Source organism: Choloepus didactylus, chromosome 13 (genome assembly GCF_015220235.1).
Source record: "Choloepus didactylus isolate mChoDid1 chromosome 13, mChoDid1.pri, whole genome shotgun sequence".
Classification (NCBI taxonomy): Eukaryota; Metazoa; Chordata; class Mammalia; order Pilosa; family Megalonychidae; genus Choloepus; species Choloepus didactylus.
Window position 1 is genome coordinate 16620469 of NC_051319.1, and position 72089 is coordinate 16692557.

A 72089-nucleotide genomic window follows, 5' to 3' on the forward strand; every position below is an offset into this window, starting at 1 on the left:
TATATAAAGAAATCCTACAACTCAACAACTATAAGACAAACAACCCAATTAAAAATTGTCAGAAGACTTGAATATATATGTCTCCAAAGAAGATATACAAATGGCCGACAAGCACATGACAAGATGCTCAACATCATTAGCCATTAGGGAGACGTTAATCAAAACCACAATGAGATAACATTTCACACTCAGTATAATGGTTACTGTTTAAAAAAAAAAAAAACAGAAAATAACAAATGTTGGAGAAGATATTGAGAAATAGGAACACTCACTTGTCAGTTGGAATATGAAATGATGCAGCTGTTAAGGAAGACAGTTACCATATGACTTGGAAATTCCACTTCTAGGTATATACCAAAAAGAATTGAAAGCAGGGCTTCGTACTGATATTTGCACACCAATGTATATATGGGCATTATTCACAATTGCCAAAAGATGGAAGCAACTCAAGTGTCCATCAACAGATGAAGAAACAAAAAATGGTATATACATAACAATGGGCTATTATTCAGCTGTAAAAAGGAATGAAGTTCTGGTACATGCAAGAAATAGATGAACCTTGAAGACATCATATGAGTGAAATAAGCCAGACACAAAAGGAAAAATACTGTGTGATCTCACTGATAAGAAATAATTAGAATAAGAAAATTCATAGAGCCAGGAAACAGAATACTGGTTATAAGGGGTCAGGGTTGGGTAAGGAACAGGGAGTTAATGCTTAACTGGTACAGAGTGGCTCTTAGGGTGATGGAAAAGTTTTGGTAATAGATGGTTGTGATGATAGCACAACATTATAAATGTAATTAATACCACTGAATTAAAAATTCAAATGTGATTACAAGGGGAAATTTTAGATTGTATATATATTACTATAATAAAAATTAAACACAAAACCATAGGACTGTATAACAAAAACAGTGAACCTTAATGTAACTTATGGACTATAGTTAATAATATAATAATATTGTTTTATCATTGATAACAAAGGCCCTATACTAATGCAAACTATTAATAGGGAAAACTGTGTGTAAGGGTATTTTGTGCATGATCCTTCTATAAACCTACTTCTCCAATAAAAAATATCAATAAAAATCTCAAATATATAATAATTAATCATGCAATTTTCTATGAAGGAAAAGAATAGGATGCTCTAAGAAATAATAACTGGAGGATGTAATTTGGGAGTTAGGGAAGTCTTCTCAGAAAAAAAAAAAAATTACATTTAAGCCAAGTCCGACTTCTCTGGGGAGAATGGCTGGGGGAAGAAAGTTAGGGAAGGTGGGGAGCATCAAAGTAGAATTTGCAGATCTGCAAGGAGTTATTATGATAGTCTCAGCACAAGACTAGGATGGTTGAAGAAGGTAGACTGATTCAGGATATTTTTGGAGATGAAAATGATTGTACTTCTGATAGATTGGATGTAGAGGTGAATCAGAAGGAGGTATGGAGAATCATGGTTGATGTAAAGGTTAAGCACATGGATTCTGAAGCCAGATTGTCTGAGTTTAAATTTCAATTCCACTATTACTAAGCTGTGTGACCTTGGGCAAACTTCTAAACCTCTCTGTGCCTTGCTTTCCTCATCTATCAAGTGGGTGAAAACAATAGTAGCTACCTCATAGATTTGTTGTGAGAATTAAACACATTATTATATATATAAAGCATTTCAAATGATGCCTGGTATAGTAACAGGTATTCTTACGAACTAAGAAAGAGGAGTAAACTTCCAGATCTGTGGCTTGAGCAATGGAGTAATGCAGGTGACATCATTGATAAAGGAAAGGTTAGAGAAGATTTTGGCAGGGCAAGAATCAGAATTCATCTTTAGATACAAGTTTGAGATTGCTACAGCCCTCTTGGATATCTCTCTTTGGATGGACGTCTGCTCTCAGAAGATATGCCGGGGCTGGATATGTCAGTATGTGAGGCTTCAAAACATAGGTAGTATTTAAAACCCAGGAAATGGAAAACAGAAACAAGGGAAAGAGTGTCAAGTAGGCCAAGAACTGACACACGAGAGTTTTGCAAGTCAAGTAGAGAAGGAGAAGGCCAGCACATGGTGTGTGCACAAGCACCATTGTCCACAAGCACTAGAAGAGTCAAAATAGGAACATCTAGTATAATTTGAATCTAAGGAATACTGAAACAAGCACATCTCTTCAATTTCCATTTTAATGAAACTTAAAATCTAATTCTTTGTTTAATCATCATCGATTTTGTGGCTTCTCCTATTATTCACTGGGGCTTCTTCATCCAAAGACTTTTTTAAAAGAACAGAGTATTTGGAAATTTAGGTTGTTTTGGTGGCTGGATCTTCGATGGTGAGGACAGAAGGTGGGGAATAGCTAAACTAGAACCAGATGATGACGAAATGTCTTATAAGCAAAGTTAAGGAGCTTGGACTTGAGAACAATGAGGGGCCCTTAAAAGGTATTTAGCAAGGGCGAAGCATGATCATTCAGCCTTTTAGAAAGATCATTCTTGAGCAGTGTCAGAATGGACTGGAAAGGAGCAAAACTGGAGGCTGTGAGACCAATAAGGTATCTGCAGCAGTGGTGAAGGATAGAAATGACAAGCAAAACCCAGGGCAGTGGGGGTAGAGTCAGATTTGAACAAAGACCATCGTAAAAAAAAGAAGGGACTTGGTGACTGATTAGATGTAGAGGGTGACAGGGTCTATGACACAAGGTTCTGGTTTGTTTCAGACTAAATGTTCCGTGCCTTTAAAAACTTCACATTTTCCCTAATATCTCCTTATGCTTCACACAGCATCCTCAAAGCTTTCTATAGTGGTAAACCTTTAATTTTCAAATGTGTTCTCATCCTGTCTTCTGATGAATGCACAGAGTTGTTAAGTAGCTCAAATGGAAAATAAGATGCAGATTTACTTCAGTGGGGCTCAGTTCTCCAGGCCCCAGGCCTGGGTAGAGGAAAGAAATTCTATTACCTAAACCACAGAAGCTGAAATCCTCCACAAAGAAGAAAATAACCCAGTGATTGGCTCTGCATCATTGGGCTTAACTAAGTGACATAAATGTATCAATATGCTAGACCTTATTTACAAAATAAAGTAATTTAGCTCACCATTATGAGAAACAGCCCATATTTCAAATAGCAATTTTTTTTTTAATAAATAGGAAGTCCCTCAACAAATTCTGTTAAACTCCATTTGGATCTCTGTTAATGGGAAAGATTTCTTAATTACCTAGCTGAACACTCTTGGCTGCACACTTTCTTCCAAGCTATACATAAATATACATAAATAAATAGGTGGCTGCCTTCTCGATGGGAACTCAAGGACCTAGAGGAAGGCTTTTTAAGCTCTAGATATCTTCCCCAGTCCTATCATGCTGTTTACAATGATCATATTAGTCATTTCTTCTCACTTTTACCAATTCCCAATTCTTTCTCTTCCTAGTCTCTCCTGAACCTATTCCTATCAGGCTTATGCCCTCATTACCCCATTGAAACTGCTCATCAAGGTCACCAATGATCTCCATTTTGTTAAACCCAGTTGTCAGGTTTCAGTCTTCATCTTATATGACCCATCAGCCCTCTTCCTTGACACACATTCTTCACTTGACTTCAAGGACACCACATTCTTTTGATTTTCCTCCTATGTCATTGGTCTGAGTCTTCCTTGCTGGTTCTCTTCATGATCTTAGTGTTTAGAATTTACCAGGGCTCAGTCTTTGATCCTCTTCTCTTCTCATACACTTAATCCGTTGATGATCTCATCTAATCTCCTGGTTTAAAATAAAGTCTTTATCCTTACAATTCTTCAATTTGTATCTCCAAGTTGTATCTCCTAAACTCCAGACTTACTACCCAAGTACGTACTCAACATCTCACTGGATGTTTAACAGATATCTCAAGCTCAAAAATGTTAAACACAGAACTCCCAGTCCCCTCTCAAAAGTTGTTTACTCATAGCTGCCTTCTCATCTCAGTTGATGGCAACTTAATCCAGTCCACTGAGTACTCATTTCAAAACTTGAAAGGATCCTTGGCTTGTCTCTCTCAAATCTAATCAGCCAGGAGATCTTGTTCATAGTAGCTGCAAAATACATCCAGAACCCAGTCTTTTCTTACCACTTTCACTGCTACCCTCCTGGTCCATCTGAGCCAACCCATCTCTTGGCTGGGTTACTGTAATGGGCTCCCAATTTGTCTTTCTGCTTATACTCTTGCCTCCTACATCTATCCTTAACATCACAGCTCAAATAATCCTTTCAAAAATAAGTTAGTAATATCACTTCTTTACTCAAAACCTTGCAATGGCCCAGAGTAAAAGCCAAAGCCTCACAAATGCCCACAAGGACTTACCTGGTCTGCTCCTCACCTCTTAGCTCACTGACCTCAAATCTTTTATTCTTCCTCCTACTCACTCAGTTTCAGAAGCCCAGGCCTCCTTGCTGTTTCTCAACATGCCAGACAAGCCGTCTTAGGGACTTTGCTCTAGCTGCATCCTCTGCTTAGAATGCTCTATGCTAGTGTGCTGGTTTGGATATATTATGCCCCCCAGAAAAGCCATGTTCTTTAATGCAGTCTTGTAGGGGCAGACTTATTAGTCTTTTGATTACTGTGGGACTTTTTGATTAGGTTGTTTCCAGGGAGATGTGACCCACCCAATTGTAGGTGAGACCTTTTGATTAGATCATTTCCACAGAGGTGTGGACCCTGCCCATTCAGGGTGGTCTTGATTAGATCACTGGAGTCCTTTAAGAGAGTTCACAGGAATAAGGAGCTCAGAGAAGCTGAGAGACATTTTGGAGAGAAGCTAAGAGCTGACACAGACACTTGGCGATGCAGACAGAAAGATGTTTGGAGATGCTAAGCTAAGAGACGAAGCCCAGATTTGCCCCAGAGAAGTTAAGAGAGGACCATAGGAGGCACTCAGTAAATAAAATGAATGAATATTTTAGACTTCAGCCACAAGGGGCTCCTGTTACAATGTGAATATTATTGGGGACAGGTGTCACAATTTCAAGCTCACAACTCAAGCCACCAACATATCTTACAAGCTAGAACTGGAACTACAAGTGATATGTCTTTGATACTACCCTTTCTAGCTGACTCCTTTTGCCTACTTTTTCCTTCAGGGAGGGAAATGGATACAGTCAACAGCAGTTGCTCAGTCTTTCTTCCCTAGAATCCTTGGGGTCTCTTCCTCTTCATCTCCGTGGGGGTCCTCACTGTGACCCAATTCCTCAAGCCCTTATAACTGAAATAAATGATACATAGTGGCCCCATTAAAAAAAAAAAAAATGGTGATTCCTGGTAAAGCCAATGTCAACAATAAACCTGATTTGGTTCATTGATACCTAGAGGAAATGCAAAGGATCACCAGACTTTTCTAGTAAGAAAGGAGAGTAAGGGACACTAGGAAACCCAAGCAAAGGGCTTGGGTGAACGCTCTATTACCAGAGAGTAACATGAGGGCATTAGAAGACAAAAGGAGAGGGGCACCTCAAAGGGAGCCATCATGACACCAACATCTTATGTTTGTCTAAACTGGACTCTTGGGGCTAACTCCCAAAGTTCTTGTGGGGCCTCCATCCTGCTGCTGGTGCCTAAGAGGTCCTAGAAGCTACTCCAAGCATTATTGGAAATACTTACCCAATGAGGAGTGCCCAGGCAGGAAGGTGGTGAGGGAGCTCTCCCATTGGAGGTTTTCAGGAGAGTCCAGGCCTCTTCCACAATGTTCTCTACATGGATAACGCTCTAACAGCCACCAGAATCACTTAGTGAAAGGTTGAGCAAAAGTTCCTGTAAGTACTGAGCTCTTGTACATAATTAATCCTCAAAAACTCTATTTCTTACACACCACTGAATTGCCCAAATCATAGTACTTGGCACATGGTGGGCATTCAAACAACTATTAGTTCCTGCTTCCTACCTCTCTCTTGTTTTCCTCTAGTCCCCCTATCTCCTTTGAGATGACTATTTTCCATGTTTTTCTCTTTCATGGCATATCTGTATTTCTTCTTATTTGGCCCCAGATGTTAGATTGGCTTGCATTACTCCAGGCTGAATCATTTGATTTCCTGTCTGTGTTCCTAACCTTTCCAGCTCCTCTTGTATCATTTCTCAGTCATTCCTGCTGTTTACAATACCACTCAATTTAAAGCCATCTGCAAATCTCATTAACTAACCACTGACTCTCCCCCATAATCTCCCCCATGATCACAGGACATGTTGAATAAAACAAGACCTGACATTAATTCTCTTCCCTCAATTTGATGCATCACCGCTCTGGGTTACTTTAACTTATTACCATTTTCTACATGATTATATTATTATTATATGTATATTCCTAGCCTAGGTAAATCTAACACATGAAAATCAGGATTAACAATTTTTAAAAATTAAGTTATTATTCACTTTACAAAATAATTAACTACTAATTCTTTTAATCAGTCACCTTCCCAAGTAATCTTTAAATTCTCTTTAACTTACCAAAAACAAAACAAAAAAAACAATTTTTCAAAGCTATTACAACCTTGAATATAGGTATCACTTTAGTTAATATTCTTTAGCCATTTCAATCTATATGAAATTGCCTCTTAGCAAAGTTTTAAGAATAAAATTCAGATTCTTCCATCTTAAAAGTAAGGTTCTAAGGAACCCACCAGTTTTCCCATTGCTCATTCTTTGGATCTTGGCTTCAACTTTTTCCACTTCTGTTCTTGATATTATGTTTTCAAATCCTATCCTCCCTTCCTCAAAAACTTTTTGAACCAAGCACTGTGCTAGGTGCTGGGATATAAGGAAGAAAAGAGTCCCCATCTTTTAGGAGCTCTAGATCCAGGAAAGTACATGAAGGAAAATAATACTATCAGCACCTGAATATTCTATACATGCAGTGTGTCTTATCCCATCTGGACCCCATGTGGATCCTATCTTACAGCTGAGAAAATGGGGTTCCAGTAAAGCTATTTGCTTTTTATACAGAATATGAATAGGCAACTTACAGAAGAAATACAAATGGGCAATAGATATATGGGGAAAATATTTAAGTTTACTATTTATCAAAGAAATGCATATCAAATAAGAAAAATACTATTTTTACCTATTGAGTTGATGAAAAGAAAAATAATACTCAAAGCTGGTGAAGATGCAGTAACACAGGCTCCTTACATAAGGCTGCAGGGAATATAAAGTGATATAATCATCCTAAGAAGTAATTTAACAATATACAACAAGGATTACAAGAGGAACTAACTTAATATCCTTTAGAAAGGAATAAATTATGCTATTCCATACAATGAAATTGCACACAGTCATTAAAAATCATGTATAATATGTAATGACCTGCAAAGATTTTCTGAATTTTTAAACTTTCAAAGTGAATGTTTGAATTTATTAAGTGAAACTGTGTATTTCAGAAGAATATTACTATGGGATCACAATATATACAGGAGTATGTTCAGAAGAATATTACTATGGGATCACAATATATACAGGAGTATGTCTGTGTGAGCATGTAGAAAATAAAAGACAGGAAGAACAGATACCAATATGCTAACAGAGATTACTTATAAGAGGTGGGATGGGCTCCTATTATTATCTTCTAAATTTCGATAATTTTTAAAAACACATAAAATGTTTATACCTCCAGATCCAGTTATTTCACTGCATGGCAATAAACTGCAATGCAGATTAACAATCAAGTAACTTGCTCAAAATTGCTGATCTATTTTATAAAGCCTGACTCTCTAACTACAAAGTCCATTTTCTTTCTACATACCATTCATTTTCATCCCCAATTATATCACACCTAGAGTAATCAATTGATGGCCTTTCAAGTTTCAACATGTTTTTTTAAAAATTAATTTCTACCACCAAGATGGCTTGCTCCTCCCCTAAAATCTCTAACCCAATACTCTTACTGCATCAAGCAACCCTTCCTTATTTCTAAGACCGCTGGTAGACATCCCCATTTTCATCACCTGTTTTGGCTCTGTAAAACCTGACGAAGGCTTACAAAGTGGTCAGCATCTCTCAACAGGAGACTATCGGTACTTGGGTTTGGACAACTCTTTGTTGGGCAGGGTTATCTCTGGCATTAGCTGGTGAAATGGGGTGTAGGCCTTCACTGGGACACCACACATCTCCAAATATAGCCCACATATGGGCAATTGAGAACTACTTCATAACCGGTCCTGGCTAACCCTCCGATCTCATCTTTCTCTACTCTCCTACTCTGGCTCTATTCCAGCTTCACTTGCCTCCTCAATGCCTTCTGGTAGGTTCCATGATGACCAGGGTTTGGGGGAGTGGGGGCAGAGGGCTCCCATCATCTTTAAAACCAGTCCCCTGTTTTAAATTCCCTCTCTTTTAAGTACTTGGTTGGTTTTTCATCCCTTTTTGATTCTGCTTCCCCAACTGTAAATGAAACTAATCACTGTTTCCATAGCTTCAGACCTCTGCTAGAGGATCTCAGGATCTTGCATGGTCTGAAGGAAAAACTACATCCGCACATCCCTTTGTCTTCTCCGTGGAGAAGAGGAGACAGATTATGTGGATTCCAAGTCATTGGCATTGTAATGACATTCTGTACACCTCCCTCATGTTTTGAGCTCCTTAAGGGCAGGCTCTGCATAATTCTCTTTGTATTCCCAAAAGATAACTAGCTCCTGGAAATCAGAGGCACTCGATACCCACCCCCACCCTATCCCCCACCCCCCCCCCAAAAGACTTCTCACCGAGATCAAAGAAGCAACTAGGAATGTGGTGGTTTAATGACATGCACATCTCAAATCTTCCACATAGCAGCAGAAGACAGAGAAAGCTGTTGAGCTTGGCCCGAATGAGCTTTGCATGGCTCCAAAGCTACAGAGATTGGATGAGCCCATCTAAGCTTGCTTCAATTTCCATTAGGCCAGACTCAGTGGTGTAAATTTTCTTAACTATTATGTGTATATATAAAATCTAGTCCTTACCTGTTCCTTTCTTTTTGGTTCTTTTTCTTCTTAATTTCTACATCTTCTATATCCACCCACCCTCCTTCTTTTTAAAAATCATTTTAGAAAATGTATATCATGTTCATTAGATGAAAAGGCAATTTTCTCCCTCATGGGGAGAACTGGGACCACATGTACTAGAATAAGCACAATCTGGCAGTATTCAAACATGTCAGTTTCCCATTCCCATTTTAAATAAAACTGCAATTTGTTTTGTCTTAATCATCTTTGCAAAGTGTCATGCTTTCTTCTACCCCAAAAGATTTAACTTTTTCAAAATGAGAATTCTGGAGATGACCACCTTCTCCAAATTATGATCTGAGGAACAAATCCTTAACTGTACTTATAAATGTTAAAACTTCCCTATTCTTTTCACTCTCTTAATAAATAAGCAGGATAAATATAATAGTATTTCTCCCACTTGGAAACACACAATTTTTGGAGTCCCAAGTTGACTCTGTTAGAAAATTGTCTTTGATCATGCACAGCTGTCTACAGCATTCCAGAAGGCTGACTAATGTACCTGGAGAAATGAACCATAGTTTCTCACATTTTTTCCTGAAGCTCTTCTCAGTTAGATCAAGTTTCTAACTGACAAGAAAGGACTAGATTCTCCTTTGCTTTACAACTAGGAACTTAATTTCAAGATGATATTGAGTCAAATAAATCCTTACATGTTTTTCCTCTACCATTTCCTTCTTGTTCTTTTATGCACTTGCCTCAAACATATGTACAGCACTTTGTGATCTTATCGGCTCCTCTTCATTTCATTCTCTCTTCTTTGAAGACTCACTTAGGATAAGATCCCAAACGGCAAAATTTAAGAATTTTCCTACTCGTAGACTACCACCCATGAAGGTCAGTTTTTGAACCCCCACAGCAGTCCCAACTAAAGTCAAGCAACTTGACCTCTGGGGTGAGCAAGTAAAAATCAAAATTTCCTAAGTTTTTTGTTGTATGAGTCTCAGTTTTGATTGTGAACTTTAAATAGCTGTCACTCCTCAAAGAATCCCATTGTGCCAGTTTGAATGTATTGTGTCCCCCAAACGCCATTACCTTTGATGTAGTCTTGTGGGGCAGACATTTTGGTGCTGATTAGATTTGCTTGGAATGTGCCCCACCCAGCTGTGGGTGATGACTCTGATGAGATATTCCCATGGAGGCATGGCCCCAACCATTCAGGGTGGGCCTTGATCAGTGGAGCCATATAAATGAGCTGACTCAAAGCGAAGGAACGCAGTGCAGCTGTGAGTGACATTTTGAAGAGGAGCAAGCTTGCTAGAGGGGAATGTCCTGGAAGAAAGCCATTTTGAAACCAGAACTTTGGAGCAGATGCCAGCCACGTGCCTTCCCAGCTAACAGAGGTTTTCTGGACACCATTGGCCATCCTTCAGTGAAGATACCCGATTACTGATGTGTTACCCTGGACACTTTATGGCCTTAAGACTGTAACTGTGTAGCCAAATAAACCCCCTTTTTATAAAAGCCAATCCATCCAATGCCGATGTGTTTTGCATTCCGCAGCATTAGCAAACTAGAACACCCATTGTTCCATGATTCCATCTTTTCTTTCCTTTTCCTTACAGAAAGCAGAAGGTGACCATTACTAACCACCTCAGTCCACCCTGGGACTTTGGATTCATCTGGAATCCAAAGCTCATTTGTAATCAAGATGTATCTTCTTTGGGGATAGGAGATGTATCAACAAAGATGTAGCTGGCTCCTCGTTTAAAAGAAACACTCACATATTAAATGGTTCCATTTGGAAAATCAATGCATTTTACTGTATGTAAATTATACTGTGATTAAAACAAATTCTATTGGAAAAACACCCATCCTTTCAGGTTATCTGTCCTTCCTTGACTAACAGTGATAAATAACAAGGTTCTCTATACCCATATGTCCCTACCCCATAAACAAAGCAGCAAACAATAGCTTCCTTCCTAGGAAAAATGACATTATCTTTCTCTATGTTTTCCATTCAGTTAAATGGAACCTCGCTGGCTGTCTAGGTAGGCAAAAGAGAAAATTCAAAAGAAACTTATAGAGCTAAAGGGATGAGAAAACTGTAGTGCTGCGAAGTCATGTGAACTGTCTGAGATCATAAACAAGTTAACTGCGTAGAGAGCAGGCCTCTAAACTCCCTAAGCATGGGGTGGAAACAGCAGAGATGTTCTCAACGCATAACAGAAAGAATGGCCATATAAAGAACAACTCTCTATCTAGCTCAGTCTCAGCACTGAATAACTATCTTCAACCACCAAACAATTCTTCCCCATGAAAATATTCACCTCAAGGAATAAAATAATATTAAATCAGGCATTAATAAACATTCAGGAAATTTGATATTTTATTGAGAAAAAATAGCTATTTTGACATTATATCCAGTTTCTCATTTATCAGAATAAATTCTTTACAACACTGATCATCATCACTACTGATGGATACTTATACATAGTCCCCAAGTAAAATACATTCACACCAGGTAAGGTTGGAATATTGAAAGTGTGACCAACATTGCTTATTTTAAGATTGCTTACTTTATAATGAAATTATGGTATTTCAGTATAGTATAGGACAGAGGTTAAAAATATTTACCATTCAAAGATAGGCTAGGTGGAACAAAAGCAGAATGTATATAAATATATTGCTTTTTTGTCCTCTTCACTATCAATCTTTCAGGAAGCTAAAGTTATATTACAAACACATCAAATTTCCACTTCAGAATGAATAGAAAAATTGAAAGATATTATTTCCTAATCTACAAGATAAAAAATTGAGTCAAAATAGAAATAAAGTTCATCTATCTGCATTTAATTTAAAAGCTTGAGTACACCCCTCCTCTCCAAGAGATAAAGACGCCAGGATTGTAGGAGAAACAGCCAATGGTCCAAAGAACAGATGGCCAGTACAACCTTCTTTACAGTTTATGGCTTGCTAAGGACTGAGGCAAACTCTGGCAAGTCACTATGCCTGATTTCCAAGGATATGTAAACCAAATGATTAAAAGGCATTTCTCTGAATTTATAAAAGAAAACCGAAGAATCAGAACAAAGATCCAACTGCTTTTCACATGACTAGATGCTTGCCATTACACCACAACTCAAAACCCAAAGGCAAGCTTTCCATTAAATACATGTCCAAATCATTGCGTTCCAAATACACAACTCTACACATTGCAAAAAACAAGGAAAAAATATCCTTATGCCTGATTAGTGATCTGATTTATACTTTAAAATGACATTAAACATATTTACTTAGCTCTCAAATGTGAAGGTCTTTATTTTTTAAGATATGGATACCACCAAAGAGTTAACGAAAACGACTAACTCTGTTCCTTGAAAATGCACACACATATACTTACGATTCTGGTTTAGGCCATGTCTTCAGTAATACAATGAAACTTGAAAATATTAAACTTCCCGTGCTTTGTTATTGAAACAAAGGTATATTTATTACAAGAATATGTATCATAACCAGATTGTGACTTTAGAGCAATAAATATTTATTGCCTTTTTGGTACTTTTAAAGCACAACCAGAAAAGGTTTGGAAAATGTTCTGGAACTTCAAGTTGGCTTCATATCTGTCTCATAGATGTCTGAGAACTGGTTCGTCCTCTGAAACCACTAGTTCGGCCCACCATCCAGCTGTTCCAGGCTGACTGGGGTTCTAGGGAAAGAGGTTGGACTGACCAGAAACCTGACAGGTGCCTAAGTAACTAACCCATCTAAGCTTGCAGTACCCCCTCTCCCAGCTCCATGGTCCAAGGGAATATTGACAGGTCTCTTGTCATTTTATCACCATTCACTAGAGGAGTACCAGAATAACTGGAAACCTCTGCAATGAGTGCAAACAAAATCATTCCAAGGCAGCATTTCCCTAAGTGTAGTTCTTAGAAAACAAATCCCACAAATGCCCACTTTAAAAAAAACACACACACAAAATAAATTGGCGAAATGGTGTATAAAATAGAAGCCCTTCTAGGAGAGTTAAACCACTAGCATAGCAAAGTTCTGAAAGCCTACAGTAAATTAACTGTGGCTAACCCAGTATTTCCCAAACCAATGTGGCCAAAAATCAATTTATTCTGCCAAAGCATATATTTAGGAATTGCTTCTCTAAGGAATTAAATAATGCTGTAAAAAATCCTATGGTATAATTTCAGATTAATAATAGTGAAGACACAAAAAGACTTGTTTTCCTGTTTATTTTCTTTAAAGAAACTGATTTCTTTTGCTTTATTATTCTATCACAACATTCCCCTCCCTACTCACAAATATCCGTTTGGAAGTTATCCTTTCAAATTTCCTACATCACTGTCCAAGAATTTTACTTCTCATCACAATCCATGGCATACTCATTGGCTGTTAGATTTTCCTCCTCTTCCTTGCTACGCACAAGCGAAAAATGCTTATTTGCAAAAGCAAATACATACTTTCCTATGATTACGAAGTTCTACTCAGGATTTCCATTATAAAACTAACCATACTAAGACAGTCAATTACTAAATCCCTATGAGCTTAAAACAAAAAGCACACAGACATGCCCACCTTCTTCATGAAAGCCTGGTCCTCATGAATATCTTGTCACACTGTATATCTAGAGAGAGAACAAATACAAGGCAAAGAAGCACTATCACAAGGAGACAGAAGAACTCTTTTCAAAGTCTCAAAAGAAAGCCCAGTCATCTTAGATAATCAAAGGCAGCTAACCTTAATTCATGCCAAAGATATATACAAAATTGGCATCAAGAAGAAACTGTGGGTGCAAACCAGGGGTTCATGGAGTTGACTGATTATGTCAGCACTAACTTTAACATAATCTAACTTTGTACTCTATATAAATAGTTTAGTTGTAGGCAAATTTACGATTTTCCTCCACTCTTAAAAAAAAAAAAAAAGTAAACCCAGGTACCAAAGGGATAAAAAATGTAATTAGAAACATGAAATCACAGAATTTTTGACATCCCATAGGGAAAAAGAGTTCTTAGCTTTAGGTAGGGCAAAAGAGAATCTTGAGATAAGCATTTGTTATAAACTTGAATTGTTATTTTCTTTAAACTCAAGAATAAAATAAATAAATTATATTTAATTTATATTGTAGATTAAAAATACTGTTTTGGAACATTACATCTTAAATCATAATTTATGTAGATAATTATAAACTTTTACTAATTTACTTAAAAATTGTTCTGAAATAATTGTAGATGCGCAAGTTGCAAATATAGTACAGAGATCCCATGTATTCATCACTCAGCTTCCTGACTTTATAAGCATTTATATTTAATTTTTAAAAGAATTAAAAATTTTTAGTTCATGCAAAACTGCTGAAAAACTTAATAGGCCTGGTAAATGCATATTTTTAGAGGAGGCTCTAGGAAAACATGCAACAAAATTCAAATATCACTTTTATCACATGAAGTTACCTCAACAAACCAGTTTTTGTTTTTTAACATACGATCACTGTTACCAATTTCTGTCTCTTTTGATGTTTAGTTTTTGCTACTTTTGCAAACTTCTGAAAATCCTAACTTAGTTCTGTTTGAAATAAGTTCCCCCATTCCTTCATTTGAATACATCTAATAATGTTAAATGAATAGAAATTACAAATGGAAATCAAAGGCTTGCTTTTGGATTTAATATAGTCTCCAATCCTCTAGTACCCAAAACTTAATATAAGCATGCCTAAATTGAAATTTGATTTGTTTGTTAATGCCAACCTTCTGTGGTGGATAAACAGTTTTGAAGGAATGACCATCCTTTTTTAGCATTATTCATGTAGCCAGACTTATGGATGACTGGTGATAGTTTGTCGATGGAGGATCCTCCTTTTATGGGAATTATGTGATCGACTTTTCTAATCCCATACTATCCACAAATATATACACAAACATATTGTCTTTTATCTTACTATTCTCCACCATTACCTCCAAAGTAAGCAGTTTACAGTATTTTGTTTCAGACTGTGAACCAATTATCTCAACAAACTCAAACTTTATCCAAACGTATCCTCAGAGGCTGATGACAAGCCCTCTGACCAGTTTGAAAATTTGTTCCTTTCCAATAGCTTCCTATATGTGTGGCTGGTCCTTAAAGTGTCTGGGGCTCAGTTACAGCCTCCTAAAATCTCATCTGTTTCCTACCAAAATAATTCAACTAAGTAACCCAGTATAATAATCCTCACCTATCTCAATTATATTTTGTATCTCACAAAAAGTAATTTAGAAGCATCATGGACCATATATGGTAAGGCTAAAGGCAATTTAAAGCAGGCGTGACCAAAAAGCAAATAAATCATATTTGTCCCCTCTGCTAAAAAGAGTAAATACTTGTTATTCTAAAATTTAGACCTCTTTTGATTAAAAATTTCAACACATGAAATATTATAGTATACTTCTTGGTTGAAGTCTACACATTTTACTAACATGCTCTCCCACATTCTTATAAAAATTAAGCACATTTTTCTTATTCATGGATATTACCTTTTGACCTTATTCATGGGAAGCTTGAAGTTAAATTTACTATTCAATTTTAGAATCTGTTAGTTTTGGTGTTATCTCTTTCTTCTATTTTTTTTTTCCATAAACAAATGTTAATTATTCTGTTTTACATGTGTTTTACAATCATAAGCCACTTCAAATGCTTTTTGGAAGGCCAAATATAAATCAGAACTGAAAATGACTAACCCTGACTAAAGCATAATCAGATGTCTGAGTAACATACTAACCATCCTTCTCCAGTACACGTCAATCCTAGAGGACATTAAAGTCCCATAGTCATGATTTTCAATATAAAATATTCTTACAAATTTCAGATTGCTGGACTCTAAAAACCTACCTTTGAAGATTAACACACACACACACACACACACTCATTCCTGTTGCAGAATTCATGTGAAACTGATTATGTATTTTCCCCAAAAGCATCCGAAGAGATTAAACAAGATTTGAAGACTACCTCATTTCTCATTTGGTTAAAACATTAAAGAAAAAATATTTACGACTTAAAGACTCCTTTATAAAGAGCTATCCAAACACAGAACAAAATGGGAGAATGAAGGTCAAACAGAGCTGAGCTCCACTCAGCTCAATTAGATGAGACTTTTGACTAGAAGATTGTTTTCTGAACATGTGGGTTTCTGCAAGACTTGATAAGATTTGCTAAGCACCATAGTAATCTTCTAAGACACTAATCAAAAACACAGTTCTATATTTTTAAAAAAACCCACACATGGTTTTGGGACAAGAGAATAATATACATAAGCACTAAAATAAGCAAGTTTCTGATATAAATGAAATTACCAACATGGCAAATTCTTTAAACATTTCAGCAACCAATAAATAGAAAGTGTTCTTAAAAACCTACTGCTATGTTCTGATTATTCCTCTGGATCCATCAACTGTAGTTAAAATATATGGAAAATAACTGATTGTCAAAATGCTTTTGACTGCATAAAATGCTTCTTGGAAAATAATACTGGTCACAGCCAAGCATGGTGGTGAACCAGAACCCAACTCACAGTAGGTACTTCAATTATTCTGGCCATGGGTTTCTCTTGAATACTGTCTAGCAGATGGGCAAATTTCAATAAGACTTTATAGCCTAGCATAATAACAATGACCAACACACTCCCAGAATCAATCCAAGAAAAAGATGACTAAACTTCAAGAAGCACTACAAATACACAGGTCTGAAAAGCTGGCGCATTAGCCCAATAGACTAAAATAGTCCTTGCTAACCTACAATGAACAAGTCAGCAAATACTTATGTTATACTGAAGTATATATAGTCAGGTGAACATTAAATGTAACCACCCTTAATATTTGTATATGTTACTAAACCCCAAAAAGATGAGACTTATGAGAGCACAACTAAAAAGCACATTCCTCATTGCTTTTTAAAGTTAAATACAGGCGTTTCTATTGAAGTAATTTATGTTTTTCCTAGTTTTCGAAATAGGTATTAGATTTCCAAATAGAAGAAAGAAGTATCAGCCAAAGAGCCACATGTTAGATATTTAGACTGCTCTAAGAAAACTAAATTAATAAATTAAATAAATTAAGAGTGTACATTCAGAATAGAATTATAGCTTTTGGTCAGCAACATGGGAACCAAAGGCAAAAACCTGCCAAGTTTAGGCAGAGTTTTTTGTTTGTTTGTTTGTTATTGTTGTCTTAATATACAGTACAATGTATTTTTTTTCTGAGTTCATTTAGTGTTTACTTTCATGTTATTTGAAGTGCACTGTCAAGCTAGAATACAAGTTTCCTAATTAAAAAGAAAAAAAATACCACAGAAAGTTCCTTTTGTTTCCAAGTCTTCCTTATACCTATTCATGGTGTTTTCCTGTTGACTTAACACACTTAGTGTAAGAGATTACTGCAGCAATCAATATGACTTGAAGGCAAAAGCTCAGGCAGAAAGCATGATGACTGTCAGGGTGATAGCCGTTGTAAGGAATTACTCTCTTCCTCTGCTGGAGTCAATTTGAGGGTTGGCAATTTCCGAGGAGGAAGTTGAGGGCTTTGGCGAAGATTGTCATCCATCTGCAGAAAGTACAAAAAGATGCATCTGATTAATGGCTGTGACACCACTCATGTGGACTATGGCTTCCCCATCCAAACTACAGCGTAGAAGAAGACAGACCATGTTTCTAGAACTGCTAGAGAAACCTTATTCTTGCAAATAATCTCTGAAGAATTCTAAGTCATACCTCAAATATCAACTGACTCAGTATCTGAAGAAAAGCGATGTGGCTCACCCTTGCTACCCTCACAAAACCAAAAGTAATCCCACAAATTGAATACTCTTCTGAACTCTACCATGGTGTGACTTAGTTTAAGGGGACTTTTCATAGTTTAAGTGTAAAAATAATATTTCTGTTACGCTAAGCTTCATTGTTTACAAGGTATGTTCATGCATGATTCCTCATTTGATCCTCCCCATTCACTTGTGAGGAAAAAAAGGGCAGAAAAAAAAATCATTCCTTATTTTACAAGTTAGAAAATTGAGGCTCAGAATTATTGAGTGATTTGTCCCAGGTCACAAAGCTAGTATCGGAGCTGAGACTTCAACCCAGGTTATCTTTTTCCAACACTATTGTTCTTTCAACTATACCCCATTGCCTCAATGAAAATGACCCATACACCACTGAAAAAAGATCAATTCTTTTAAGCTAAGGGTATTCAGACCAAGGGAAACTAGAAAAAGAGGCAGAAAGGAGGATATAGTCAATAGACCTAATACAGAGATCAACTCTAAGCCTACCTTAGAGAAACAAATTCATATATAACTTCTTTTTTTTAATGCCCAAGAGTCTCAGACTTACCCTATGGAGAAGTACATTAGCATCCCTGAAAACACTAGGAAAGGGATTAATTAGAACTGAGTCAGACCTTAGAAAACTACCCTTAATCGCCACAAACAGTACAAGATTCAGGGCCTAGTATGGAGTTTACTCTAAGCTTAATCTCATAACAGACTGGAAAGAAGCTACTATCCAAAACACAAAACCACAGAAAACAGTATAAAAACAACAGAAAATGGTATCTTAGTACCCATTTAATAGGTAGGCTTTTTAGAGTTTTGGATTTGTGCAGAAAACTCTCCCTAATTTTCTCAAGATGCTCTTATAAAGCATGGAGGAAATGTTTCAGCAGAGGTACACAGAATTTCTAAGAAAGGAAAGAGAATAAAAAATTAACTTTAAACTTTTCCAATGGAAAAAAGTGTTCTCAGTGAAATATCTGAATCAATTATGTCAAGATTTTTTTTTCTTGCAAGAATTAAGTTCCTCAAATGTAACTTTTTATTAAGCTCTAGATTCTCTATCTGAAATTTGAAGAGTGGGGGCCAATAGATTTGTTGCTGCAACGTTTCCTAGCGAAGAGCACAACACACTCCCACTGAAGAGCAAGGATGAATGGGTGCTGGAAGTGGGGCAATGCTTGACTGAAAAAGGGTCAGGAAACTTGTACATATTGATGATGACCCAAGAAGGAAAAGTACAAAGTGATGACAGGACTTCCTGGTTTCCCCTTCTGTACATGCAGGTATTTCATGATTCCCTTTCCATGTCTGTCATGAATCTGTAACATACAGAAAATGGAAATGATATCAGCTAGCCTTCATCTAGCTAATGAGTATCTAAACCATGCCGAATGATCTTTCCTTCGTATACAATTCTCTGACAAGATTTACTGGGTCACCCTAAGGATTAAGAAAACCTAGGTTTTAATTCAACTTACCAAAACTTCAATAATGGATCCTTATAATTTTACTCAAACTATAACACCATATAAAATACTACAAAAAGATACAGAATCTCTCCAGAGAATGACTGTTATAAACCTGACTACAAGGACTACTAGTAATGGATCTACAGTCTCATTTATGAGTTAAACAGCTGACTAGCTTTGGGGCAGTCTCTGGAATCAGATTTCTAGGGTTCAAATTCTCTCTCATGTTCCTGCCAGCTGAATGACCTTGGGTAGGTGACATAAATACTGCTGAAGCTTCGATATCCTCACCTATAAAATGGGGATAACAGTACCTGCACACATAGAGCTGTGGTGTAGAGAACTCATATAAAGCTCACATAACCCAGTGTCTGTTATTTAGACCTCAAAAACTATTAGCCAGTATTATAAAGCCACTTTGCCCCATTAGTTTTTGAAAGAATTTAGTATTATTCACTTGCATAAGAAAAAGGCAAGCTCATCAGACACTTGAAAAAAGTGATAAACTGATAAAACTGATAAGAGTGTCTTGTATTTTTCCAATTAGAATCACCCTTGAGATTTCCATTGCTGGTACATCCCTACCCAGTTCCTTTATATCTCTCATCAAATAAACAGACCCAAAGGTGCAAAATATTCACATAGGTAAAAAAATTGTGGACTACATTTAAAACAGAGGCTAAAAAGGAGAAAAAATAAATCAGTCCATGTGGAAGGAAGAAAAAGACACCACGATGGTATCAACAAGAAAAGGATAAATACAAGTGCTTAAGATCTCAAAAAAATGTTAACCTGCTGAGATAGAGAGAGGCAGACAAGCAAGCAAGAAGTTTTTGTTTGTTTGCTTCTTTGTTTAAAGCCAGTCTTTTGGGTCTCCTAGCTTGAAAAGTACTAATTGTGAGGAAAAGGTAAACCAAACACCATCATTCAATCTCTCCCCAATGCAATCAGGCCACTACTGGCTTTAAACACCATATCAACTTCAGTAAATGCATATTAAACAGCTTTCTGAAAAATAAACTATTTTAAAAAAAAAAAAAAGACTAAGAAGGGTAAAGTTAATGCATGACCCAAATTACAATATTAACTGCAGAAAAGAAAATACTAAACTACAATAAAGTAATGATTGAAGTAAACTTGACCTTTTCAATCAAGTTGGATTCCTTATTTACAAGCTGTGTGAGTTTCTGCAGATTTGCATCTACTGTATCTTGTCCAGCTGGAGAAATGCCTAAGAAGCCAGGACAGAAATTAGAGAAAGACAGAAAATTTTGAAAGCCTTTAAAGCTGTTTAGATTGAAAGAATTTTGAGGCTAACCACCCTCCCAAGTGCCCCACCCTTGAAAAAATAAAAAAAACAGGCAGAGAAAAACCATTCTGTGTTCAAAGGCAAAGTTAAGAAGTAAAGAGGGATAGTAATGCTCCAAAACCAAACCCTAAACAAAAGGACTAAAATTTGTCTTTTTTGTAGCCAAAGTGTTGTGCAGTTAGCCAAAGTCATTAGCAAAAGAGCACAGCAATCCTCATTTTCTTCTCAAATTTACACTGTAACTTTCTCATCAATTTCAAATGGGTCATGGGTCAAACTATCAGTAACTCCCAAACTGCTACCCACAAAGCATCCAAAGTATTCAGAGGGACTGAAAGAAATACAGACTCCTGGGATCCATCCCTAAGAGATACTAATTTAAGTCTGGAATAGGACCCAAAATTCTGTATTTGCCGTGTGGTCAGCTTTGGTAACCATCACTCCAGAGTAACAAGGTAGAAAGCTAACTAATTTCATGACTCCCAAACTACCAAGCCCTCCCAATATACAAAACACATAACCCACCATAAAAAATAAACTATCGACCTAAGCTAGTACTCTTATAACTCTGTTCTTAAATGGAAAATTTCAGCTAACTCTCCCAAGTTTAGTATCCGAATCACGTAAGCACAAGGCCCCACATTTCCCCAAAGAAGCGCAGTCTAAGTAACAGGTGCCCTCTATTTACTATACCTCCATACTGCTGCAATCAGTTTTCAAGTAGTGGAATCAAGGGAGTGTACCTCACCAAAATCAGTCTGCTGATTTCTGTTCACGCAGGAACATGCTAGAACCAGCAGGTAAGAATCATTTAAAGTAATTGCCCACTTGCATTGGGATAAATGCTATCTTTCAGCGGGGTTTAATTTTTTAGAAGAAAATGACCCATTTCAAAGGGGCAACAGTTAAAGAACAAGAAGCAAGAAATGTATAAAATACAGAGGAACAGATAAACAGCAAATATCTATTTCTCTATTTAAATAAGAAGAAACATACGTGAATAAAAATGGATGTGGAAAAATACATTTTGAAGTGTTATAAGTTAGCATTAAGACACACTACTATAATTTTTCATATCTCAAGTAATGAATTTTTATTATGCCTTCTTAGAATATCTACTCAATATGCAAACAAGCATTAGCTGAAGAGGAAATGGCTTACCTGCAAGATTAAGCCTAAAGTAACTGCTTAAGATGTTATCACAGAATCGACACAGGTTGGCGAGCTGTTTCAAATGTCCCTGTAACTGGACTTTAGGAAAGTGCACTTTGTAAACAGGTGCAAGAAAACCAAACACATACGCATCCAAAGTAGAAGGCCTAAAAATAAATTAAGGATTTTTTTAAAGCCTGCATCAATAAGAAAAGCATATTAAAGTCTTTGTCAGATTACAATGATGGAAAAAGTTTCCTATAATAAAAATCCATTAAATCTTTTTTTTTTTTTAAGTGAAAAACTCACCTTTTAGGAGAGCAAGGGGACTTACTGATTGAATATATGTGCACAAAATATTACAATGATTTTTACGGGCATGTACTCACGTATCTCCAAAGAAAAACTGAGATGTTCCCAATCTGTGTGACAGAAGATTTAGGCACTCCTTGGCATCTCTGTATATCTAATAAAGATGAAATTGTATCTCAAAGATAGGAAAGATGCTCTAAAACTACTTTTCAGGCAAGTATCTTGGCTCTCTCTCTTGTCCCTTCACTGAGGAGCCCTTGCTCTTAAAGCAATCCAGATTATACCTGTGCTTCCACTTCTCGGAGGTGGTAGAGAGGGGGCTCTCCTCTGGTCAGGAGAATCCTGTTCAATGCTTCTCTAGACATTCTTCCAGGCAGGATCAAACTCAAGGGAAAAGGAATTCGTGAAGCAAACCATGGCTTTGTTATAGAGAAGTAATTGTCACTCTCAACCCAGAATGTGTGAAGCTGTAAAATGGAAGGGGAAAGGGGAAAATCATTGCAAGGATGTTCTTTTAAAAAAAACAAAGATCAATCTTTCGATCAGTGTGATAGTTTCTCATAAATATCTTTGTATAAACAGACTTCATGCAAATTTTCCATTTAGAATAACTCAAGGATAAAACAAGATTATTTTCAACATGCGTGTTTTGTTGACTGCTCTATCTTAGGCAAACAGTTCAAGGCCTGGTACATAGTAGGTGCTCAATAAATATTTACTGAATAATAGTTCACCCAATTCCACATACGGTGCAACAAGCTTCATCTCCCACAAAGTTTTCTTTCCAAAATGACATTATCTTTCATTTGTTGTTTCATAAATTAGAATGTCTAACAGAATCCAGTTTCACAATATGAAAAAACCGCAATTAGAATATTAAGGAAATTCCTCTCTTTTCTTATGCCTTTTTCATTATTTTTCTTCTAAATAAACTAAGTGCATTTTCAACTAGGTCACTAAAGTATTATAACAGTCATGAATGCTTACCACTGCAGGAAGAAGCTTCTCTTCAAGGAGAGCAATGTAAGCTAGGGTATCTGCCCCTTGTTTTGCTGAGAGTTCATAATCAGCATTATATTTCTATTTAAAAACATAAAACCAAAGAACCTCAGAAGTCAAAGAGCATCCCAAAGACAGTGAAGTTAAAAAAAAAAATAATATTTCTATTCTTCCTCAAAAATGGCAAACATTAAAAAGGGTAAAAAGAAATACACAAAACCAGTGAAAACTGCTTATTAATGCACATAGACATCTTAGCACCACGCATACAGTAGGCTCTATTAATGTTAATTATAATTTCCATTAATTATTTCAATGCATGTGGTATCAACTTAATAATGGAAGCAATTATTTTTGTTAATAACGATGACAAGAAAAAAGTGTCAATTGGTTGCAGTTTTCCCTTGAAAAGAAAAAAGAAAACCTTCCAATTTAGAAAATCTCTAAATTCTATTGACATAGAATTTCTTTTTTCAAAAAAGCAATGGCAAAACCAGTTAAAACTTTTGCATTTATATAAATCTGTACATGTCTAAACATTTTGGATGTTTATTCCATGAAATATGTCTTTAATTAAAACTAACTGTTGATTGAGTGCTTTTAAAAAATAACAAATAGGTGCTAGTTGGTGGGAAATCAAATGTCACACTCAACACAGAATGTGTAGCAATTGTGTAACTAAAGTGACAATCCCATCAATAAGTATGGTAATGAACATGGATAAATTGAATCTGCTTTATTTCTAAACTTCACTAAAATCCAAGCAAAGGGCATGAAAATATATGACTATTTCTCACCACTTGTACAGCAAAAGCAAGCTTTAGAGCAGTGATTTCCAAGTCTATTTCTAAAAAACCCAATATATCTCAAATTGTCTAAGAGTTGGCCAAAAAAAAAAAAAAAAAAAAAAAAAATCTAAAACAAAAAAACGCCTTACAATGTATTTAAAAGGAAAAAAAAAACAAACAAGCAGGGTTCTACCTCTTCAAACCACCCACCTGTTTTCTTAAAAAGTTTAGTATTTTTGCTGGCTGGGAAACAATATTGTCTTCAGTTGTCAACAACGGTAAATCTCCTGCAATCAAAAAACAGTTTACATATAACTAAACATTTCAATTTCCTCTGAAGAGGTTCCAAATACCCCAAGAACTATACCAATTGCACATCTGAAGGGAAAAAATGAGTAAGCCTATCCTAATTTTCTGCACTTTCACAAAGACCAGTTCTAGAGAGCATTTTCATTTCTCATAATTTCCACACTTATTTGGCTTACACTTTGAGTATTACTCTGAATGATCAAACCATAAACAACACACAGCCAAGGTCATGGTAAGAAGAAACTAAAACCCCAAGGTACTCTGTGACTGTATGCCGGACGGCTTTGAACAGCGGAAAAAAAAAAAAAAAAGTAGCGGGAAGAAACAGGTGTTTAAAGGTTGCACTGTACCTGTTGAACCTCTCCAGGTGTTATCTATGACACTGACTTTCAAGGGTGCACCAGAAAACTTGGCATAAGCCTGAAAAAGAGTTTGCAATAAAACATTTCAGGTCGAGTACGTAATGCAAATCTGGAAAGCTGCTTTACTTCACAGAACCGTCCCCCCAATGCAGAAGGCGCCTGTCACCGGGACCGCGTCCCTCCCCGTAACTTCGGACAGGGGGCATGTGCCACAGCGATCCTCCTTTTGGGGACCTGGTTCCCCAAAAGGTCCGTTAAAGGCAGGCCGAGCGCGTCCCCTGCTTCAGGCTTTAATTCCACTGCCTGGACAGCTTTGCAAGGCCGAGGAAACAAAAGCCAAGCAAAGCAGCCATGACGCTTCCTCCAGGCCACCGCAGGCGTCACAGGCCAAGCTGTGACTCACCAACCGTAAAGAGCCCAAAGGGGTGCACCGATTAGCGCCAGGGCCAGCAACGGCTTTGCAACGCCGCGGGGAACCACGGGAAGCCGTCCGGACCGGGTCCAGCGGGCCTCGCGCCTCTGGCTCCGCCCCTCCCCCATCGCGCTCCAGTCCGCAAGGCGGCCTCACCATTACCACCAGAGACTCGCTGTGCACCGATGGGAGCCCCCAGCCTCCTCCCCAGCAACTGAGCTCCAAGGGGGCCGCCATTTTGCCGGAGCTGACCTTTGCTAGCCCGGAAGTATTTTTTCTGCCCAATTTCCGGCACGTGTGAAACACTGGGGTGGAGCAAGAAGCGAAACGGGTACCTTGGACTCTGGAGAGCTACCTAAAGGGCAGCTGGGGTGCTCATAAATAGGTTTAGAAGCAACTTGGCTTAGGAGTGAAGAGTCCTGGGCCTAAAGTCCATCAGACTCGTCGGCAGTTTCCCAAATATTTATTGGATGCCTACTGTGTGCCAAACACTTTGAACTTTACTACGATGGTTCTAAATGAAACCCCTTGTGAAACCGGGACAGTTTATTACAAGATTGTTGTGAGGTATAAAACGTTGACGTGAAGGGAAAGAAATTGGCAACAGAAAGCACTCAATATTCTTTCAACCCCTTGCCCATGATTTGGCCTCCGCCTGCCTTTCTTCTCCTAATTGCCGTTATGTCTCTCGTGTTCACTTGCTCCAGCTCCTTAAAAATTCCTGAAACTTGTCAAATGCATTCTGCCTCCCTTCGGTTCCTACTCGTCTGTCTGGAATATGTTTTTCCCCTGTCCAACTGCTCCCTCAAAAATGAGTTTAACTGTCATCTACCCTGAGAAGATTTTACAAAGTTGGGAGTTTCATTTGGTTTCCTGCAGCCAGTTGTACAAACTGGATTTATAGCTTTTATACTTAATTACAGATTTCTGTCTTCAAATACTGGGAGCTCTTTGAAGACAGAACAGAGCCAGCTTTCTGGACCTGATACCGATCCAAAGTGGTGGGTTCTCTGCCCGATGGCGCTCAAATGACTGATTCTTGAGACACCAGGGTTTCAAAGAAAGAAAGAATTTATTGCTAGGTGCAGAGCAGGAGATCAGATGACCTATGGGCCTAAAAATCTGTCTCCTCTAACTGCAGTAATTCTGATGGTATTAAAGTATCAAAAGATGTGTGTGGGTTTTAGGATAATGAGCACAATGGCTCAAGATTACAAGGTTAGAGATGATCTAGATATTGAGCACGCACGGACTGAATATGCTTAATTACAGAATGTATGTAAGAAAATGACGGCCTTTATATGATAATGGACATGATTTTTAGTATTAAAATGAGGTATAGGTCACTTATAGGTTAAAGTTTAAACTACTGTGCATGTCAGGTGGACCCATTTTGGTTAGATCCAGCTTTGTCTATCAAGGTTATTAGCTCTGGGCTGACTCAAGGCCCTCAATAATAAACATGTGGGCTGTTTTTAGTGCTCGTGAGATTCTAAATTGGAAAAAACAGATAAAGGGATGTAAGTGAGGATTACTCACAAGGTTTTCACAATCACAAGGGCACAGGATAAAGGCTGTATAGTTATACAATCATTATCAAAGATCAAGGCAACTTGATTACAGTTCAGAGATTTCAGGTATTTCCCTCTGTCTATTCTAATATACCAGAAAGTAAAAAAGGAATATCTATAAAATGATTCAGTAATCATAATTGTTCCTAATTCCTAACTTCTTGGTTACAGCCCTGTGACCATGACACTCACACAGGGCCCTGTGCTTAGTAGGACCCTGCTCTAAGTTTAATGCCTTGCTGTCCCCATCTTGAAATTCTTAATAATTTTTGAACAAGGGACCCTGCATTTTTATTTTTTTCTTTGTTTGGTTTTTTTTTTGGGGGGGGGAGGGGTTTGTTTTGTTTTTAATAATTCAATTTTATTGAGATATATTCACATACCATGCAGTCATACAAAACGTACAATCAATTGTTCACAGTACCACCATATAGTTGTGCATCCACCACCAAAACTAATTTTTGAACGTTTTCATTACACACACACAAAAGCAATAAGAATAAAAATTAACGTGAAAAAGAACAATTAAAGTGAAAAAGAACAATTAAAGTGAAAAAGAACACTGGGCGCTTTTTTTTTTTTTTTTTTGCCCCCGTTTCTCTACTCATCCATCCATACACTGGACAAAGGGGAGTGTGATCCACATGGCTTTCCCTATCACATTGTCACCCCCTCATAAGCTACATTGTTACACAATTGTCTTCAAGATTCAAGGGTTCTGGGTTGTAATTTGATAGTTTCAGGTATTCACTGCTAGAAATTCCAAGTCATTAGAACCTGAAAAGAGTTATCTATATTGTGCTTAAGAATGCCCACCAGAGTGACCTCTCAGCTCCTTTTGGAAACTCTCAGCCACTGAAACTTATTTCATTTCATTACACATCCCCCTTTCGGTCAAGAAGATGTTCTCCATCCCATGATGCTGGGTCCAGATTCCTCTCCAGGGGTCATACTCCATGTTGCTAGGGGGTTTTACACCCCTTAGTGTCAGATCCCACCTAGGGGGGAGGGCAGTGATTTCATCTGCCAAGTTGGCTTAACTAGAGAGAGGGGGCCACATCTGAGCAACAAAGAGGCATTCAGGAGGAGACACTTAGGCACAATTATAAGCTGGCCTAGCCTCTCCTTTGCAGTAACAGTCTTCCCAAGGGCAAGTCCCTTGATTGAGGGCTCAGCCCATCAAACCACCAGTTCCCAATGTCTGTGAGCACATCAGCAACCATCGAGGTGGGGAAGCCCAACACTCCTGCATTCTCCCCCAGCAATGTTCACATTAGTGGTAGCATATAATATTTCTCTTTTTATGCCTGACTTATTTCACTCAGCGTTATGTCTTCAAGGTTCATCCAAGTTGTCATATGTTTCATGACACTGTTCCTTCTTACTGCTGCATAGTATTACATTGTGTGTATATACCACACTTTATTTATCCACTCATCTGTTGAAAGACATTTGGATTGTTTCCATCTCTTGGCAATTGTGAATAATGCTGCTATGAACATTGGCATGCAGATATCTGTTCGCGTCACTGCTTTCAGATCTTCTGGGTATATACCAAGAAGTACAATTGCTAGATCGAAGAGTAACTCTGTATCTAGTTTTCTAAGGAACTGCCAGACTGTCTTCCAGAGTGGCTGAACCATTATACAGTCCCACCAACAATGAATAAGAGTTCCAATTTCTCCACATCCTCTCCAGCATTTGTAGTTTCCTATTTGTTTAATGACAGCCATTCTAACCGGTGTTAGATGGTATCTCATTGTGGTCTTAATTTGCATCTCTCTAATAGCTAGTGAAGCTGAACATTTTTTCATGTGTTTCTTGGTCATTTGTATTTCCCCTTCAGAGAACTGTCTCTTCGTATCTTTTGCTCATTTTTTAATTGGGCTGTCTGTACTATTGTCATTGAGTTCTGGGATTTCTTTATATATGCAAGATATCAATCAGTCTTCTGTCAGATAGATAGTTTCCAAAAAATTTTTCCCATTGAGTTGGCTGCCTCTTCACCTTTTTGATAAATTCCTTTGAGGTAGAGAAACTTCTAAGCTTGAGGAGTTCCCATTTATCTATTTTTTTCCTTTGTTGCTTGTGCTTTGGGTGTAAGGTCTAGGAAGTGACCTCCTAATACAGGGTCTTAAAGATGTCTCCCTACATTATCTTCTAGAAGTTTTATGGTACTGTCTTTTATATTGAGGTCTTTGATCCACTTTGAGTTAATTTTTGTGTAGGGTGTGAGGTTGGGGTCCTCTTTCATTCTTTTGGATATAGGTATCCAACTCTCCCAGCCCCATTTGTTGAAAAGACTGTTATGTCCCAGTTCAGTGGCTTTGGGGGCCTTATCAAAGATCAGTCAGCCATAGATCTGGGAGTCTATCTCTGAATTCTCAATTCAATTCCATTGATCAATGTATCTATCTTTGTGCCAGTACCATGCTGTTTTGACTACTGTGGCTTTATAATAAGCTTCAAAGTCAGAGAGTATAAGTCCTCCCACTTCATTTTTCTTTTTTAGAAGGTTTTTAGCAATTTGAGGCATCTTCCCTTTCCAAATAAATTTGATAACTAGTTTTTCCAAGTCTGCAAAGTAGGTTGTTGGAATTTTGATTGGGATTGCATTGAATCTGTAGATGAATTTGGGTAGAATTGACATCTTAATGACATTTGGCCTTCCTATCCATGAACATGGAATATTTTTCCATCTTTTAAGGTCCCTTTCTATTTCTTTTAGTAGAGTTATGTAGTTTTCTTTGTATAGGTCTTTTACATCTTTGGTTAAGTTTATTCCTAGGTACTTAATTTTTTTAGTTGCTGTTGAATGCATTTTTATTTTGGACTGGGCTCTGCAAATTACGTACCCAGTTGTGTCTGTGGAACTAAAGGGCATGGGCTACATGTTTCTTGAGCATTAAGCTAACAATTAATTTCTCAGAAAAACCATCAAAGAGGAAAGATAGGCCTTGGGGATGCTATGATTCAGCCATGCTTACTGGGTCCCATAGATAATACTTGGAGTATGAGTCTTTTTTCTAGAAAGTACAGTAGCCTTCTGGTTTACCCACTAAGTCAAGCCTTTGAGATCTTTACTATCTTCTCCCCTACTGAGATGGTTGGGTACCCTTAAGCAATTGAGAGCTCAAAAGAAATCTCTGCAAACTTTCATAAAATTAAATCAACAAATGCATGCTAGGTACTCACTTACTGTTTACATATTTATCTAAATTACAGTGCCAATCTGGAAAGTCTATTATTTTTTCATGTTTTAAAGACAAAAGTTCTCAGAAATGGGAAGGAAAAGCTCTGTCAAAGATGGGAATCCCTTAATAATATATCTGAGAAATGCATAATATAAGTGCCATTAAAACCAAGTATAGATTGAGGGAAGATGGCAGAGTAGGGAACTCCAGGACTCAGTTCTTCCACCAGAACAACTATTAAACAGGCAGGAATTGTTTGAAACAACTATTTTGAAATTCTGAAGGCCAAAAGAATACTACCCAGCATCCAGGGAAGAACAGGAGGAAAAGGCTGATAAATTACATTAAAGAACAGTAAATTGCTTTCTCCACACAATAGCTACCAGCATCAACCCCCCCGCTTTCACAACAGTACACCATGTATTCCAGCTCCTGGTTGGCTTACTTGTGAAAGAAAGACACTTAAACATCCTCTTTCCCAAGACCAGGAGTGGACATGGCCAATCACTAACCAAAACTTTTTATTAGTGACTTTGGATCAGATGAGGTGGGGCCTGACTCTGAGGCCATTGTTTTAACCCTCCCCAGAAAAAGGTGGTGGCAGCCATTGTTTCAAACTCTCTGGACAAAGGTGGCAGCTGTCATTATTTCAAACTGCCATTGACAGGGGTGAAAGTTTTGGAAACTTAGGGATGCTGTGCTTCCTCAGGGCTGTGGGGGAAAGTTAGTTGAATGACTGCATTTGTTGGGCAGGCCAAGAAATCTCAGCTTTGGGGAGCCCTGAAGGAAGCTCTTGGTGCTGCTTCCAATTCCCTCATTAGGGCCCTATGGAGATGGCCTGCACCCCCTTATGTGTCCCTGGCCCTATTCTGACTGGGAAAGACTGATTTTGGCAAGTCTTCTCCAGCGTGCCACTCCTCCCAGAATTTGCCTTCTGGCAAAAGTAGCTTGAAACAATGAAGTGAGCATAAAAAAACGGAGGTGGAAAGTCTGGTGCAAAGGCTTGCCAGCTTCAGACACCTGGGAGAAGGTGATCCATCTCCTGAGAAACAGAGGGGACAACCAAACTCCTATAACAGGAGAACTCCAAGACAATTAACAAGCAAAACCCAGGACAAGACAGAGGCTCAAAAAGACAGGGAAAACCTGACAAACTGCTTTCACCTTGGTCAGACTGGTCTGATAGAAGAGGTGAACCTCAAGAAAATCTGTATTATCACCAGCTGGTTACAAAATTGAGAAACAGACAAGTCAGGGAAAAAAATCCAAGAGTTAAAATTTTTAAATATTGAAATGTACAGTGTGAAACTAAGAGTACAGGATAAACAATGGCACAGGAAATGGTGGCCCATCCACAGGAAGAGGATAAAAATCCAGAAAACATCAACAATGAAGTTGAGAATATAGACATACCAAATGAAGATTTTTAAAATACAATCTTAAAAATATTCATGGAGATAAAGGAAAATACAAAGAAAGAACTAAAGGATATCAGGAAAACAATGAATAAGAAATATGAGAATCTTAGTAAAGAGAAATTTTAGAAGGGAACCAAACAGAACTACTGGAGTTGAAGACCCCAATAACTGAAATGAAAAATGCGCAGAAGGGTTTCAAGAGCAGATTAGAGCTGTCTGCAAGAAACTTGCCTTAAAATCAAGGATACAAGTTGGTTGAGGGTGAAAAGATGGGGAAAAAATATACCCTGCAAGTAGTAACCAAAAGAGAGCTGGGGTGGCTTTACCATAGCAGATAAAATAAACTTTAAGTAAGAAACAGTTACATTGGACAAAGACAGTCATTATATACTGATAAAGGGGATAATTAAATAGAACTGTAGCAATTATAAATATATATGCACCTAATAGCAGAGCCCCAAAATATATGAAGCAAATACTGACAGATTTGAAGGGGGAAATTGATGGATCTACATTAATAGTAGGAGACTTTAACACACCACTCTTAATAATGGATAGATCATCTAGTAAGGATATCAATAAGGAAGTATAGGATTTGAATGATACACTAAACCAACTGGACCTAAAATACATATATGGAACACTGCATCCAACAAAAACAGAATACACAGTCTTCACAAGTGTACATGGATCATTCTCCATGATAGACCATATGTTGTGTCACAAAATAAGACTCAATAAATTCAGATATATTAAAATCATACAAATTATATTCTCTGACCACAATGGAATGAAGCTAGAAATAACAGAGGGATAAATAGAAAATTCACAAATATGTGGAAATTAGCCAATGGGTTAAAGAGGAAAACACATGTAAAATTAGGAAATATCTTGAGGTGATGAAAATGAAAATATGGCACACCAAAACTCATGGGATGCAGTGAAGATAGTGCTGAGAGGGAAGTTTATAGTTCTAAATGGTTACATTAAAAAAGAGTGCTTTGAATGAGATGCTTAACCTCAAAACTCAAAGAGCTAGAAAAAGAAGAGCAAACTAAACCCAAAGCAAGCAGAAGGGAGGAAATAACAAAGATTATAGAGATAAATGAAATATTTTAAAAAATAGAATCAACAAAACCAAAAGTTGGTTCTTTGAGCAGATCAATAACACTGACAAACACTTAGCTAGACTGACAAAGAATAAAAGACAGAAGATGCAAATGAATAAAATCAGAAATGAAAAGGGGGATATTGAAATAAAAAGGGCTATAAGAGGATACTGTGAACAATTTGTATGCCATTAAGTTAGATAGCCTAGATGAAATGGGCAAATTCTTAGAAACACACAAACTACTTACATTGACTCAAGAAGAAATAAAATATCTCAACAAACCAATTACTAATAAAGAGATTGAACCAGTTATCAGAAACCTCCTAACAAAGAAAAACCCAAGACCAGAGGGTTTCACAGGGGAATTCTATCAAACATTCCAAGAAGACTTAACTCTAATTCTGCCCAAACTCTTTCAAAAAATTTAAGAGGAGAGAAACTCCCTAACTCATTCTGTGAAGCCAACATCACCCTCATTCTAAGGTGGATAAAGATACCATAAGGAAAGAAAACTACAGACTAATATCTCTTATGAAGGTAATTGCAAAAATCCTCAACAAACTACTAGCAAACCAAATACAACAGCACATTAAAATAATTATACATCATGATCAAGTGAGATTTATTCCAGGTATGCAAGGTTGGTTCAACATAAGAAAATCAGTTAATGTAATACACCACATCAATAGAACAAAGGTAAAAATCACATGATCATCTCAATTGATGCAGAAAAGGCATTTGGCATAATCCAGGACAGCTACTTGATAAAAACACTTAGAAAACTAGGAACAGAAAGAAACTTCCTCAACATAATAAAGAGTATATATGGAAAATCACCAGCTAACATACTTAAAGTTGAAGGTCTGAAAGCCTTCCCTCTAAAATCTGGAAAAAGACAAGGATGCCCACTGTCACCACTGTTATTCAGCATTTTACTGGAAATTTTAACTATAGCAATTAGGCAAGAGAAATAAGTAAAAGGCATGAAAATTGGAAAGGAAGAAGTAAAACTCCCTATTTGCAGGTGACATGATCCTATGTGCAGAAAATCCTGGAAAATCCACAACAAAGCTACCAGACCTAATAAATGAATTCAACAAAGGGATGGTGTACAAGCTCAATATCCAAAAATCAATAGTGTTTATTTGCAAAAGCAATGAACAATCAGAAAAAGAAATCAAGAAAAATATTCCATTCACAATAGCAGCTAAAAAATCAAATATCTGGGAACAAATATAACCAAGGATGAAAAAGTTTACACAGAAAACTACAAATGGCATACAATTGTTCATAGTATCCTTTTATAGCCCTTTTTATTTCAATATCCCCCTTTTCATTTCTGATTTTATTTATTTGCATCTCCTATATTTTATTCTTTGTCAGTCTAGCTAAGAAATCAAAGAAGACCTAAATAAATGGAAAAATATTCCATGTTCATGGATTGGGAGGCTAAGTATCATTAAGGTATTAATCCTACCCAAAGCAATATATAGCTTCAACTCAAACGCAGTCAAAATTCCAACAACTTTTTTGCAGAAATGGAAAACCCAATCATTTATATGGAAGGGTAAGTGGCCCTGGGTAGCTAAAGGCAACTTGAAAAAGAAGAACGAAGTTGGAGGACTCACACTTCCCATTCTTAAAACTTATTCCAAAGCCACAGTAATCAAAACAGCAATGTACTGGCAAAAGGACAGATGTATAGACCAATAGAATAGAATTGAGAGCTCAGAAATTAACCTCACACTTATGGCCAACTGATTTTTGACAAAGTGGGCAAAGACCACTCAAATGGGAAAGAATAGTCTCTTTAACAAATGGTGCTAGGAAAGCTAGATCCCCATTTGCCAAAAAAAGAGGAGGAACCCTACCTAACACCTTATACAAAATTCAACTGAAAATGGATCAAAGATCTAAATATAAGAGTCAGAACTATCAAATTCCTAGAAGAAAACCTATGTGATCACCTCCAGGACCTTGTTTTAGGCATTGGCTCTTAGATTTTACACCCAGAGCAAAAGCAACAAAAGAAAAATACTAGATAAATGGGGCCACCTCAGAATTAAAAACATTTGCACCTCAAAGGACCTTATCATGAAAGTAAAATGACAGCCTATGCAATAGGAGAAAATATTTGGAAACTACATATCTGATAAAGGATTAATATCCAGATTATGTAAAGAAATCCTTCAACTTAACAACAAAGAGACAAACAACCCAATTAAAAAATGGGCAAAGGATTTGAACAGACATCTTTCTGAAGAAGGTATAGATGTAGCTAGAACCCACATGAAAATATGCTCATCATCATTAGCTATCAGGGAAATGTAAATCAAAACCACAATGACACACCATTTCACACCCATTAGAATGGCTGCTATTTGTAAAAATGGAAAATAAAAAGTGTTGGAGAGGATGCAGAGAAATAAGAATACTCATTTATTGCTAGTAGCAATGTAAAATGGTGTAGCCACTGTAGAAAATGGTTTGGCTTTTCCTCAGTATGGTGCTTTGAAGCTGTAGGTACCCCAGAAAAACTATGTTCTTAAATATAACCCATCCCTGTGGGTGTGAACCCACTGTAAGTAGGACCTTTTGATGACACTACTTCAGTTAGGGTGTGACCCATTCAGGGTGAGTCTTAGTCCTGTTGCTGGAGTCCTTTGTAAACAGAATGAGTACAGAGAGAGAGAGAAAGCCAGAAAAAACTGAAAGCAAACCTAGAAGAGAAAGGAGAGACCAACAGATGCTGCCATGTGCCTTGCCATGTAGCAGAGGAGCCAAGGATCACCAGCAGCCAGCCTTTGGGAAGAAAGCATCCCCTTGATGATGCCTTGATTTCAACATTTTATGGCCTCAAACTGTAAGCTAATAAGAAATTCCCATTGTTTTAGCTGACCGTTTGTTAGTATTGCTTTAAGTAGCCTAGCAAACTGAAACACCCAGAAAGCTAAGTGTAGAGCTACCATATGACTCAGCAATCTCACTATTACATACATACCCAAAAGAATTGAAGGCAGGAACTCAAACAGATATTTGCATGCCAATATTTATAGCATCATTATTCACAATTGCCAAAAGGTGGAAACAACCCAAGTGTCCATCAACCAATGGATGGATAAACACAATGTGGTATACACACACAATGGAATATTTTTCAGCCATAAAAAGGAATGAAGTCCTGATGCATGTCACAACACAGATGAACCTTGAAGACATCATGTTGAGTGAAGTAAATCAGACACAAAAGGACAAATATTGTATGATCTCACTGATTTTAAATGATTAGAATAAGCAAACTCATAGAGTTGAAGTCTAGGATATAGGTTACCAGGGGACGAGGTGGAGCTACGGAATGGGAAATTAAGGCTTAAAATGTATGGGGTTCCTATTCAGAATGATGGAAATGTTTTGGTAGTGGATGGTGGTGAAGGAAGCACAACATTGTGAACGTTATTAATAGCACTGAAATATATATCTGAATATGATTAAAAGGAGGAATGTTAGATTGTGTATATGGTGACATAGTAAAAGTTTAAAAAAAATTCCATAGAAGTACACTACACAAACAGTAAACTCTAAGTTAATCCACAAACTATAGCTAATAGAACAATTATAAAAATGTGCTATCAATTGGTGTTCCACACCAATACAAGGTGTTAATAATAGGGTGATATATGGGAATTCTGTATTTTATGCATGATTCTTTTGTAAACCCACAACTTTTCTAATAAAAGAAAAAAATCTAAGTACAAAAACATTTATTGAGCAGCTATTATATCCAAGACACCGCAGGAATCTGGGAAAATTCAGAAGTAAATATGACATAATTCTATCCTGGGGAGATTATAGTCTACAAAGGAGACAGACACACAACTAGGTGTAACAATTGCAATTATCATGAGTAAGATTAGAGATATAAATAAAATTCTATGGAAGCTGAAATGAAGGATGATACATTCTCCGTGGGATCAATGGAGGCTGTCTGTTCAATCTTCAGTATAAGAAAGTAATTCAACTTTCAGAATCAAGTTATTGGACCTTTCTGTATATTTCAATCAGGCAATAAAATAATGATCCAACGAGAATGTACGTTTCCTGAGTCTTGTTTGTAGGGGGGTGGATGAACATTTTTTGCAGACACATAATATGTGTGCTCAGTTCAACCTTTCCCTTACTGCTGCTATTACATACGATGATTTCATTTGCATTAAAGAGAAATTAAATCTCTTCTCTTAGCATTGAATTGGGACAGAAAATAGCATGCCACTATATCTGATGAGAAAATCCTTACACGCCGGTTTATTTGTGACTAGTTAATAGCAATCTTTTATTGCTGTAATTTCTCTTGAGAGTCTGTATCTGCAAGATTGAATTTAAAAACCATGGTGCAGCTGATTGCACAACGAGGCTGAATAGGGTTCCAGAGAACCACACAGAAAGAAGAAACCTTCAGGAATTATGCCTGGTATGGTTAGTTGGCCCTTGTGCCTTTTCCTGGCTGCTAAACAGTATTGTCCAGAGTTCATCAAAATCATAATATCAGATTCCTACCAGGAAGCATACTATCTGCAAAACATTCATGTATGTGTGGAATGACCTTAATCCCAGCAGTATAATGAGTATTCCAGACAATATTTTCTCTGAAAAACAAGTCTTAGTTTTCAAAAGATGAACATTAAAAATGGCTTCATCTGGTGATGGTCATCTGAACTTAGGAGACCTGACCTTGCCATCCATACCGCCCCTGATGTGTTCTTTAACTTAACTCGGAAGCCATAGGGCAGGTTCTGTTAGGATCTTTTTCTCTAGGTGATTAAAAATTGGTGAAAGGGTGCTATAGACAAAGATGAAACATTTGTGACAGGTGATCATGTGGTGTGGCCCCTTCTGGGAAAGGTAGACTAGAGAGCCTTGAGTGTCTCTTTCAATCCTAAGATTGTATATAGCTCAGTTCCCTGTCCAAATAATAGAATTCTTAGGGAAGGAAAAAGCAAACACCAAATAGAAGTCAGGACAGCTGTGTTCCTGACTTAGCCTCTAATTAGCCATATGACCTTGAGTCAGTCATTTTACCTTTATTGGACTCAGTTCATTCAATTATAAATATTCTGTAACTCTGATATGCTCATTCTATGTGTAATGAGCAATTAATAATAGCTGGCATTCATGGAGCAATTTCTACATACCAGACATTGTTCTAACTACCTGGCATAACGCATTTGATCTTCATAATAACTCCATGAGGCGGGTACTGATATTTTCCCTTAATATCAGGGAGGGAAGTTAGGGCACGAAGATGGTAATTAACCTTCCCAAGGTCACATAGTTAATAGGTGGTAGAGCCAGGACTGGAACCCAGGCAGTCTGGCTTCAGAGCTCATATTCTTAACCACTATGTCATACTGCCTTGTATAGCCCTCTAAATAGCCCATTGAAAGGGTAGTTTCACTCACAGTAGGGGCAATATTACTATTGTTACTTGTTTCAGTAATATTTCTTTAGCATTAAGCCATTAAACAAGTCCATTAAGCAACTTCTGTATGCCTAGCACACAGTTAGGCTGTCAGGAAACAAAAGCTTAGGTTCACGCTTTCAGAGGAATAGTTGATAAAACAAGGCCTACATATTTGAGGCTATTATACTATTACACTATTAGAAGGTACAAATCTTACATGGTTTTAGACAAAGGCCTCAATGCTTGACAAAGGCAGAGGGAAAAGAGAGAGAGAAATGGGACTGAAGTGGAATATTCAGTATAAAGTTTTTGAAGGAAAAAATAGGGTGAATTTGTATACATATGAAGACACAAGTGGCCATTAGAGAGCAAAAGCCTGAAGATGCTGAAGAGGAAAAGTATGGGATCCTAGGAATTGTCCTAAGAGTTGAGACGATGAGATCTGGAGCTTGAGCAGTGGAGCTGGTATTAGAAATTACATGCTTTATCTCTGACACTGGAGGAAATTTCAAGGGGAATAAGGGATGACAGGGTAGCTTAAATCAGTTACATTCAAATTTCCCTGTTACATCAGAAAACAGATTAAAAGAGCCAGAGAGGAATAGATTGGGGTTAACAAGAGAGAGAGAACAATTTAGAGACTGTAGCAGGGAGTTAGTAAAATGTGAATCAGAGCATTGCTGACAGTGGCAAAGGCCAAATTTAAATTAATGTGAAGGAGATAAATCAAGTGACAGCCATGAGCAGGGTAATAATTAGATGCCCCTTCAAATAGCTATTCCTTAAATATTTATTCAGCCTTTTTTTTTTTTTTTAAAGGAAATAAACTTGGCTCCAGAATGTAACAGAATCAACTTACAACTTAACAATTTTGTTAGAAGTCTGATATAGATACCTGGGTTTAACACCCCTTGAAGGTGAGGATGATGGAAAGGAAAGAGATGGGATTCTAAGAGTTATCCTAGAAATTGAAAGAATATGGAATCTATGCCTCAGCAGTGGGGCTCAACCTCTGTAAATCCAGCTAAGTTTGCACAGTTGCATATCTCCTTCCAATGGTAGTTTTAGAGCATAAATGGAGATCCAGTTTCATTTATTCATTTGGTCTCTATGTCACAGCCAACAAGCAGTGATTGTATATATATATATATATACATACATATGTGTGTGTGTGTGTGTGTATATATGTATATATATATATATATATAAAGATATTCATTTTGCTCTTCCAGCATAGTGACCTATTGTCTGCCTTTTGAAATGAAAAAAATTAAATGCAGCAAAAATGATAATATCCTCTGACATGGTGCTCAATTTACATAGAGGAAATAGTTAGCAAAATTATATTTTAAGAAATGGTGACGGTAAAAGTCCTGAATGGAAATAAGGTATCTACACTTCATTCAATGTGGTAAAACATCATACACTAGTAGATTGTAATTATCAACTACTGGCAAAGATGCAGAGCAACATGAACTCTGCAAAATGGTGCAGCCACTTTAAAGACAGTTTGACATTTTCTTACAAAGATAAACATAGTCTTACCTTATGATCCAGCAATTGTGCGCCTAGGTATTTACCCAGCTGACTTGAAAACTTATGTCTACTCAAAAATCTGCACATGAATGTTTACAGAAGCTTTATTTATAACCAACAAACACTTGAAGCTACTATGTTATTCTTCAATAGCTTAATGGATAAACAAACTGTGCTATGTATGTAGGAAGGAATATTATTTGGCAATAAAGATAAATGAGCTATCAGGCCAGGAAAAGACATAGATGATCCTAAAATGCATATTGCTAAGTGAAAGGTGTCCGTCTGAAAAGGCTATAGACTATATAATTCCAACCAGATGGTATTGTGGAAAAGGCAAAACTAAAGAGACAGTTAAAAAATCAGTGGTTGCCAAGGGTTTAGGGAAACGGGGAGAAGGTTGACTAGGTAAAAGACAGGAAATTATTCAGGATGGTGAAACTATTTGGTGTGATACCATAATGGAAACGTTACAGTACACATTTGTCAGAACCTATAAAACTTTAGACCACAAAAAGTGAATCAGTGTGTACAAATTAAAAAAAAATCATGTAGGATATTGGGGATTCTGGATTGGAATGCAGACTGTGACAAAAGAAACTAACTGTATTACAAATATATGAAACAACCTCTTTGAAGGGGATGGAGGAATACTATGCTGACCTAAGTAACTCTGGAAATGAGTGGCATCTGTGAGACAAAAGGCAAAGGGGACTGTACTCAGGCACTGTACTCTAGTTGATAAAGTTGAGTTCCATAAGAGTATGGCATAAAGAGTCTGATACTGTTACACATTTATTCTGGAACTGAGCAATTAAGTAAGTGAATGGTGGATGATGGGAGCCAGGTTTCTCACTGTTGGAATGAGAGTTTATAGATAAGCAAGGGAGGAGGCTGGAGTGATCTGTGTAATAATAAATTAGAGTTGGAGACATCGGTATGACTTCATGTCATAACTTATTATAGATGCATATGGTTACTTATAGAAATATATATAAATAGGTATATCTACCCATGTTAGAATACATTCAGATATTTACTTGCTCTGTCATCTAAAAGGGCCTAGAAGCAATGGAACTCCAATGACAACAAGCACATCTAGCCCCCAGAACTTGATTTTTAATATCATTCTCCAATAGGAAGAACCAGGGCTCCTTGGAGAAATGACTCATTCTAGGACTAGTGCAGAAAACACCCACAATAAACTCAAAGCATTTTGTAGTGTCAGAGGTAAGAAAGTCCTAAGCACACACACATGGGTTATTCTCCAGAATAGACCTTATATTAGGTCACAAAACAAGTCTCAATAAATTAAAAAATATTGACATCATACACAATGTATCCTCATTGACCACGTTGGAATAAAGCTAGAAATCAAAAACAAGGGGAGAAGTAGAAAATTCATGAATATATGGAAATTCATGTACATTGTAAACAATGTGCTCTTAACTAATGGTCAAAGAAGAAATCACAAGGGAAATTAGGCAATACCTTTAGGTGAATGAAAATTAAAACACAGCATACCAAAAGTTATGGGTTGCAGCAAAGGCTATCAATTTCTCTCTGAGAGAGAAATTGATAGCTCTAAATGCTTACATTAAAAAAGAAGAAAGATATCAAATCTGAGAGCCAATTTCACAACTGGAACATCTAGGAAAGAAGAACAAACTAAACCCAAAGCAGACAGAAGGAAGGAAATGATAAAGATTAGAGCAGAGATAAATAAACAATAAAGAATAAGAAACAATAGTGAGAATCAATACAAACAACAGTTCATTCTTTGAAAAGATCAATAAAATCAACAAACCTTTAGTTAGACTTACAAAGAAAGAAAAGAGGACATGAATAACGAAAATTGGAAATGAAAAGGAGGACATTTTTACTAACACCTCAGAAATAAAAAGGACAATAAAAGGATTCTCCACACTCTAGTCTCCACACTAAGCCTGGAGTGTGGAGATGGTATCTGGAGCCCAGAGCACATGTTCCCATTTTGGAAACAGTAGGACTTTGACATACATCAAAGAACATTCTATTGTGGATCCGATGGAACAGAAAATGGAAAAGAAAATATTACACTCATAAATTTGGTGTCAGTTAATGAGACCTCTATTCCTCATCCAGACAACCCTGCAATGACCGTGCTCAGCCAGGAAGCCATCATCATGGTAAAGGCGATCAGCCTAGGCAGCCGTCTGGAAAGTTTGATGGCCAGCGCCATGTCATCCAATGCAAAGATGGGTTGCGAGGATGGCATGGGCTCCGGCCTTGGAGAGGGCATGAGGCACATGGAGGCCGCTGGAGTCAGACTGAGATGCCAAGAACGTGGACGTGCAGGAGCTGAGAAAGAACATTCTCCACAGAAACCGTTGCCTCCCCCACTCCCCCATCCCCTTGTGGCACTGTAGACTACACACGCTGCTGCTGTATTTGGTTTGTCAGAAGGGACATTTGCTTTAAGTACATGCCCAGAAAGCAACGTGGGCTGATTTAGGAAAGGGACACTAGAAAAGGGGTGAATCTGCCATGCCTTGGCCTAAATCTTACCTTTTTTTTTTTTTTTTTTTTTTGATGGGAAGAAAGGATTTTTTGTTTACTAAACAAGAAGTTAACTTGAATCTTTGGTTTCTGTTCCCCAAAGTCCTAAATACCAGAGTGAAAAGGGAAATGACCTTCTTACACTCTCCAACCTCACACCATTCAAATAGAAGTTTCTTCTAGATTTTGACCCTTAAATTTTCCGTGATCATGAAAGAATGCTGTGTTCAGAGGCAACAGTGGTGTTTTTAAACTTCAGAGCAGCTAAGAATGACCTTGGGAGCCTGTTAAGCCAGTTAAACCTGCGGATTTGTGGCCTTGAGCTCCAGACCTGCTAAGTCTGGGGTGTGGCCCAGGAACCTGCCCTTTTACCGACCACTGCAGGCAGTTCCCAGGCAAGTGCACCCCAGCCCCTTAGCTCGCCCTTGAGTTCCTGCCTGGCTCAAGGACTCTGGCTCCTTCCCAATGCCTGCTGGATTCAGGAAGGGCTTCTGCACTGAGAAAACAAGGCCAAGGCCCAAGTGCTATGTGCTACAAACATCAGGGTGTTTTGCATGTGCATTTAATTTATTAACAAGATTTTATTATCTTCCACTGACCATAGGCCTTTGATTTAATTTAGGAGATGGATTTTTAATTATACACATTTAACAAGTAACACAACACTTCCCTATTTCATTTGGGTTTCTGAATGTGAAGTAGGATACATTTTCCCCTTATTTTTCTTGTAACCAAATGTACAGTTTAGTTGTTTCACAGCAGATTTAAGTACCTTGGGAAAAACTAGTCATTTTGCTAATGTCATATTTTTGCTTGAGATTTAATTTTAGTTTTTTAAATTTTTTTTGCCCAAAGTGTAGAAATAGATCCAGAATTTTGCCGCCATTTCAAGGTACACCTTTGTTATTGTGGCCCTTGAGTATGGCAGAAATAAAAGTTGAACAAGCTAGGTAGCTACTGTGCCAACTCTTCATACAAACCAGAAATTACTGGACTGATGTGCAAGAGAAACCTAGTCTTCTCCCGTGTGAGCTGGGTTTTCTGGAGCCGCCTCAGAGCATCCTCTGTGTGTGCATTTAGTAAGGGAGCTGCTGGCAATTCCATTCCTGCAGAAGCAGGGCCGAGCCCTCTTTGGGCTTCTTTCCTATGGAAAAGCGGACGGTACTGAATGTTCTTTGAAGACCCCTTCCATGCATTCGGTATTAGAACCAGATATTATTAAAACTATCCCTCTGATTTGTGCCAGTGACCTTTTGGCTTCTTAGGAGTGGGTGTTTGCCTCTGTTTCTGTGCTCCATTTCAGGAAGGGACAGGTCTGCTCTCATATAGGATCTGACGGCTGGGTGTCTCCATTATGAGTTCTGTTTCGTTGTTTTTTTTTTCCTCAAGAGTCTTCCCCAGCAAATCTCTACTTATGGCTGGGCCTTAGCAAATGGTCAATATATTAAGACAAGTTTTTTTTATAGGTTCTCTTACAACTTCAGTATCCGAAGAAGAGGCAGGGTTGTTCTGGTGACTTCCAGATGGCTAAGAACTGCCTTCTGGAAGCCAGGCATCTGATTGTAGTGACGCATGAATAAATCTGGGGAAGTTGCTTAGGCACTGTAAGAAAGGGTTAAGTTTAGCTTTCACATAAAGGCAACATGGGATAGGGAAAATGGCGGCAGAACTGGCTTAAACAGGCTCCGTGGTAAAGGGAAGGAGAGAGAGAAAGCCATGATGTATTCATGCACCAGCTCCTTATATGGGAGAAATAACCAGGGTTACTGTAATGTAGAGGGATATAGGGTATAAGCAAAGGCGGGAACTCTCGGTGGGAAATTTAAAGTAGTTGACTTTCTCTGATAGGTTACACAATTCAAAATCTCAAAGGCGGGCTAGTTACCTCTCTCGGATAGGCTATAACCTCTGGAGTACCCAGCCAGTGGGGAAACAGGGGAGGGACTTGCATATTGGGAGTAGGATAAAACTACCACCACGTTCTTTTTCTGACACGCCCGCTACGTGTCTGGCTGTGTGTCTGTTCCTGCAAGATCATGAATAAATTCTTTTCTCCTCCACAACTGGGTGAGCGTTTTTAAGATATAATGCTTGTTTCTAACAGCCACTGAGCTCCAGTGTCCTCATCTCTAAAAGGGGCAGTGTGAGAGTGGCATCAGGGCAGACGGGGAAACCTATACTCACCCTCAGTTGTTGTCCTTGTGATGTTGGCCAGTCACTGGGTCTGCCAGGTGTTCTTTAGGGATATCCCTGGACTGGGTTGGAATTGGAAATATTATGCTTCATCTATGGAACACACTTTTTTTAGCAAGACTTTTTTTTTTAACTTTTATGGTCAATAGTATAAGTTAGCGTCCATACTACAAAAGAGGGAAGTAGTAAGAAATTAATACTAACTTTGTACAATTTTGGGTTTCTAGCCTTGACTTTTCATCAAGTTCTGTGCTTATATTTTCCACTGTCATAGGACAGTTTACTTAGGGCAAGAGTTGACTGACTGCAGCTCATGCCTATTTTTGTACAGCCTGTAAGCTAAGGATGGTTTTTACATTTTTAAAGGGTTGTTAAAAATACACCCCCTCACAAAGAAGAACGTATGAGGCCCACAGAGCCTACAGTATCTGCTCTCTGCCCCTTTACAGATAAAGTTTGCCAAACCCTGTCTTAGAGATCCCATTGCATCTCTCAGTCAGCGTGTATAAAGCGAAATGTGTTCCCTTCCACAAAAGTGCTTTCTTTTCTCCATTTCTAATTAGTGCTACTTCCATTTTCCCAAATATAAAACCTGAGTTATTTAAAACTTTGTTCTCCTGCTCTTTCTCTGTATCCATTTGGAAACCAAATATTCCTTTCTAATGTCTCAGACCAATTTGATTTCTTTCCACCTTTCCTGTCCTCGCCTGCTCTAGGTGTTGCCTGTGGTAGCCAGCTCCCAGGATGGCCCCATGAGGCTTGCCTCTTGGTAATCAGGCCTGCATAGTGTCTGCTCCCTCACTGAATAGGGCTGAGCTGTGTAATCAGTGGAATATTATGGAAATGATGGCATGTGACCTCCAAGGAAAGGTCATCAAAGACTTTGTGGTTTGCACCTTGCTCGCTCTCATATCACTTACTCTAGGGAAGCCAGCTGCCATGTTGTGAGGACCCCTGAGGGACCCTACAGAGAGGTCTGTGTGGCCAGGAACTGTGACCTGCTGACAGCACCCATTTGCCAGCTGTGTGAGGAAGCCTTCAGATAGCTCCTGCTCCAGCGGACATGTTGACTTCAGCCCCTTGTGAGACACCCGTGCAGAACTGTTCAGCTCCTGAATTCCTGACCCATGGAAACTTGTGAGATAATAAATTTTTATTGTTTGGGGGGGAAAAAAAGGACTCTGTGAACAACTGTACACTAATAAATTAGATAACCTAGATGAAATGGATAAATTCTTACAAACACACAAACTACCTACCCTGACTCAAAAAGAAGGATTTCAGCAAACCAATTATTGTGTAAAGAAATTGAATCAGATATCAAAAAACTCTCAGTGAAGAAAAGTCCAGGACCACATGACTTCACGGGTGAATTTTACCAAACATTCCTAGAAGACTTACCACCAATCCTGTTTAAACTCATCCAAAAAATTGAAGAGGAGGGAACACTCCCTAACTCATTCTATGAGACCACTATCAGCTTCATACTAATGCCAGATAAAGATACCACGAGAAAAGAAAACTACAGACCAATGTCTTTTATGAACATAGATGCAAAAATCCTCAACAAAATACTAGCAAACCAAATCCAACAGCACGTTAAAATAATTATACACCATGATCAAGTGGGATTTATCCCAGGTAGGCAAGGGTGGCTCAATTAAGAAAATCAATTAATATAATGCACCACATTAATAGAAAAAAGGGAAAAAAACACATGATCATCTCAACTGATGCAGTAAAAGCATTTGATTTAACAAAATCCACATCTTCTTGATTAAAACACTTAGAAAACTAGGCATAGAAGGAAACTTCCTCAACATAATAAAGAGCATATATGAAAAACCACCAACTAACATCATACTCAAGGGTGAAAGTCTGAAAGTCTTCACTATAAAATAAATACTTATTATTAATTTTGTATTTCTGTATTTACTTCCACACATGAAGTTGCACCCTGGTTTTCTACTTCAAATTTAGGGGCTAAATTGTATTATCACAGCATCCAGCAAACACATAGTAGACACTCATAGTTGACTGGCATTCCCCTCAAGAGAAAGAAGGGACACAAAACATATTCACTATTAAAGGAGTAGAACTTTTATTGCCTCTTTGGTTTCCATGTTCTCAAATTCACCCTTTGCTTCTCAGCACATTGTACATCCCTCCATATAGTGGTTGTCTCTGTGGTCTGTGTTTTCTCTTTCGTACGGTTCCCCACTTCTACTCAGCAATCTGCACCTTCTTCCCTCTGCTGACCCTTGCCTCTGCAAGGGGCCTCCATCCTTCAGTTTTCCAGTACTTTATGCCTTCTGTTATTGCCACCACTTCCTTCCACTCCCCACCTCTGATTCCCAGCATAGGCCTGAAACAATAAAACTATTATGTGAATAAACACAATTTAAATGCTCTTTCCCTCTTTGTTGGATCAGATAATCAAGAAGTGACCTCAGACACTCATCTAAGACTAACTATAATACTGAAAAATCAACAGAATGGCAGGAGAGAATACAAGAGTCAAGTCCGGGGGAGTGGGGAGTCTCTTGGGTGTATTTTCCAGGGTGGAACAGTGACTCAAATGAATATCCAGGGGTGGTGCTTCCGAGAACACATATGTGGGTGCAAAATGGGTGGGGGAAGGGTTCCAGGGCAGGAATTGTTGAAACAGCTTCCTGAAGTAAAGGCAACATTCCCAGGAGAAAAAGGTTCCTTCTCTCCAAACTTTTTATTTGCAGATGTCTTCATAGTATATGTGGATCAGTTTTTAAAACAGTGCACTTCCACATTTATTCTACTTCAAGATAATTTGTATCTGTGGATATATCCAATAATTTATAAAAATCAAGAGACCAGTTGTCTCTCATTTAAACTGCTCATCCGATACGTGAGTATCATACATCTATTTGGATTTTGTAATCCCAATGGTATCTTAAAATTGGCAATAAAGTTGCAATTCTGTTGAACATATCTTTCTGTGGGAAAAGTACTGAGTACAAAACGACACCTAGAGGTGACAATCAATATAAATTTTCTTTGCGTGTACTATGTATGTGTTGCTGTGTTTTAGAAATACCTCACGAGACTGTTGGGTAAGGAAACCAGCAGTAAAGGGACTAACATAGAATTTCTCATCACAATAACCCTAGGCATAATACTATACTCATTTAACAGATACATCCCTTGCAGTCCAGCACACATTTATTAAGTTTACTAAATGTTAGGCACTAGTGATACCAAGATGAATAAGATGTCTTCCTGTTACTAAATCCTGAATGACTGATACATTGGAGTAGATAGACACATAACTCCCGTTTTGTGTGGTTAGTACTGATGGGGGTACATTCAGGGTGATAAGAGATTATAAAGGAGGGAAAATACCCCCATCTGCACAGGGCTTGGAGATGAAGTAGTGTCAGGAAAGCACTCCTGACTGAATTTTATCCAATTCTGTTTATCTCCAAAGCCCATGCTTTTTACTCGCGACAATATTGACTTCATAGATGTTCTTGAAGTTAACTATTTACCAGAGATATAAATAAATCAGATGTAGGAAGAAAAAATTAATACCAATTTGGAAAATATTTGAATAACATTTGAAAAAAGCCAGTGTTATTAACCTACTTCCAATAATCTTTAAACTTTGAGCCAATTGATTAGACATTTTTTTACTCCCATATTTTATACTGTGCCATGCATTCTATTTGTTAATTATCATTAATATTAAAATAGCAAACTGACCAGAATCCGACACTGGGCTTGGACCCGGTGGATACTCCACACTGGGTATTCTATTCTCTGGGCATCCAGCGACCGCCTTCCGCAGCTGCCCAGCATGGACATGGATCTGAGTCCAGACCTTTGTATTAAGGGCATGTCTTCTCCTAAGGCACATCTGCTGGGCTGGATGGGAGCATAGGTCTTCCCCGACCCTTGGCGCTGAGGACTGCATCCCCTCAATGGATGCTAGGGAGGCCCAGTTGCTAAGAATGACCCTGCTGCCCCTAAATCATTAGCATTTCCCAAAGAGGAAGAGAGGGCCAAGGGCCACACCCTCTGACTTGCTTAAGAGACATGCTGCCTGGGAAGGGCTGGGAAGTGCCCCTCTCAAAGACCTCATGTTCCTTCCATATGAACAACGTTCATCCTTTTCCACAAAATCTTTTAAATAGAAAGGATACAGGGAAAGTCAAGTAAAATCACTTGATGCAGAGCAGAGAGCACTTTCATTCAACAATAAATTCTCCAAGCAGTAAATGTTGTTGGGGTGAGTCCTGAAACCAGAGATAGAGGAGAAACATTCGACAGTTGAGAAAACTCCAGAAGGAAAAAAAAAAAAAAAAAAAAAAGGAAAGCCTGAGTACAAAACTAAAAAGCATTAAATTTATACAGATTCAGGAAAAAGACTTCTGAATAAAATAGCACTGACAGTGCTGGGAAGCTTAACTAGTACCCCCTTCTGCAGGAGGTGGGTGGGGGTATTATTATTTTAATGAAAGTTCACTTGAAAAACTTCATTTCATCCTTTTCTTTAAAATTTTAATTAAATGCCTTGATTCTTATCATAAGAACAAAGAACATAATTTCTTTTCAGCAAGAACAAGTTTGTTTTAGTTCCATATTCTGCTCTGGTACAGGTGAGTGGGTGACAAGTTAAGTATTGTGGTTGACACCAGGGATGGAGAATGGGACCAGGGGGTGGGGGCGGGGTGTAGATATTCTCAGGAAATGGATATAGAAGGGGCTTCCACAGTTTGTAGTAATGAACTTCTTAACCACAAAATAAGCACTAAAACTCTTTATATTTCCATATGCATTTTATATGTCTGAAATATTGCATAACTTTTTTGAAAGAGAATGGGAGATTCAGGCAATATTTTGGGAAAGAAGAGAGGGAGCAAAGAAGAGGTCAGAAGAGGAGAGGATGAGAGGAAGAGGAGGAAAAAATAGAGAGAGAAAGAAAAAAAAGAAGAAATGATTCTGAACAAGTGAGCATTTTGAAGGGTTAGTTTAGAGAGCAGAGCAAGCTGTTTGCTAAGGCTGGGGCCCTATCATTTATTGCCCTGATTGAATAGCTCTCTAACCATTTCTCACCAAACATGAGGCTCAAGCATTCTGATCTCCACAACCCAGCCACAAAACAGCTCCAGTCAATTTAAAACAGTTCTTCCAATAAAAAAAGAAAAGAAAATGGACAACCATGTAATTCCCTCAAGAAGAAAAGAAAATACAATGAGCATATGCGTATGAATGAATCTAAAGCAGTTCTAAATAACTTCCCTTTGGGGACAGATGCAGATGCCTTAGCCAAGTTCAAAATGAAATTCCACATCCCTCCAGAACCTCTTTTCATGCTATTACTGTATAATTTGTATGCAAGTTGTCTGCATAGTTAATCTTTCTCTATAGCATCTGGTATTTATCATCAGAAACAGATTGTTGAGAGATCCTGGAGAAGCTCTTCATATATTGTGGGTTTTCAGCATTCCTCTACAAGCCTGCTTCTTTAAAGGTTAAAAGTGCAGCCACACACAGAGAAATACATGATAGTAAGTAGGGAAAAAAGTCATTAATACCTGGGGCCTTCCTAATTTGTGGTAAATGAATCAGGACCAGACAGGTGAAGCTAAACAGAACTAGATTTTATGGCTAAAAAGGGCTTAGAAAGTCTTTGAGTTCACTGCCTCAATTTCCACCTGCTGCAGGTAGTTCTCACATGAAACTCTAGCCAGTTAATGGCTGAGCTGAAAGTAGAAACCAGTTTTCTAAGTGACATTCTATGTTGCTTAATGGTTCCCTTCCTTCCTCGCTTCCAGCCCTGCCAATCCCAAAAGGGGAAAATGGAAAAAAATTTAGATTATCTGTTTTAGAGTGATGACTAGGATGTGTAAATTATGTTGTTCAAATTCTGTAAATGGGATCAGCACTGTATTGGCCAGGAGAAGTTAGGATTCTCTGCGTCCTGGGCAAGTGCTTCCAAATGTGGGTAACATGGAACATCTCTCAGTGTTTGTTCTCAACATACAGAACTGGGATCCTCCCAGGCACATCAGGGAGGCTGGACCTTTGCAGGACCCCAGAATGGACTCTACTTGTGTCTCATCTCCCAGAGTCTTCCCTTCTCTGTGGCCTGTGGTTTGATGTAGAAATTCAGAGAAAAAGTCAAGAAATGATCAAATGGCTGAAAAATTAGAGAAACGTTTATCCACTGGGGCAAAGCTGCAATTTTTAGAATTCTGCCACTGTGGTAAGATGAAAAAATTAAAACAGGATAAATAGAAATTCAATGAGCACTCAGAAAATGACAGTTATTAGACAAATTTCATGTGGAAACATGTAGTCAATGTGTTTTGGGACAGGTTGGATGGATTTTCTTTATTCTTTTTCTTAGCGCCTTTTGTGAATATTCATTTTAGTGTTTCAATGCTACTAAACAGAAAATCAAGAAAACATTGTAAATGTCTTCATTTTTAGTATCATTTCCCCCAGTTTTTGATATATTAGCAACAACTAATAGATTTCTTAAAGATCAGCAGCTTGAAGTTCCACGTGTAATAAAAATTAGTATAGTTAAAGGTTAATTATTAGTAAATTTGCAATGATTATCTGAATTAACTATCCTTTAAATTTAGTTCACAGATATGACTTTGTGAATAAATTAAGTTATTGCTAATATATTTTAAGATAGCTGAAACACAAAGCATCTTAAACTTTGTACAGAGGATGAGCACTAGATGTGAAGTCTAGAGGAATGGGGTTGGGACCAGGTTCTGCCACGTGTCGACCTCAGCAGTTCATTTAAGTTCTATGAATATCAGTGTCCTAAATGCAAACAGGGCGGCACTGATCCCTCTTCTGATTGGCAGGTCAATGTGAGAATGCAGAGGTGATGCATGTTAAAAATGTCTATAACCTGGAACACTAAGCACAAAGATATGTTGTGTCGGTGACATTGTTTTTAAAGTGAAGGTTTTTGCATAAATTTTATTTTTATTTTATTTTCCTGAAAAATAATGGTTTCCAGAAAAGGAATTGGGGAAACTCTTATTTTCTCATTGCTTTCAAATTTCAGGAGGTTTCATTTCCCCAGGTTGGTCAGCTCTCTTCTGCTCTAATTCTTTTTGGAGCTAGACCTCTTCCCTTGGATTCTTTCTCCTCTCACAGATTGGACACATTTCCCTCCCACTGGGCCCCAACATGCCAACATTGCCCCCGTGACTGGCCCCCTGGGAATGAAAGTTCTAAAGTGGAAAGGGCCAAGGAGGGAGTCTCACTACTGAAGCGAGAGCTGGCTGAGAATAAAGGAAGTATGTCATTCATTCATTCAGTAAACACTTATTGATTGCCTACTATGTGCCAGTCTTATCCTTGCTCACAATCATTAATGAACAAACAGGCAAAAACCCCTTCCCTTGTGGAGTTTCCATTCTAGAGTATATGAAACCAGAGACATCAAAATCCCAGGAGGATTGGATGGCGCTGGAGCAGATGACGCCCAGTGAACAACAGGGGACAGCCCAGGCGGTGTTTGCCTTCATCCATAACATAGCCCATGCACAGACCCAGTCTTGACCATAATATCACTAGAAACTGACAGGGAATAATCAAGTTTGTTTTTTCCTTATGAGTCCCATAGATGTATACAATAACATGGTTTAAAAGGACTAAAATCATTTCACGGTCATAGTTTTTTTCAAACTCTGTGATACTTAGTGTCGATTCCTATTTGTCCCAGCCACGCCCACCTGCAGGTCCTCAGGCCTCTTTGTGCTGCCCAGTCCCTGAGCCAATTCAAAAATGGAACTTAGTGCAGGAGGATTCCCTGTGCCTCCCGGAATTATTGTGTGCCATTAAGCCAGGTGGCGAGTGCTGTAGATCAGATCCCTAGGAAGCCAGCCTCCCCACTACTCTACTGTGTGTGCTACCTGTAGTTTCTCACTTGAGTTCTCCCTCGGCGCTGAGGCCTTGTCAATTGACACCACTCATGGAGTCCACCCCAGGGGCCCTGCATGTCTGTGAATGAAACTGAAGCCCAGTGGCAGAACCTCAACCAGAATGCAGACTGTCTGACCTGCAGCTCTTGGCTCCTACACATAAACATATTTTTATAAAAGAAAAATGCTATTATTTGAGGCCATATAGGCACTTTTCTTCTGGATGTGGATGTATGATGGATTATGTCTGAGATTGTCAGTGTCAGTTATTCATATTCATCTCAAATAGTAACTATTTTTATGTTGAAAGTAAAGAAGGAATAGATGCTTCTGCAAGAAAAGAAAAGATTCATAAGATCTTAGGACAATCTAGCCCAGGTCCTGAATAAATGTAGACATTTCCTAGAAGAGCATAAGAGTGCAAAAAAGTTTATTATCACATCACATCAGTGTTAACAAAACCCAGATTGGTATAATTTTCAAAGAAGAAACTAATGATACTCTAAGGCTGTGTTTGTAGTAATATGATCTTCCTGAAAGTCAATTAGGTTTGTTTACGTACCACATTAACATAAAAAGAGTATCAAGCATCTTCCAACTAAAATCCGTGGTTTAAATTAAAATATAAAAGTGGTTCTATCCGGTTGCTGCAAAGGAGAGGCTAGGCCTCCCTGTATTTGTGCCTAAGAGTCTCCTCCTGAATGCCTCTTTGTTGCTCAGATGTGGCCCTCTCTCTCTGGCTAAGCCAACTTGAAAGGTGAAATCACTGCCCTCCCCCCTACGTGGGATCAGACACCCAGGGAAGTGAATCTCCCTGGCAACGTGGAATATGACTCCCGGGGAGGAATGTAGACCTGGCATCGTGGGATGGAGAACATCTTCTTGACCAAAAGGGGGATGTGAAAGGAAATGAAATAAGCTTCAGTGGCAGAGAGATTCCAAAACGAGCCAAGAGATCACTCTGGTGGGCACTCTTAACGCACACTTTAGACAACCTTTTTTAGGTTCTAAAGAATTGGGGTAGCTGGTGGTGGATACCTGAAACTATTAAACTACAACCCAGAACCCATGAATCTCGAAGACAGTTGTATAAAAATATAGCTTATGAGGGGTGACAGTGGGATTGGGAATGCCATAAGGACCAAACTCCACTTTGTCTAGTTTATGGATGGATGTGTAGAAAAGTAGGGGAAGCAAACAAACAGACAAAGGTACCCAGTGTTCTTTTTTACTTCAATTGCTCTTTTTCACTCTAATTATTATTCTTGTTATTTTTGTGTGTGTGCTAATGAAGGTGTCAGGGATTGATTTAGGTGATGAATGTACAACTATGTAATGGTACTGTGAACAATCGAAAGTACGATTTGTTTTGTATGACTGCGTGGTATGTGAATATATCTCAATAAAATGAAGATTAAAAAAAAAAAAAAAAGTGGTTCTATCAGTGAGAAACCAAATGTATCCACATAAAGTAGAATTGCCAGATAAAATAAAAGATGTCCTGTTAAATTTGAATTTCATATTAATAATGAATAATTTTTTGGATAAGTAAAAAACTAAAATTTAACTGGGCTCCCATAATTTTATTTGTTAATATAGTGATTCCAAGGGGAAAATTTTGTTTTCAAACAATGCTACCAATTAAAATCCAAAGTATATATGATGATATTCCAGTCTGGTAATGCTGCCTTTTCACAAAACACCAGAGATGGATTGGCTTTTATAAAGGGGGTTTATTTGGTTACAAAGTTACAGTCTTAAGGCGATAAAACATCCAAAGTAAGTCATCAGCAAATGGGTACCCTCACTGGAGGATGGCCAATCACATCTGGAAAACCTCTGTGAGCTGGGAAGGCACGTGGCTGGCGTCTGCTCCAGAGTTCTGGTTTCGAAATGGCTTTCTCCCAGGATGTTCCTCTCTAGGCTGCAATTCCTCAAAAATGTTACTCTTAGTTGCTCTTGGGGCATTTTTCCTCTCTTAGCTTCTCCAGAGCAAATGTCTGCTTTAAAGGCCATCATCAGACTGTCTCTCATCTGCAGCTCCTCTCTTCTCAGCTCCTGTGCATTCTTCAAAGTGTCCCTCCTGGCTGCAGCAAGCTCACTCCTTCTGTCTGAGCTTATTCAAGGCCCGCACTGAATGTGTAGGGACACACCTCCACAGAAATTATCCAATCGGAGTTATCACCCACAGTTGGCTGGGGCACATTTCCATGGAAACAACCTAATCCAAATGTTCCAACTTAATCAATACTAATATGTCTGCCCCCACAAGATTGCATCAAAGAACATGGCTTTTTCTGGGGGACCCCAGAAAAACATGATCTTTCCATATACAAAATACATTCATCCCATCACAATATCAGAGAAACTTAAATCATTTCAGTAACAATAGTTAAGTACAAGATCCCATCAAAATCAGTTACAGGTGTGGTCTGTCCGAAAGCAAAATTCCCCTCAGGCTCTGTACCTGTGAAACTTAGAACAAGTTATCGGCTTCCAATATACAAAGGAGGGAAAGTCATAGGATAAACATTCCCATTGCCATAAGGAGAAACAGTAAGGAAAGCAGGGTTTAAGGGACCAAAACAGTTCCTAAAACCTGCAGCGCAAACTCCATTAGATTTCAAAGTCTGAGAGTCATTTACAGAAAGATGTTGCATCCTTGGGGCTTGAGAGAGTGGCTTTCCCACACTTTCCAAGGGCCTACGTGTCAGCCCTTTTCTTTCTAAATGCTGGGGTGAGTGCTCCAGCACATCCACACATTGGAAAGACCACCTTTTTTGGCCCCACCATCCTCAAACATCAGGGAACACCCGGATTCCCTTCCATCTCTGGGGCCCATGTTCAACCCCTTCAGAACAGTGGGGTGGTGGCCAGGCTCTCCCCAATTCCCTGGGAATGTGTGCCCCCCCTCTCTGAGGCCTGGGGTAACAGCACTCTTCCTGAACATCGAGGTGGAAGGCCCACCCTCGACCTCCAGGGCAAACTCACCCTTTCCATGTATATGGGCCACTCCGCTCTCCCAGCCTGAGACCTCTTGACCCCAGACCTCAGTCTCCATTTTCTTTCAATTTGTTCCTTGTCTGTCTCCTCCAGTCCAGACTGGCAGTAGCTCTGTCTATAAAGATCTCAAAAAAATTCTGTTGGATTCGCAAGAAGCATACATGGGTCAAAGCCATCAGACAATAGAACTTTCCACATATCCTTTCTGGATAACTCCATCTCCAATCCTGGCTTGTACTGAAATGGCAGCTGGGTTCCATGTTTGGTTAAAATCTTGTGTTGGACTGTAGCTTCTGGGGTCTCACTTTCTGGAAGCCCAGAATTTTCCAAACTAGCAGTTTCTGGTTTCTTTGAACCCAAGAGCTCATTTCTCAGCTTCTTTCTGTCCTGTCACATTTTACTACAGGCTGCAAGGAAAAGCCACGCTATATCCTCAAATTTTAGTTTTGAAATCTTATCAGCCAATTATCCCAGATCATTGCTCTCAAATTCTTCCATCCAACACCAGGACTCAATTTTACCAAATTCTCTGCCACTTTAAAACAAGGATCGCCTTTCTTCCAGTTTGCAACAACACATTCATCATCTCTGCTCAAGGCTTCATCAGAAGTATCTTTAGGGTCCATATTTCTACTAACAGTCTCTTCAAAGCCGTCTAGGACTTTTCTACCAAGCTCCTCACAATTCTTCCAGAATAGTCTCCTTATCCATTTAAGAAGCCATTCCAACATGTTTGGTATTTGCAATCTCAGCAGCACCCCACTTCTCTAGTACCAAAATCTGTTCCAGTTTGGTAATGCTGCCTTTTCAAAAAACCCAGAAATGGATTGGATTTTATAAAGGGAGTTTATTTGGTTACAAAGTTACAGTCTTAAGGCCATAAAATGTCCAAAGTAAGTCATCAACAAATGGGTACCCTCACTGGAGGATGGCCAATTGCATCTGGAAAACCTCTGTTAGTTGGGAAGGCACATGGCTGGCAGCTACTCCAGAGTTCTGGTTTCAAAATGGCTTTCTCCAAGGATGTTCCTCTCTAGACTGTAGTTCCTCAAAAATGTCACTCTTAGTTGCTCTTGGGGCATTTTTCCTCTCTTAGCTTCTCCGGAGCAAAAGTCTGCTTTCAAAGGCCATCATCAAACTGTCTCTCATCTGCAGCTCCTCTCTTCTCAGCTCCTGTGCATTCTTCAAAGTGTCCCTCCTGGCTACAGCAAGCTCGCTCCTTCTGTCTGAGCTTATATAGTGCTCCAGTAAACTAATCAAGGCCCATCTGGGTGGGGCCACACCTCCATGGAAATTATTCAATCGGTGTTATCACCCACAGTTGGGTAGAGCACATTTCCATGGAAACAACCTAATCCAAACATTCCAACTTAATCAACACTAATAGGTCTGCCCCCACAAGATTGCATCAAAGAACATGGCTTTTTCTGGGGGACATAGTATATACAAACTGGCACAGATGGCCACTTAATTTGGAAAATAATTAAATTAAATTTCAAATCTCATTGAAGCAGGGTTTCTCAATGTTGGCAGTACTGACATTTGGGCTGGATAATTACTTGTTGTGGGGGCTGTCTCAGGCATTGCAGGCACTGCAGGTTGTTCAGCAGCATACCTAGCCTCTGTACACTAGATGCCGTAGGATCCCCCAGTTGTGACAACCAAAACTGTCTCCAGACATTGTCAGATATCTTCTGGAGAGAGGGGCAAGGACAGTCCCCAAAGGAGAACCACTGCTCTCATACTTATAAGTAAGCATAGTACATGTATTTTAGTAAAAAACTAGCCTGTCCTGGTCTTGAGGGAAGAAGGGGAAAGTATTTTATGCAGTCTCGATATCAAAGCATCTTGGGAGAGACATCAGTGGAAGTCGTGGGAAACGGTTGAGAACTTGAAGAGCTGGTGGACTTGGGATTGTTTTGCAGTCTAAGGCCCTGTTAGAGAAGTTTCTGTTTGCTCCAGCAACTTTAAGGAAAAAATGTAGTAGAAATAACTCATGAAAAGGCTCAGGTTCCTAACATAGCCTTCATTCAGGCTTTGAAGGAACAGTGAGTACAGAGTCTGCTAATTTATGGAAAAGGAGTGTTTTATTTGGACAGTGATAACTGAAATTCCCATGTCAGACCACCTAGCTGAATAATCATGTGTGTGTCCAAAAAAAAAAAAAAATTGCCAAGAGATTGGTTGAGAACCAGAGTGGGAAAACTGTTCACTATTTGATTTTTGGAAAATAATTTTAGAGGGAATTTCACTAAAATGTTATTGCTTCTATTGTCACCTAGAAAACATATGAATTTTGTTTACTGTCTAAACCAAGAAAGCAATGTGGTTATACATAGGATGGGGTAGTTTTAAAAAAATTAAGCTTTTAAAGACTTTATGGCTCTAGTTACTGTTGGTCATATAGTAAGCATCACTAATCATTCCTCCCTCCAAGGAATTTCCGGCATAATCCTATTTTCCACTCAAATTCTGCATGATTGCCAGACTGGAGTGAAAAATCAAATCTACTTCCAGTGAAGAAAGACCAAAAAGAATAGTGCTTCAAAAAGGATTCCAAATAGCACACATGAACTTATTAAACTGGAATCTACAATTTTGTATTTTGTGACAACAATGCAAAAAGTTTCTTTTAATTGAGTCATCCTAGTTAAACTTGGGGATAAATACCTCCACTAATATTCCTTTTTTTTTTTTTAGGATTTGTCAAGGCAACTCTCCTCTAAGGGCAAAGCAAGCAGTTCTGGTCTACAGTTCTTCTTTTAGGCATTCATAATAAACAATACCTAAAGACACAACAAAGACCAACTGCCTTTAAAAATGAAGTCCAGAGTTCTTACTGTGGTCTACACAGCCCTAAGTGATCTGACTGGAGGAGACCGCACTTCCTCCAACTCCTAGAGTATAGGCTAAGCTGCTGTAACATAGAGACTCCAAATAGGAGTGACTCAAACAGGATAAAAGTTAATTATTCTCTCACATAACAGATTAGAAGTATGCAGGTGGTCAGTGGTCCAGGGTTTGTGGGGAGCTTGATTCATGAGGCCATCCAGTGGCCCAGGTACTTTCTCTCCTGTTGCTCTACCACCCTGTGGGACATCCTTCTCATCCACATAGTCAAAGCTCACTTGCCACCACCCTCTCTGTGTTCCAACCTGTAGGAATATGTGGAGAGAGGCCAGCAGATAGCTTTCTTTTGAAGATATGTTGCAGGTTGGGTTCCCCAGAAAAAAGACTCTGAGTTGGAGATTAGTGTGCATGAGGTTTTTAAGGGAGTGCTCCTGAGATCAACACCTGTGGGGGGAAAGGAAAGAAACAGAATTGGGCAGAGGGAGAAACTGGGCTGCAGTACGGGCACAACTGACCCCATAGGGAGCACTGAAGCTGAGATGGCTCTTCAGAGTTGGGACGGGAAACTGGAACTTTATACTCCTGCTTCAACTAATTATTGGCTGCAAAAAATGCTCTGGAAAGGGGCATGACCTTGGATGAAGTGGCTCTTTTCAGTGGGGACAGTTCCCGAAGAGAGCTGTTAGGCTACAGCCATCCTAATGATGGATGGCAGCACAGCATCCACGTCAGGATGTGATGTGGAAGTTGCACAAACCATTTCCACTTACATCCCATTATCTAGAGTGTCTAGAATGACTACAAGAGCTGCAGAGGAGTCTGGGAAATACAGTCTCTAGCTAGGGGGCCATATGCCTAGCTATCACTAAAAGAAAGAAGGAAAGAAAGAACATTGGGGAGCAATCACAAGAGGAAAATAAAATCATGGCTTAAGTTTGTCCAGCTTTTTGACTATTTCAGAGCAAAACCCATTTCATTGAGGAAAGTTACCTACAAAGCCCAGAGGCAGAAAGAGAGCTATCACAATTTATTCTGTTCAGTGATCTTTTAATGGCAACAGTACATCCTTTAAAATAATTAATATTCATTACTCAACCTTAGAGCATTATCCAAATTTAGATGAGAAGAGATGAAACAAGGAAGAAGATATTATAAATAAAATAAAAGAGTTTTATACTTTTCCTTTTGGCATTAAAGACCCAATTTAAGAAATGAGGAAAGTTTTGGTTACTTTAGTACTGAGTGGGTAACAGAGGAGCTAAGTAGGAGTTGACTATGTCAGGTGTGGACTTCTCCTAGGTGGTTCCTGTATCAGATTCAGCCAGTGAGTGATGCCCTTCTTGGCATCATAAGTGGGAGAAGTTCTAAAAAGTTTTCTAAAGCCTCGAGGAGAAAGGAGGGCACATCCCCAAGGCTGAAGCCTGCCTCCTCTTGTGGGAGGTGGGGGAGAGGAGAGAGAGCCAGTACCCTAATGAGATGTAATGGGAGGTATGAATCCATGTTCTGGAGCACATCCTATGCCTTTTGGAACATTTCTCCCTTTGGTAAGGAACCTCCTGGCAACAATGGGTTTCAGTGCAACAACATTATCCTTATCATTGATAAAATGATAGCTGTTTGTTGACACTCATGGAGAAGGCCCTGGGGAGGGCAGGTGTCACAGAGATGGCTACCACACTGGCTCCCAAGGCAAGTGTTCCTTTTCATGGTGAAGGCACCAGAGACCAGAGTCAGAGCTTCAGTGTTAGAAAAGTGGAAACTCTTCTCTCATCAGTGCCTGAAGGAGGCTGAAGAATAATAAGCAGAATGTCAGGGTTGTCATTAAAAGGCAAGGTGTCTTTTACGAGGTAGACATTAGCATTAGCCTGGCAAGTACATTCTTAGACAAGCTGTCAGGTAACCAATTTGGCAGAAAGTTGCTTGGCAAGCAACATGGATGATATTTAATGGGGTCAGCCTATAATGATTTGATGCACCCATTTCCACTATGGGTCTCTAATGGCCTCTTGGCCGAGACAACCTTTCTCTTGACAGTGCTCAATGTCCACTCAATGCCAACTTTTGCCTCACTGATTCTATTCCCACTCCACCTGTCTCCAAACTTCAATTGCTGGCCAATTCTCTTTCTAACTGACATGATATTTCTTTAACTGTGTTAGTGTCACTAATCAGCACAGATTAAACTCAAGTTTCTGTACTCTATAAGATGTGGTTGTTACATACCTGTGCTGATCCATTTCGTCCGCTCAGTTCCCTCAGGGCTATGTCCTTTCATAGTCTAATTCTTGAGGTAACCCCATTTTTTTGCCCTCTTCCCATGCAGAACACTGTATTCTTAAAATATAATTTGTTCTATTTCATTTCATTTTTATTTTCTGTGTTCTTTGGGATGCCTTTACCATTTTTGCAGTGGATTTGCTCTGAGAAAGGATGTTATTTTTAAATAAACTGAATCAAATGAGATGGAATCTTACGATAGATTCAACTTCCATAATCAACTTCATAATATCAAAGAAGGGCAGATATTTCCCCCATGATAATTTCTATTTGAGAGACAAAACTGTGCATAAATGGTGAAATGAAAAATATACATATATTATTGTGCTTCGAATTACTACTGGCCCTAAAAGTGGGACAGTAAAGCATTGATAATGTGAGGTAATATGTTTTCATTTCTCCTTTACAAAATAGATTTTGCTTATCTTATTAGTGGTTTGCACCACAAGCAGCTACTAAATATTACTTACAAGACAAACTGCTTATAATTACAACTTTGGACAAAATGATTCAATTAAGGTGGATTAATCCATGCAACACTCCCTGTGATTCCACCAATTAAGAGACTAAAGAGCAAGTGAAATTATTGCCACTTCTCAGATTTCAATATCCTATTTTGCTTAAATAATTATATGTATTTATTAAGTCATCCACTATGTATTTATTTATTCCTACCTACTTTATTCCACATGCAATATGACAAATGACAAGAACACAAGATAAAGATCAGGATCAAGAAAAATAAATATTAAACAGTCAAGATGAGAGGGAGGAGTTAGAAAGATATACAGGGGAGTATTTCCTATATAATTTTTAAAGTGGAGGCCAATGTCAATGTTTGGCCTGGGCTTTCTGGTGACAAAAGCAAAAATGGAAATATAACTAGATATATAATTACCAATTATCCATAACAAAAACCGGTCAAAATAAGCAAAGCTTTTTCCTGGCACTTGGATCTGAAAGAAATTTCTCACTTATTTATTTATACAGGTATACCTTGTTTTATTGTGCTTTGCTTTATTGTTTTATTGTGCTTTGCTTTATTGTGCTTCACAGATGTTGCATTTTTTACAAATTGAAGGTTTGTGGCATGTGTTGAGCAAGTCTGTTGGTGCAATTTTTCCAACAGCATGTTTTCACTTTGTGTTCTCTGGTCATATTTTATTTAAGGTATGTACATTGATTTTTAGACATAATGCTATTCCACACTTAAAAGACTAAAGTATAAGGTAAACATAACTTTTGTGTGCACTGGGAAACCAAAAAATTCATGTGATTTGCTTTATTGCAATATTAGCTTTATTGCAGTAGTCTGGAACAGAACCCACGATACTGCCGAGGTATGTCTGTATAAGAAAAATTACGTGATATGGATGACACAACCCCATCAATAGAGTTGGGCAACATGCAAAACAACAAAATTTTGTAGTTTTTGAGGGATTTTGTTGTTGTTGTTGTTCCAATTCTTCCCTTTACTAGTTTCTGAGGAATACTTCTTTTGTCTATTCTTCCAGAGGTTACCTTATATTTTTTAATACATTAAATAAAGTCTAATTGTAATCAATATTTTTAAGTAATTATGAACAATACAAGGACATTATAATACTATATCAAATTTTTCCCTTCCCATTTATTTGTCACTTTGGTCAAACAGTTTAGTTCTATCTTCCTTTTTAATTCTACAAATTGGCATTATTGTTATTGCTGTTTTAAATCATAAATGTCTGTTTAAACGTATCTATTTATGAATGTCTTTGCTCACCATTTCTTCTTGCATTTTAGACTTTCAATTTGGGTTCCTTTTTCTTTGAGCTTGAAGCATATCCTTTACATTTTCCTTTTGTGAGGATCTGCTGGTGTATAATCAGTTTTGTTTGTGTAAACATGTCTTTATTTTATCCTCATTCATAATAGATTTTTTTTAACTAATTATAGATTTTTGAGTTGACATTCAGCACATTGAAGATGATATTCCTCTGTCTTCTGAGAGTCTGCTGTCATTCTAGTTGTTATTCTTTTGAGGTTATTTTTCTTTTTTCTTTGGCTGATTTTAAGATCCTCTCTTTGCCTTTGGTGTTCTGCATTTTCACTATGATAGGCCTAAGGATGACTTTCTTTTTATTTATCCTACTTCGGATTTGTTAGAATTCTGTGGTTTGGTGTCTTTCAACAGTTCTGAAAAATTCTCAGCCATTATTTCTTTGAATATTGCCTTTTCTCCTTCTGGAACTCATTAGACATATGGAATTTCTCACTATTCTTATCTCTTAACTCTCATATACTTTTTAAAAATTTCACTGTCTCTTTGCTATATTCTGTACAATTTCTTCCAATTTATCTTCCACCTCACTATTTCTTAATTTTGCCCAATCTACTATTTAACTCATACATTGAATTTTTTAATTCAATTTTATATTTTCAATTTCTAGAAGTTCTACTTCAAGCATACATGTTTTTAAACATAAGTTTTCTTTCTTGTCCTTATTTTCAGATCTTTGTTTTATTTCTTGAAGCATATTAAATATATTTATTGTATAATTTGTTTCTAATCATTCTATTACTTAAAGTCTGTGAATATGATTCTGCTTCTGTTGTTTCTGCTGCTTTCACTTATGGTGCTTTGTTTCCTTACATATTTGTAAAGTTTTTTATTATGAGCTCATATTCTTTGAGAGCTGGGTTAAAGATGATGTCTGCCAGAGAGGAATTTCTTTGATTCAGTGCCTGGGAGTACCACCCATTCTCTAGTTGATATTTTTCACAACATATGGTAGTGTGAATTTGGATTCACAAACCACAAGAAGCAACATCACCTGTGAAGTATTCTTGTCAAAAATATTTAACCCAAATCTAATCCAAGAAATAATCAGTTGAATCCAGATTGTGGAACTTTATACATGACAATTGGCCTTAATTTTCAGAAAAAGTCACTGTCATTAAAAAAGAAAAAAAAAAAACAAAAAAAAAACCAGCAGGGGACTGTTCTAAATTAAAAGAAACTGAAGAGACAGAACAACCAAGGGCAATTCATACACTTGATTGACTTCAGGGTTTGTTTGTTTGTTTGTTTGTTTAAGTCACAAGACATTTGGGATACAATTTTAAAAATCTGAATTTGGACCATATACTATATGACGTTATGGAATTATCATTAATTTTAGGAGGATAGCCATATTCTAGGAGACACCTGATGAAATATTTAAGGGTAATGTGCCCTGGTTTGTAAATTATTTTCAATTGGGTCAGACTCACAAAACACACACATTCATACACACGTACATATACAGAGAGAGAGAGAAAAAAGTTGGTAATTACAAGAACTGCTCCTTGTACTTTTCTTTCAACTTTTCTATAGATTTTTAAATGTTCAGATTTTTTAAAACTGAAGAAAAAGTCGGATAAAAAAACCATATAGTTACAAATTTTCAGGGGAAGATTTTCTCGCCTATACTACAGCCAAAATCAAGAGCAAAGTTTCCTTGCTCTTCTCCTCTGAGCAGAGAATTTGTTTCTAAGCTACCTGTACTTGAGGGTGTAACCCCTTTCAGCTTTCTATGGGGTTTCTTATTAGACTCTCCACCTTAGAAGGGCCTTTATTAGCACAGGAAGCTGTGAAAACAAAACTTGAAGATTCCAGGTTTTATCCAATAGGCTCAGGGCAAAAGCTGGCTTTGGTGCTTACTTACTTTCTAGGACTTATACTTTCACTTTGTTTTTTTGGTCCCAATGAATTTCCTACTTTCTTGCCAGTTCAGTAATTAATTTAACTTTAAAATATATATTCTACCCAAAATTTTTTGGTTGTTTCAGCTGGGAGAATCATTTAGAGTACATTGTCCTATTACCATACTAGAAACAGAAGTCTCAATGCAACAGCATTGTAATTGGAAGATCAAGTACTACTTTTTTTTTCTAACTCCTATATAGATTGAAATAGCAGCAACAACCACAAGCAACTCTGAAAAAAATATTCCTTACCATGTCACTGTAAATAAGCTTTTGGTCTTAAGACATAAATCCAGTATATTTACTTTTCAACTACCTGGTTGAAAATACAGTTACTTTCACCCACAAACAAAAAAAGCCAACCTTTTCCCCTAATTTATGATGCTCATTTATTCAAATCATGGTGAAGTCACAATTCTACATTCTGTAAAACAATGTGTAAGGGGAGTCAAGATCATGAAACAACACCTTCTCATTAAGTCATAAATACCTTTCATAACAACAGTGGAAATAGCATGTTGACAAGTGCAATAAATCCCTTTTTCACACTTTTAAAAAAATTTGCTTGGATTTTTTCATATAAGTAGCACAATACTAAAGCCAAAACTCTCACATTTTCTTTTTTATTGTGGAAAGTTTGGATCAGAGATGCCCTGGACCCAGGCTTCTCTATAAGGGTGTCACACTTCTTTGCCTTAAGTATCTCTTTAAGATCCAGGCTAAGTTTTCTCCTGGATAGCTGAGTAGGTGCCATCAACTTCCTCAGTTGTGAAAACACTAGCCCTAATTGATGAATAGGAAATTTTATTAAAGAAAGATAAAGAAAGAAAATAAAAAGAAACAAACTATTCTCTAATGAGCAAATCTCAGGAGCATAGCATTTCATAATGCATCACTGTCCCTGATTATCCTAGAATAATTATTCATCAGGGTCGACTACAGGTTGTGAGTGGAGGATATTTTTATCCCAGGTCCATCCTTGGCATAAACCAGCCCACAAAATTCCCTATTTTTCTAATCTGTATTTTGGCCCATTTATCTAGTTTCACCTGCATACATATAGAGTTACCAAGAAGTGAGGCTCCAATGTCCCCTTTGTTTGGAGGTCAGCTTTAGCTGTAGGTTATAAAGACTGGCAAAAGCATTAGTTCTGTAGGTAGGGGAAGTAACATTTCCTCTAAGTCTGATGTCCTTCCTCTCTTCTTAAAAGAAAGTTGGTTTCTCCTTACCTAAGAGAACACTCTCTAACTGTTCAAAGATGGTCAAGGCATCCAACTGTTTGTGCATTTCCTCTCATTTAGGCTCTGGAAAATAATACAAATGAAAATACTTGAATCCCACCAAAAAATAAGAATGATACTAATAATAATGAAAAACTAACATCTACTGAGAATTTACTATGTGTCTGGGACTAGGTTAAATGTGTTCTGTTCATTCTCTTGCCTTACAAGTATCATCAGGCAACATTAGCACCTCCATCTTATGAATAAGTAGTCTATTCTAAGGAACAGGGCCATCAAATGCCTTCCCAAAGTCACACAGTGATGGAGCCAGGGTCAAAGCCAGGCAGTCTAGCTGCAGAGTCTGCTGCACTGCATACAGTATACCACTCCTGCTTGTTTTCACCGGCCCTTCTCAGAAACATTTCAAATTCGCATTTTCTGGGAGTCTACCTTCAGATCTTTGAAGTCAGAGCTCCAACCTAGTATTAAAAATAACAACCAATGTTTAATGAGAGCCACAGTATGCCAGGCAGCATCCTGAGAGTTCTAGGCCACACGGCAATGTTTCAGATTTTGCGGGTTGTGTGGTCTGTCACCACTACTCAATTCTACCAGTGTACCACAAAATCAGCCATAGACAATGTGTGAATAAATGAGCAGGCTGTTCTTCAGTAAAACTCTTTTGATAGAACTTGAAATTTGAATTTCACATATCAAAAATATTACTCTTCACTATAGAATGGTGCAGCTGGTGTGGAAATTAGTCAGCAGTTCCTCGGAAACTTGAAAATAGAATTAGTATATGACCCAGAAATCCTACTTCTTGGTATATACCCAAAAGAATTGGAAGCAAGGACTTGAACAGATATTTGTACACTGATGTTTATAGGGGCATTATTCACAATTGCCAAAAGATGGAAGCAACCCAAGTGTCCATCAACAGATGAGTGGGAAAACAAAATGTGGTATATTCACACAATGGAATATTATTCGGTCATAAGAAGGAATGAAGTTCTGATGCATGATGAGATAGCATGGATGAACTTGAAGACATCATACTGAGTTAAATAAGCCAGAACAAAAGAACAAATATTGTATGATCTCAGTTATATGAAATACCTATAAGAAGCAAATTTCATAAGGACTGACAGGTGACTACAGGTTACCAGAGGATGGGGTGGGGTGTAGGGTAGGGCAAGAGGAGGGAGTTATAGCTTAATGGGTAAAGAGTTTCTGTCTGAGATGATAAAAAAGTAGGGGTAATGGATGTCAGTGATGGTAGAACAATACTGTGAATGTAATATTGCTGGATTGTACACTTGAAAATGGTTAAAATGGGAAATTTTGAGTTGTACATTTGTTGCTACAATAAAAAGTTTTAAAACAAAAAAAAAAGGAATATTACCCTACTTTTTCCCCCAACTTTTCAAATGTAAAAACCATTCTTAGCTTGCCAACCCTACAAAAACAGGCAGAAGGCCAGATGTGGCCCAAGGGCCCTAGTTCTCCAATCCCTGGTCTAGGACTCTTTTGATGTCAAGACAATTCTTCACTTCAATCCCATTGAATTGAAGCCATTTTCCATCTTTCTGCCCCTCCAATTTTCCCTAAGTCTTTTAATTTTTTCCCACACCTTACTCCCACTCTGATTTACTGGTACACCACTTCTCTCTAGTCTCATACATTTGTTTTCTTGCTCTATAAACTTCACAAGAGCACAAGGACCATTTGTCAAAGACCCACTTGCAAACATCCAGCACTGGAGTGGACAGTAACACAGTGGAAGACACCGAGCCTATGGCTGGCCATGATGACAGTGGGTTATCCATTCTCTTCTCCGTCTTTCTTCCTGGTAGGGCCCACCTCCCACAATAGAGGCTGAAAATGCCGCATCATCACTCTCCCAGCCTTCATGGAGACAAGATATGGCTATGTATGTAACCTAATCCTGGACAATATGACTGAGGAGAAGTCTTCTGAAGTGCTTCTGGGAAAGATTTTCCTCCCTGAAAACAAAGAAAGGATAGATATATTATCAGAAATTCCACCCTCTCCATGCTTCCTGCTTTTTAGGTAATGTCACATAAAGATATGATGTTTTGGGGTGCAGCAGCCATCTTGCAATCATAAAGAAAGGCCAGAAGCTGATCCAGAGCCATCACATTGTTAAGTCACTGAATCACCCATACAACTCTCTCCTGGGCTTCCTATAATATACAAGTTCGCAGGATGGGAATTCTGTTGCTGTCTGTTATATAGACAGTCTTCATCTTGCAAAGCTTATATTGTAACAGGTGCGATGCAACACACAAAATGAAAAACCATTATGAGAAAACATAAAATATCAAACTTCATAGACCAGCCACCACTTTCGGTGACCCTTGACTGAGAAAAAGCACATATCAACTACTACCCTCCCCAGCAGCTTTTGTCCAGCTACATTAAAATGTGTCCATGGATCTCCTATACAGCCACTGCCTTATCTCCACCTTCCACTTTACAGTCAAGCTTCTGACAGTTATCTACCCTTACTTACTATCTCTACTTCCTGTTCTATCATCTTCACTCCTTATATGGTATACTCTGTCTTTCTGTCACCCACACTACTCCATCAAACTGCTTTCAATGACTTCTGTGTTGATAAACCCAAGAACAGTTTTAAGTCCTTATCTTGCATGACCTTTCCACAGTATTTGATACTATTCACCATGCTTCCCAGACACAAAACTTTCCAAATTTTCCTCCACATCTTACAGTTTTTATTTCTGGCTTCTCCACTGGTCTCCTAATGTTGGTATTCCTCGGCATTCTGCACTAAGCCCTCGTTTCTTTTTTTGCACACTCTTTTTGGGTAGTCTCAGCTATATTACGGCTTTAGTTGCTACTTATAAATGAATGATTCCCACACTTATAAACCTTTCTCCAGACCCAGGAAACTAAATGCCTAATGGACAGCTCCTTTTGAATGTCTTGAAGGCCCCTCAAAATCAACATGGTGAAGCCAAGTCATCATCTCCTCCCTGTATCTTATTGAATGGCACTACAATCTTCCATGTTTCCCAGGTCAGAACCCCAAACAGGCATTGTCTTAGGATCTCCTTCCATGGTCATGCACATAACCTGTATCCTCTCAGCTTGCAGTGCTTTTCCCTTATTTTGTCACCTGGAGAATGCTTCCTCATCCTTCATGACCCAAATGGAAACCTATCTCTTCCGGAAAACCTTTCCAATTCTCTCTAGCTCCAAATTTCTATCTCCTCAGAGCTTCCTCATTTCTTAGGACACACCTTTATTATAGCATTTATCATTTTGTTTATATATCAGTTTGTCTGAATAGACTGTGAGCTGGAGAACATGAACTATGTTTCTTTCATCTTTGTATGTTCACTGCCTAACACAGTTCTGGGCAAACAGAAGACGGTCAGTAAATATTTGCTAAGTGAAAAATCACATAGTAATTATTTGTTAGATAAATGATTAAATAAATAAGAAGAAACTCTAATCAAGATTTCATTCCCTAGAAGATTGTAGGAAGATGGTGGAGCAGGAAGCCTCAGAAACCAGTCCCTCTACCAATACAACTATTGAACTAGCAAGAACTGTCCAAATCAACTATTTGGAAACTCTGGTGTCAAGTGGAACACTGTGCAGTATGCAAAAAAGAGTGGGAGGAAGAAGCTGGAAAATTGTGGTACATACCAGAGAATTTTACCCTCTCTGAAGCAGCTGCCATTCCCTATCTCCTAGCCTCATAGCCAGCAGCAGTGGGGACTGCAGTTCAGGCTCCTATGCATCTTGCTGGTGCCAGAGTGGGACATAAAGATCTGGTCATTCAATATTGTGCTGCTGCAGAAAGAAATGAAGTCATGAGGCACACAATGAGGTGAGTGAATTGAGAACATTATGTTGAGTGAAATAAGCCAAAAACAAAAGGACAAATATTGTATATTCTCACTAATATAAACTAACTATAATGAGCAAACACTGAGAATTAAATTCGAGAGCATAAGTTATCAGGAGATAGAAAGTGGGCAGAGATTGGGCAATCAATGATGAAGGGGTATAGAATGCTCAATAAGGCTCATTGTAAAGGTTCCTAGGTTGTAAGCTCTTATCAGCAGTCACATCTATTTCTGAGTTTTAATTGTTATCTCTAAATTCTGAGATGCTGTACTCTTTGTGTACAACCCAATATTTCCCTGGAACTTTGGGTATCTGTGTGACACCTGAGACTCAGAGTTAGAGTTCTGCAGCTACGAAAGTCAGCACTACTCCATACAGCAACTGTTAAAGAAGCTGAAAGAGATCAGACTTCAACTAGAGATATGAATGAAGCAGATCTGGTTAGGACTAAGGTAAACCAGAATACAGGGTAAAGGATGATATTGTCTGTATTTTAAAACTGGGGTGCAGGTATGTCAGTGCCAATACACTGGGTAGAAGTCTGAGAGACTGAGCTGGGGAATTTGTCTTGGGCTTGCCCTACCAGAGTTTGTTCAGAAGGCAGAGAAGTGACTTGAAGACAGCTGGGACAGTGAAAGAAACAATTAAGTCAAAGTGGCATTGGTCAGAGGACAATTTACATTAAGTCACTCAAGAAAGCACCCAGTACTAGGTGAAAGTCTATTATAAAAGTAGTGAGAGGACCTTCATTTGAACTCCGGTAAACTATAAATGGGGGAATTCCTAAGGCCACTAGCAAGCACAAGCCAAGGAAAAGAAGAAGGCTCTGAGACTCCATGCAGGCTTAAAGAAGACAGAGTGGATGCTGCATTTTGCATTTGCCTTGGGCTGACTTTCTTGATAGGAGAACTAAGCTCTGAAGGAGACCACAACCAAAGCAGAGCCAATTTGCAAAGACAGTGAAAGGTGAGTTTTGCTCTGGTTTGTTTTGATTACCTCCTGGTATTCAAGGAAATCAATGTCATATCCCTAGCTGAACAGAAACTCAAGGAACAGAGAGCGCAAGGATTAAATCCCAGAATCAACACTTTAAAAATTAAAATGTCCAGTGTGCAAAAAAAGAATACAGGCCAAAAAAGAAACAGAAAATGTTAGCCAATGAAAACTAATAGGATAAAATTCCAGAAACCATCAACAAAGAGGACCAGACTTTGGATATGCTGGGGGAAGATTTTTTTAAAAAATGATCCTCAATATGCTCAAGGAGATAAAGGAAAACATGGAGAAATAACTAAAGGATTATCAGGGAAAAAGTGAATGAACATTATGGGAATCTCTCTGGGATTCTCAATAGGAACCAAACAGAAATATTGGAAATGAAGAACACAATAACGGAAATGAAAAATTCCCTAGACAGTTTCAACAGCAGATTGGAGGTGGCAGAAGAAAGAATCAATGATCTGGAAGACAAGACATCTGAAATGATTCAGGCTGAGGACAGAAAGAAAAAAGAATGAACAGAGCCTAAGAGCCCTGTGGAGCACCATGAAACATAAATATATGCATTATGGGAGTTTCAGAAGGAGAAAAAGAGAAGGGGGCAAGATGAATATTAAAAGAAATAGTGGCAGAAAACTTCCCAAATTTAACAAAAGACATAAATATGCACATTCAAGAAGCTCAACAAACCTCAAACAGGATAAAACAAGAGAACCACATCCAGATACATAGTAACCAAATTGTTCACTGCCAGGGACAAGGATAAAGTTCTGAAAGCTGCAAGAGAAAAACAATGACTTATGTACAAGAGAATTGCAAGATGACTAAATGCCAATTTCTCATCAGAAATCTTGGAGACAAGAAGGGAAAGGTATGATACATTTAAGGTACCAAAAGAGAAAAACTGCCAGCCAGAAATTCTTTATCCAGTAGAACTGTCCTTCAAAAATGAGAGGACTTTTAAAATATTCACAGGTAAACAGAAACTGAGGGAGTTCATAACAAAAGACCTGCCCTACAAGATTATTAAAGGGAGTTCTGAATTATGTATGTGAATGTGGTTAAAAGAGGACATTTTAGGTCATAAATATGTTATTAGAATAAAAATTAAAAGGTAAAGCATAGGATTGTAAAACACAGTGAACGCTATTGTAAATGATAGACTATAGTTAATATTAGAATTATACAAATGTTCTTTCATTAATTGAAACAAATGCATCACACTAATGCAAGGCGTTAATAATAATGGGGGCCGTATTTTTACATAATTTTTCTGTAAACCTTCAACTTCTTTAGTTAAAAAGATTGTTTAAAAATGAGCAAAAGACTTGACTAGACATTTCCTGAAAGAATCTATACAAATGGCTAAAAGCACATGAAAACATGCTCAACATCATTAGCTATTAGAGAAATGCAAATCAAAACCACAATGAGATACCATTTCTCACCCACTAGAAAGGCTATTTTAAAAAATGGAAAATTACTAATGTTTGAGAGGATGTGGAGAAATAGGTACACTCATTCATTGTTGATAGGAATATAAAATGGTGCAGCTTCTGTGGAAAACATTTTGTCCATTTCTCATAAAGTTAAATGTAGACTTACCATATGACCTAGCAATCCCACTTTAAGATATATACCCAAAATAATTGAAAGAGATTAAAACAGATATTTGCATACTAATATTCATAGCAGCATTATTCACAATTGCCAAAAGATGGAAGCAACCCAAGTGTCCATCAACAGATGAAAGAACAAACAAAATGTGGCACATACATACAATGGGATATTATTCAGCTGTAAAAAGGAATGAAATTCTGATACATGCAACAACATGGATGAGCCTGGATGATATGTTGAGTAAAATAAACCAGACACAGAAGGACAAATATTCAGTGATCTCACTGATATGAAATAATTAGAATAAGTAAATTCACAGATTCAGAAACCAGAATATATGTTACCAGGGGCCAGGATGAGGGTAGCAAACGTGGAGTTAATGTTCAAATTGTACAGATTTCCATTTGGGCTAATGGAAAAGTTTCAGTAATGGATGGTGGTGATGGCAACACAACATCGTGAATGTAATTAAGAGCACTGAATTATAGAGTTGAATGTGGTTAAACGGGGAAATTTTCGGTTGCACTTAATTTATTAGAATAAATCTCTAAAAAAAGCCATAGGACTATTCAACACTAACAGTGAACTCTAATGCAAACCATGGACTATATATAGTTAATAGTGCAATTATAAAATGTTCTTTCATCAGCTGTAAAAAATGTACCACACTAATGCATGGTCTTAACAATAG

The 72089-nt window shown here is 38.0% G+C and overlaps 1 protein-coding gene across 4 annotated transcripts; it reads right to left on the minus strand.

The window, feature by feature from the left end:
- Positions 1 to 11292: 11292 nt before the first annotated feature.
- MTX3 (metaxin 3) lies at positions 11293 to 25095 on the minus strand. 4 transcript variants are annotated; one of them, XR_005211423.1, is made up of 10 exons: positions 25004 to 25095; positions 24424 to 24493; positions 23975 to 24051; positions 22965 to 23057; positions 22262 to 22444; positions 22055 to 22131; positions 21675 to 21832; positions 21207 to 21300; positions 20347 to 20435; positions 17464 to 17512 (listed from the first exon to the last, which is right to left on the minus strand). XR_005211423.1 is itself a non-coding variant. In XM_037801727.1 (9 exons), the coding sequence occupies exons 1-9, from the start codon at positions 25082 to 25084 to the stop codon at positions 17402 to 17404; spliced, it is 939 nt and encodes a 312-aa protein (XP_037657655.1). In that variant the 5' UTR covers positions 25085 to 25095; the 3' UTR covers positions 11293 to 17401. The 4 variants fall into 4 exon arrangements, 3 of the variants coding, with proteins under 3 accessions (XP_037657655.1, XP_037657656.1, XP_037657654.1); XM_037801727.1 differs by lacking the exon at positions 21207 to 21300 and having other exon boundaries at positions 11293 to 17512; XM_037801726.1 differs by lacking the exons at positions 17464 to 17512; positions 21207 to 21300 and adding an exon at positions 17529 to 19054.
- Between the last annotated feature and the right edge of the window lie 46994 nt (positions 25096 to 72089).

What these genes read in the sequence shown, in the direction of transcription:
- MTX3 (XM_037801726.1), bottom strand. Translation starts at nt 25,084, where the DNA reads ATGGCGGCCCCCTTGGAGCTCAGTTGCTGGGGAGGAGGCTGGGGGCTC. An exon ending in TAAACTTTTTAAGAAAACAG is followed by an intron (nt 23,058 to 23,974) that starts GTGGGTGGTTTG and finishes GTTTTTAAATAG; the next exon opens with AAATATAATGCTGATTATGA. An exon ending in AGAAGCTTCTTCCTGCAGTG is followed by an intron (nt 22,445 to 22,964) that starts GTAAGCATTCAT and finishes TCCATTTTACAG; the next exon opens with CTTCACACATTCTGGGTTGA.